This window comes from Arachis ipaensis, chromosome B6, assembly GCF_059453495.1.
Source record: "Arachis ipaensis isolate K30076 ecotype BB chromosome B6, ASM5945349v1, whole genome shotgun sequence".
Lineage (NCBI taxonomy): Eukaryota > Viridiplantae > Streptophyta > Magnoliopsida > Fabales > Fabaceae > Arachis > Arachis ipaensis.
In genome coordinates, this window is record NC_142441.1 from 138,456,354 (window position 1) to 138,528,442 (window position 72,089).

At 33.6% G+C, this 72,089-nt stretch overlaps 4 protein-coding genes and 1 pseudogene across 5 annotated transcripts; 2 read left to right on the forward strand and 3 right to left on the reverse strand.

The window, feature by feature from the left end:
- Positions 1 to 9,162: 9,162 nt before the first annotated feature.
- LOC107605100 (oleosin Ara h 10.0101) lies at positions 9,163 to 10,151 on the forward strand. Its single transcript, XM_016306851.3, has one exon. The coding sequence runs from the start codon at positions 9,286 to 9,288 to the stop codon at positions 9,793 to 9,795; it is 510 nt and encodes a 169-aa protein (XP_016162337.1). The 5' UTR covers positions 9,163 to 9,285; the 3' UTR covers positions 9,796 to 10,151.
- Positions 10,152 to 11,688: 1,537 nt separating this feature from the next.
- Positions 11,689 to 18,772, reverse strand: LOC107605101 (Transducin/WD40 repeat-like superfamily protein). Its single transcript, XM_016306852.3, has 10 exons — positions 18,479 to 18,772; positions 17,753 to 17,853; positions 17,340 to 17,449; positions 17,166 to 17,232; positions 16,404 to 16,503; positions 14,949 to 15,065; positions 14,735 to 14,872; positions 14,561 to 14,642; positions 12,284 to 12,333; positions 11,689 to 12,123 (listed from the first exon to the last, which is right to left on the reverse strand). The coding sequence occupies exons 1-10, from the start codon at positions 18,551 to 18,553 to the stop codon at positions 11,929 to 11,931; spliced, it is 1,035 nt and encodes a 344-aa protein (XP_016162338.1). The 5' UTR covers positions 18,554 to 18,772; the 3' UTR covers positions 11,689 to 11,928.
- A 16,035-nt stretch (positions 18,773 to 34,807) lies between these two features.
- Positions 34,808 to 40,636, forward strand: NRT2.7 (high affinity nitrate transporter 2.7). The gene is made up of 3 exons (XM_088489885.1): positions 34,808 to 35,631; positions 35,975 to 36,410; positions 40,236 to 40,636. Exons 1-3 carry the CDS (start codon positions 34,932 to 34,934, stop codon positions 40,477 to 40,479), a joined length of 1,380 nt encoding a protein of 459 aa, XP_088346011.1. The 5' UTR covers positions 34,808 to 34,931; the 3' UTR covers positions 40,480 to 40,636.
- Positions 40,637 to 41,513: 877 nt separating this feature from the next.
- LOC107605102 (chaperone protein dnaJ C76, chloroplastic-like) lies at positions 41,514 to 45,299 on the reverse strand (annotated as a pseudogene). Its single transcript, XR_015885727.1, has 5 exons — positions 45,060 to 45,299; positions 44,570 to 44,741; positions 43,749 to 43,926; positions 43,542 to 43,648; positions 41,514 to 41,902 (listed from the first exon to the last, which is right to left on the reverse strand). The product of XR_015885727.1 is annotated as a chaperone protein dnaJ C76, chloroplastic-like (transcript).
- Positions 45,300 to 48,064: 2,765 nt separating this feature from the next.
- Positions 48,065 to 51,101, reverse strand: LOC107605103 (Calcineurin-like metallo-phosphoesterase superfamily protein). The gene is made up of 2 exons (XM_016306853.3): positions 49,558 to 51,101; positions 48,065 to 48,555 (listed from the first exon to the last, which is right to left on the reverse strand). Exon 1 carries the CDS (start codon positions 50,964 to 50,966, stop codon positions 49,758 to 49,760), a length of 1,209 nt encoding a protein of 402 aa, XP_016162339.2. The 5' UTR covers positions 50,967 to 51,101; the 3' UTR covers positions 48,065 to 48,555; positions 49,558 to 49,757.
- Between the last annotated feature and the right edge of the window lie 20,988 nt (positions 51,102 to 72,089).

Here is a 72,089-nt window from a genome sequence, read left to right on the forward strand (position 1 = left end):
ACTCCACGCGTTTTCCCCCCACCCACACACTCGTTTGTTTTACACGCGCCTCATATAACGTATAAACGTAGTTCTTATTTTCCGTGATCAACCTTTCTCAACGTAAACCTTTCCATATAATGTAAACCTTTTTCGCGTTCTTCTTCTTCTTCTTCAACCTAATTAAATTTGTTTTTCTCCTCTATTCCCGTTTTTCTTCTCAGCATTATGGATCTGGATCGACTTCAACATAATTAGCTTCGTCGTTCATATTCTTCTCCGTTTTTTTCTTCGATCTGCACTTCTGAATTGAAACAATGAATGAATCAACTTCAAATCAGTTGAATGAGTGCGATTTGGATAATTCTTCCGAAACGCATCAATTTGATGAGGTTTGGATTATTGAATTTTGAATCGAATTCAATGGAATGAAATTGCTAATTTTATTTGAAGTCAATTGAATGGACTGAGGTGATCTATATCTGAATTTAATTGAATTGAATTGATAATATGTAACTGTGAGTAACTATGAGTAAATGTGAGTAACTTTTCGGTTTGATAATTATGAAAGAGTTGATTCACCATGTGCATGTGTTCGGTTCGATATGCAGAAAGGAGTCTAAAAATAATTAGACGAATATAGTGTTTAGAGTTTAGGGTTCAGGGTTTAGGGTTCAGGGTGTAGGGTTTAAGGGTTCAGGATTTAGGGTTTAGGATTTTAGGATTTTAGAGGTTTAGGGTTTATGATTTCAGGGTTCAGTGTTCATGTTTCTGGGTTTAGTGTTTAGGGTTCTGGGTTTAGTAGTTCAGAGTTCAGGGTTTAAAGTTTAGGGTTTAGGGTTTAGGGTTCAGGGTTTAGGGATTCAGTATGTTTCAAACTTTCGGTTCGCCAAGTGTATCAATTTTGGTTCACCGTATTCAGGGTTGAGGGTTTAGGGTTAGGGGTTTAAGGTTTAAGGGGTTTAGGGTTCGGGGTTTAGGGTTTTAGGGGTTCAGGGTTCAAGGTTTAGGGTTTAAGGTTCATGGTTTAGGGTTTTAGGGATTTAGGGTTTAGGGTTTTAAGGTTTATGGTTTTAGGGTTTTAGGAGTTTAGGATTTATTGGTTCAGGGTTCAGTGTTCAAGGTTCTGGTTTTAGTATTTAGGGTTTAGGGGTTCAGTGTGTTTTCATATTTTGGTTCGCCCAGTGTATTAATTTCGGTTCACTGTGTTCTTTTGGAGTTCGTAATATATTGGTAAATACAATTATTGCAATCACTGAGAACCTGGAATAAAACAGCAGCCAGACAGTTCTAACAGATATATAAATTAACATCTCAGATGAGTAATTCATGTTGAATCAAATATAAATATTAACATTAACATTTAGACTAATATTCACATATATACATTTGAAGGTAAGCATTTTTTGCTTTTTAAACAAGTTAAACAAAATATTGTTAATTACAAACAGGCAATCCTAGTATATGTTATTTACTATCTAAATCCCCAGATGTGAATTTACAATAAGGGCTGGAGATGGCAGCAGATGGCTTTGGGAGTCTTATTGCTTCAGATTCCCAAATCATTTGGTCTCTAATTTATTCATTTCATGCAACAGAATGTGCGGACCATATTGGTACCTGAAGCTATCAATCTCTCCGTACATTTCAATTGAAAGGAATTAGTTACATAAGAAATGAACCCAACTGAAATCAGAAAAGAAAGAAGTTTATAAATTTAGAAAGTACTAACTTGTGTCCAAACTCTATATTTATATCTCTTTCTGCTTCTGATCTTTTGTGGATTAATTTTTTCAAGCCATTTCATGACGTATATCCCACAATCATAGCTAAGCAAGAATTGAGTATAATACAATTAATAGTGTACAAAATAAAATATATTAAAAATAGCACTATAGAAGAGAATGATTCTTACTCTGTACGTTGACCATTTAGTAGGATATACTCTACTTCTACTCCTAGTCCATCCTCCATTAATGGTTTCCTCCCAGCATAAACCCTCATCTGAGAAATTATTAATCCCTGAAAGTCATGTAAAAATTAAAAAAAAAAAATCAACAACACTCAACCGAACTCATTTCATTTACTGAATAATTTGAATAATTTACAAGAAAATAACTTACAACAAATTTGTTCAGTTTCTTCCTCGAATCAGGTATATTTTCTGGCAGCTTATTGATAGGGTCAAGCACATAGAATTTCTTTTTGTTCACATCGACAATCCACAACCACCAATGCGCTCCATTGCAAATTGGCACAAATAGCTGACGTTTGGAAAAATAATAAAATATTTCAGTCAAAACAATGGCAAACAAGAGAATTATCAAAGAATTTTTAGAAATTACAACTTACAAATGGATGTAATGCAAGTTTTCTTTTGTCAAGAAACTGTCGGTGGTGGGCATACTGTTCAATATCTAACTGGTAGGCCTTGTTTGTACTTTTATCAACGTAGGACTCGCTATGTGTTCCCAACATAAAATTCTGCAAAAAGAATATCAGTTAAATCACATTTGCACTGAACCCAACACAATTCATGCACCGAACCGAAAACAATTCATGTGCTGAATAATACTTGAAAAATATTCAATTATCATGAGAAAAGTTTTCTTTATGCAAAAGAACTCAACAAAACACATAACAATCAGGTGAATCAATATTAACATTCCCACTCTACCGAACAGCAATCAGCAGTGAATAAGAAATTTAGCTTACCACAATATCCAGCGGCACAATGTATTTTAGTTCTTGATACCACCAAACTTTTATTTCATTGAGAATCATGTTGTATGTACAAACCACCTACAGGATAAAAATTTATAAAATATACTATATAAGATTGTTTAGAAAAATCATTAACGTTAACGCAATTGGCAAAGAATTTACCGTGGCATGCACTTGTTCTTTGGGCATTAGAGACATGAAATATTCTCTTAATCCCTCGTAAAGTGCCTCATGTTTCAAGACAAATATTGTATCATATTCATTGCTACCATCTTTTGTATGTTTCACATGTGTCATCCAATGATAACACTTTTCAATAAACTCATTTGTGGTTTTTTTTTTCTTTTTCCCCGGGGTTTTGTAAACTTCAGAAGCTGGTAAGGTTGGTTCTAAAGTTGTTGCTTCAGCAAAGTTTAATACTGCTGTCACTCCAGCATCTACCACCACCTCTTCCAGGATTTCAAGTTGTAAAACACTCAGTTGAGAGGGCTGACTTGGTTGAGATGCTGGTGGACTTATCCCAAAGTTAAAAGAAGGCCTTTCATCTTCCCGTTTCCTAGGTTGAGCAGCACTGCAAGATGATAGATATTTAACAAAGATATTAAACAAAAATGATATTTAATCATTGTAGTGAACCGAAATTTAAACAAATAGTGAATCTAAATAAAAACTTATAGTGAACTGAAATGATATTAAAGAAAAATGATATTAAAGAAAAGAAAGTAACATACCTATCAAATGATGACAAGATTAGAGTTTCTTGTTCTGATTTCCATGCCATCGGAGGTTCTTGGGATTGTTGTTGTTCTTCTTCATCAGAAATTTCATACACATCGTCATCTTTGAAGAACTCTTCAATAATAGAACTCGTAAGTAACACCGTAACATCCTGCTTTTCGAGTTCTGGAGGGCAGCTATAAGAAACAGAAGAGAGTCCAACAATAACAACACATTGAATTAATTTCTGGTTTCAACTGAACCATAAATAAACCATGTATAAGCAGTAAACATTATCAGGATTTATATAAGCAGTAAAACTTACACATTAACAGGTGCTTCTTGTTCGGATTGCTGTGCTGTTGGTTCTTCGCAGGGCTGTTCTTGCTGTTCCAGAGGTCTGCTGCATTAAACAGTAAACATTTCTATAATTATCGCAAAATGTTATCATTTTTAACAATGATATTTAAGAGAAATGACATTAATCATTATAGAGAACCTAAATCCAAACTTATAGTGAACCTGAATTATATTAAACAAAAGTGATATTAAAGAATTTTAAGCTTACACATTAATAGATGCTTCTTGTTCTGATTGGTGTGCCACCGGAGGTTCTTTGGATTGTTGCTGTTGTTCTTTGGTAGGGCTGTTGCATTAAATAGAAAACAGTTCAATAACAACCCAGAATTATTATCCTATATCATTAAAATTAATAAAAAGAATTTTTATGTGAAACTCTTCATTAGAAACTTCATACACATAGTCATCTTTGAATAAGTCTTCAATTACAGAACTCGTAAGAGACACTGTAACACCCTGCTTTTCGGGTTCTTGAGGGCAGCTGTAATAAATAGAAGAGAGTCCAAAGACAAGAATACATTGAATTCATTTCTGGTTTCAACTGAATCATAATTAAACCATGTATAAGCAGTAAACTTTGAACAAGATTCATGTGGTGAATAAATATTTATTAACTTACTTACTATTAGATGTTTATTGTATTTCTTTTTGTGGAGGGACATAAATGAAGTCATCCTTGATCAACTCTTCCTGAACTGAACTTGGAAGCGACAATGCAAGAGGAGGTCTAAGAAATGTAAACAAGGATAAAGTCAATGTTGAATAATTAGAATTTGTTTTGAAAAATAGAAATTTGCACATTGAAAAACTCACACTTCCAAAGGTTGAGAAGGAGTTTCTTGTCAAAACTCAACAATTTGTAGCTCAGAATCAGGTGTAGCTCTAGTGACATTTAAACACATTTTTCTTGTGATTAATTAAACAAAAATTATTACTTAAATTTATAAGAGTAACATACATATTTTTAACTTACACTGATGGAGTTTTAAAAGTCTTTTTTGGGAAGATTTTTTTTTTTAAATATTTTACCATGCTTTCCAGGGTTGTTTTCCTAAAAAAAAGATAACAAATTAAAATTAGAAACCAAGATTAAAAGCAGAGGTCTAGAAACGCATTAAATTCATTTTTGACAACCACTGAATCGAAAGTTCAATATGCAGTGAACCAAGTTACTTGGTATTGCTCGCGGGCATTTACAGAAGGTGTAGAGCTTCCTTGAGTCTGTAATATTTGCTCGCTATCCAGATTTACAGTTGGCACTCTAAGAAAGATAAATAAATATTAGTAATTGAATCTAAAGGAATTAAAAAAGGTTGTAGTAAAAGTAAGCAAAGAAAGAAAAAGAATTCGGGAATAATAAACTAAATCTTACGTCTGAGAGAATTCATTTTGTGCCTTTGGAGAGTCAAACTGATCTGGAGCAATGTTTGCTGACTGAGCTCCATCATTTGTTTTCTTTGATCTTTTTTCTCTTATCATTTCCAATGCTCGTTTTCTTCTTTCCGCAGCATTGTCTTTTGCTTGTTCAGTTCTAAAAGTTCACAAAATAAGTATCAAGGAATCTAGAACGTAAGTATCAATAAGATAATTTATGATTCGAGAAACTTACTCCTTGTCAGGTTGGGCTGGTGTTTTTGCCACCCTTTCCGATTATTTTCTTTTTATTATCGGTGTTTTTTCGATTTCATTTTCTCTGGAAAACAGATAAACACATCGAATTTATACTGGATACAAGACACTAACAATGAAGTCAACCAAACTGACAGACACCACCGAACCGAACTAAATTAAAGGGCTAACACAAAAATTAGAAGCCCGCCGAACCGAAAATAAATCATTTGCTAAACAAAACTTGATATATATGCAATCAACAAAACGTCTCACAGAAATTATGCAATACTTATTCTCTTTCAGATTCGCTTGTGCTCTCTGAATCTATCGGCACAGGCTTTGTTTATTTGATTTGTTTTTTAACCACCTTCAGTGGTTGTTTTCTTTTTTTTTGTTCCGGTTTTTTTTTATTTCTTCTTCTCTGCAATACATAAGAACATATTTAAGCAAATACAAGTTAAATGAAATCAATATGAAAATTAAACTTACTGGCTTTCGGATTTAGATTCGGATAGTCTTTCCTCTTCCAAAGAAGAATCCGTCCCGACAATTTTCTTTTTTATTTTCTTTCCTTTTTCTTTCTTGTCCAAGTTACTTGTTTTTGTTTTTTCTTTCTTTTTTTCCTTTCTATACAGAAGTTCCTAAAAGAGAAACAAGGACTCAATTATTTAATCACCAAGAAAACACATTAACAATCCGGTGAACCAAATGAAACAATCCCACCAAACCGAAAAATGTTCATATGGTGAATAGTACATGACAACTATTTAATTATCAATAAAAATATTTCTTAATGCAGAAACATTCAAATGAACAAACTAACAATTGCAAGTAGGACAAATAAATTATTATAACCTAAAACAGAAGTTTATTTAGTTAGTAGAGTATTTTAAAAGCATTTGAAAGTAAATTTTTGGGAAAATTTTAGTAGAGTATTTATCAATGGTTTTGTTGCTTCAGATGAAATCCGTTCAAGCATCATTTGCCTTGTCCAATGGGTCACCCACGGTGCAGGGGGAGCATCAGGTGAAAACGGGCAGGGGAACTTGATTTCGTGGAAATATATCAACATTAATACAAAAGCACAGCCATCAACAGGCTGTTTCTTCCCCCTTTCTTTTGTTTTCAACTCCTTTCATCAAGAAGTTGAGCACATGCTTTGCCCAATCCCATTCTCGAATGTTGTCCACATGAAAGATTGGTGGCTTATGGATTGGGGAGGCCACACTTACCGTTGTGGGGAGCAAGAAGCACTTTTGTATGAAGACAACAAAAGTTCTCTTGAAATTTTTCTGGTTCTCCTCCCCTTCTACACTCATATCAAGCACATTCCTTGTCTGCTGGATTTAGATTGTTGTAATCAACCTTTTCAGGAAAACGATTTTCTACAATATTTTAATAGTAAAAATCAGTAAAAAAATGGTCAGTTAATTTTCTGCACACTAATGAACTGAAAATAAGCAGTAAATAGAAAATGTATTACCTCCGTTGGTTATGCCGAGGGCAGCTGCTACTTTCCGAGGAGTTATGTATATTTTTCCCTGGAGAGTTTTCAGGCATCCTTTCTCTTTATCAAACCGATCAAGCAATTCTTTCAACAGTGTATTAGAGACATTCATTTTTGGAACATTTGCCAGAGCACCAAATCCTATTTCTTCCACAATATCTTTCTTTTCTTGACTCATTTGCCTGTACACTGTTGATATTGCCTTTGTTTGGCATCTGCAATAGTGTGTTTTCTGCACATTTTGAAATAGAATGTGAGGATATATTTATAATACAAAATAGATATTTTTCGAATGAAAGCGGATAAATATATTTAATCTCCTTACGTTATAATGTGCTTTCTTCTTCATTGTTGCCATTTTCTTGTTGTATTTTTTGCTGTAATGAAAAATTTTGGTCAATACTTCATTGAATACATCAACAAGCACAAGCATGTATATCTTAATCAAGTCAATTAAAATGCCACAACTCACCGAAGTGAAAATTGTTCATGCACAGAACCAAAATCACAAAGGGTACCGAACCGAAAAACGTTCATGTGGTTAATAAATGATTATCAACTTTCAATCAACAAGAATAGTATTCTTCCATGCAAAAGAAGTACTGAAGATAGTAACAATCATTTTCAAAGTTGTAGTTAAACTATCCACACAAATAAGAACAAGCACATATATCTTAATCAAATCAACATCTTCCAAAAGAAAAGTTTTTCAAATTTCATCAATTAGGTGTTCTTTGAAAATGACATTCGCAGATTGGATTCTTTAAAAACTCTTACTGAAACTTGATATCTTTCTTTAAGTATCAAGGTCAACTACCATTCGTCCTGAAATCTATCCAATATAATGAGACAATTTTACAGTAGTATGGCTTATCAAAGTGAAAGAGTTGTCTCTAATTTCAATTGTCCTAAACAAAACTTATTCAATTCATCAACAATCACAAGCATGCATATCTTAATCAAGTTAATTAAAATGCCACAACCTACCGAACCAAAACTCATTCATGCGTAGAACCAAAATCACAAAAGCCACCGAACTGAAAAACGTTCATGTGGTTAATAAATGATGATCAATTTTCAATCAACAAGAATAGTATTCTTGCATGCAAAAGAAGTACTGAAGATAGTAACAAAGCTCTAGTTAAATATCCACACCAATAAGAACAAGCACGTATATCTTAAAGCCCTAGTTACACTAAATTGAATGAAAATAACAACAAATTTCATTCCAAGGCCTAGTTATATTGTACAAATCATTCACAATAGTTCAATCTACTAAACGAACCAAAGCAAACCAGTAAAACTAAAATGCAACTAAGCGAAATGCTACATTGCAAGATTTCAGATGAATAGTAATTTTTTCATACCTTTGGTAGTCTTTGTTGCTGTTTTCGTTTGTTTCTGGTTGTTGCTTGCGAAATCTTCTTCTGATTCCTTTCTAGTAGTGGTTTCTGCAGAGAATGTGATTGAAGTTTGAGTGATTTTGAGAGAGATTCGAAAAGACGGAACGTTTTCGTGTGTATTGAAGAAGAAAGAACGTTTTTTCATAATGAAGCGCGAATGAAGTAGTCATTTCATTTGTATGGGGCGCATGAAAGTCACGTTTATTTATTGAGATTGGGAAGCGCATTAGTTGTTTTGGGTTTGGACCAACTTGATTACATAGATGTATAGCAAGCCCGTTTTTATTATTATTATAGACTAAAATGAAATAGTTTAATATATTAAATGAGTAGAATTTGAGTTTCAGTAAGTTGAACTTATAGATTCCTAATTAATCTCTCTCAATTATGATTATTTATATTAATACATAAATTGTATATTTTATACTTTTAATTGATAATAATAACATATAACCTTACATACACAGATAATTATAACATTTAAGTTTGATAAATATACAAAGTATATTATTTTTTATTGTATATTTATAAATAATAAATTAAAATGTGATAAGTTTGAATTAATTAAATTATTTACAAAAGAAGAGAACAACTATACTTATATTAGTTGTATTGGCGTAAACCTCGAGAAAATGGCACACCAAAGCGAAGCCTGATCTCAAGTATGTAGCCATGCACTCATGTGAATGAATCACTACTTTGTAAGTTTGTAGTTTTGTACTCTTTTGCAATTGACTGAGGCCACTCACACTGAAACCTGTTAACCATGCAAAGCCCTTACTCAACAACTCGCACCTACGTGTCACCCACCTTGCAACCCAACTTTTCTATAAGAAACACATACTCTCACACACTCCACGTCACATGCATACACAAACCAAATTAAATATCATTCCTTCTCTTTACCTCTTCTCCCTGAAACCTGCTTCATTCAGAGTAAAAGAAACATAAGGAAGAAAAGGGAGCTTCCTGCAACCATCAGCCATGACTGACCGTACCCAACCACACACTGTCCAAGTCCACACCACAGCTGGCCGTTTCGGCGACACCGCTGCCGGAACTAACCGCTATGCCGACAGAGGCCCGTCAACATCTAAGGTTATCGCCGTCATCACTGGACTCCCTATCGGCGGCACGTTGCTATTGTTCGCGGGGCTTGCCCTTGCCGGAACCCTGCTTGGGCTGGCGGTGACCACCCCGCTTTTCATCCTCTTCAGCCCTGTCATAGTTCCAGCCACCATTGTCGTTGGGCTCTCGGTGGCGGGGTTCTTGACGTCAGGTGCATGTGGGCTGACGGGGCTGTCTTCGTTCTCGTGGGTCATGAATTACATCCGGCAGACCCACGGATCGGTGCCGGAGCAGCTGGAAATGGCAAAGCACCGCATGGCTGACGTGGCCGGTTACGTTGGACAGAAGACGAAGGATGTAGGACAGAAGACCAAGGAAGTTGGGCAAGAGATACAGACCAAGGCTCAGGATTCAAAGAGAACTTGATAGAATAGTGGTTTAAGCTTAAGGATGAAAGGGGTCTAATGGGTTTTGATGGTGACACGCAAATAAATGATGTACTCCTTGTAGTTGAAGTTGTGAGCATTTTGTGTCTTTCTATGATCTTGTAGGTAGCGGTTTGGTTTGTTTATGTTCTTGTTGATTTGCTTTTTTAATGAGAGAAGTGATTTTTCTTTTTTTGGTCAGAGAAGTGGTTTGTTCGTCATAAAGAGGTGCTGCTACCAGCTTTGTTTGTGTGTCAGTATGCATGTAGGTTTGGTTCACTTCAATTGTTTAATTTCAATGCGAGTGTTTTCTGTCAAGTGCAATAATGAAGAAGTGTTCATGTTTCATACTTTCAATACCGGAAAATCGTTATAAAATGGTAATTTAACACTGGTGCATTTTCCGTCTTCTTTATGATATTTGATAAGGATCATACAACACATACATAGCATACATAGGCACATAAATACATAATATAAACGAATAAATAAGAGGAACTCCAAAATTTCATTCATTCTTTCTTAAATTGGAGCGAGTATTATTTGATAATTCTATCATAATAGATTCTATCATAATAGATAAACAGTAGTCGATTTTATCAACAAAAATGCAACGTCCACTTAACATACGTGGTGGTGTTTAATTATTTTATTATATTTTTTATATACATCTAACATAATTTTATCAAAGCACATTTTTTCCATGATAGTTAAGATTTTATCATAGCACTTTTTACCTTCTCCGGACAGTTCAGATTTTATCAGAGCACTACTTGGTTAAATAAAAACGCCCAATGATCAATAAGTTCATGCTGCAAAACTAACTCCTCCCCTGAGGTGAGCAATGGGCTTTTTTTATTAAAATGACAAAACTAAATTTTAATTAAGATTTAGAATTTAAACTGACAAAAATAAATTTCAATATTAAATGTAATGTATTTGCACACCAAGCCTGGGTAAATGGGACAGAATGAAATTTTCCACCCAATACCTGCAAAAATAGTAGCAATAACGATAAAATTACCTATAAATACGAGAAATACCTATAAATACGAGAAATTACAAAAATGAAAATTCACGTGCAGTATGAAGTTGATGGCTATCAATTATTGATGTGAAGTTGATGGCTCTCATGAAATTAATAGCTGAGATCCATAAAATAATTTAAATAATTTGACTAAATTTACCTGAGTTTCCACCAATTACAAATGAGGTATGTAACAAAATTCTCACAACAAAATGACTACTGATGAACGTATAGTCGTTGTTTATTCAAATGCAGCAAAATTATCTTCTCTTCTCCATTATTCTTACTCATTATATTTCAAGAGTCAAATTATTTTCCTCTAAATTTGGCATTGTTGCGACATTCCCACCTCTTCATCATCCAATACATTTCTCTTCCCTTCCTTCAATCTCTCCTCCTCCACCACCAACACCACAAACAACCACCCCCATCACCACAAGCCTCCACCACCATCAAATTTACCAAAGCAAACTTTCCAAACAAAATCAACCCAAAATTCAAGAAACTCTTCAAAGAAAATCAAAGAAAGAACACTAACATCATCGTCTTTGCTAAAAATAGGGTTCAACCCGTAACGATGTTCCGACTTCACAAACCAATAGGGTTCTACTTATAGTTGCGTTGAAGGTAGTGGTGGTGCTACTGTGATAGTAGAGCCGTGGAGGTGCAAACAATGTTGGTGATTGAGGTTGAGCGGTGGTGTGGGTGGAGGTTGTGTCAGGTGGTTTATGATTGGTGGGAGATTGAAGGGTATAGTGTTGGCAGCAAGAGAGATGGTTGTGTAGAAGGAAGGTGGTGAAGGGATAGAGGTTGACATGGGGTAACAATGAAAATTTGTGGGAAAAAAAAGACAAACTAACCATCATCTGTCAATTTTTAACAGAATGATTAAGCTGAATTCATTTGAAAACATTTGGTTGGAGTGATAGTGAAACAAAATTACAAAATAACTTCAGGAGTATCAAGTGTGCTTTTTTCCTAAAAAGAACATTCTACTAAGGAATTTACAATTGAAAACATTCCCATAATCTGCGAAGTTGGCCAAGAAAATGCTTTGACTGATTTCTTCGTGCATCGAAACCGTAGGTTTTAGAGAAACCTCAGTTGTCAATGAACGAATGGTTGGGACTGAGGTCCAGGTTCAGCGTCAGTTCCACCATACTCAGCTCTCGGATTTGAACCATTACCATTATTATTAGGTATCCAAAAGGTAAGAACAGAAGAGGCTGCAGCAAACATAGCCCTGCGAGGGGCCCATTTCAAGCACGAAGGTACGCCAATGTGGCTGCTCCAACATGCAACCTGCATAGAGAACCACAGGCTAGTCTAGTCATATACCAGAACGAAAAATTGTTACTCCAACCAATCATGGATCTTATTATTTAGTTATGACCTATTCAACTATAGAATCACATTACTATTAAAAATTGAAGAGTAGTGCGAACCCAAAAGGGATGATTACCTCATTTCTGGTCTCAATATTCCAAGCATGCATGGTTCCACCTCCCGAACCTTAAGATTTGCAAAATTAAGCAGATTTTATATCCATCATTAGTGATTATATATTAATATGAACGAAGAAAACGATGAAAGATTCAAGCAGTCAAGCAGAAGAGTTAAAACACAAAAACACCACTACAAGAATGAATCATCAATGCCTACCTTCACAGGTGGTCTTATTAGATGTTGTAATTTAAAATAAAATGAAAAAAAAAAAAAAAGCAAAAAAAGGCCTAAAGAAAAACGAAATTTGATTACTGTTGCTGTATTGCATACAGGACACCCGAAATTTGAAAGAATAAAAGTTACCAACTGGTTACCTTACAGTAGATCGTGAAATTAAAATACAATCAAACTATCACATTAAATCCATGTCCACTTAGGATTAAACTCCAACTTATACAAATCATCAACTCCTATAATTTCATTCAAAGAACAATCAATACTCAATACTATACTACAGATTTGGTTTTACTATAAGCGTAACTTTTGAAACAGACAAGCATGATGGATAACAATAACATGACTTCATATAAAACACTTGCATATGGTTTTGGGATTGTTAATAAGTATAACGTAGGGACCCAAATAAGGATACTGTGGAAGGCTTTCAAGATTAAAGGAGTTCCTATTGCCTATATTCTGGCAATCCAAGATATGTCTTTTACGGAGTTATAACAATTGTTAGAACAAAACATGAGGCTATTGAAGCCTTCCCTATATCAAGGATCCACTTAAGCCTCTATCTTTTGAACATGATCTAGAATGGTTACTGAATATATTCATGAACTAATGCAATAATGCAAGTCTTCTCTACTTTTTTCCAAATGACATTAATCCTAGTTGGGGACTCAACAAAGAAAATACATCAGAAGTTTAAAGACAAGTTTTACAAGCATGCAATGTAAATTTAGCAAATGACATCCAAATTCTTACTTATACAGGTGAGAGTAGGATATTATACCATCCCATTAGTTACACAAAGAAATACCTTATGTCCATCATCAAAATCAATGCAGAAATAGGCAGAGAAGTAAATCGAATGGTGGAAAGCCCAATAGGTAGAGCCAAAGAAGGGGAAGGAGATCAAGAAAGACTATTGATGAAACCATCAAGAAGGCTTATAATTTCAATGGAATGCATGTAAAGTTGTAAACATTATTTGTGATAGGACGCAAAGGCATCACTTAATGCCATAGACTAAGGTTCTAGAGGAAAATGCCATAGCCATTCAGATACTGATTACGTATTTACGTAGTTAATCCCGACCATTCCTTTACTTCTTAGTTATATGTTCTACCATTTCACTAGACCATACAGTATTTTTAAAAAATTAAATTAAATTAAATTAAATTAAATTAAAAAGACAGATACTTTTATCCTTCCTTTGGCACTTTGGTTGAACAAATAACCAGAATTGCATGAAATGTTCCTCATCTCTAATTCAATGACTAATGTGCTTACCAACATTCAATATTACTGCTAAAACTGGGACTGTCGAAATAAAATCAGTATGGGACTTGGTAAAAGACGGTGGGTATGACCCAGTACTCTAACTGGAACTTGTAACTGTTGAGACCAAACCGAGAAGGGCCACGCACTAAAGCATGAGTGAGGTTCCATATGATGACCCTATTGGCAGATAGCTGGTCAACAATGATGGTTAATTTAGTGAAAATTATTATAACAAAATATCACTGACCAGCAACAAAAAGATACATTAGAGGGAAAGTGCCGCGGCTGGTTGAAGAAGATAGGTTTCAATATCTTGAATTGAGTATATTGAACAATACAGTTTGAAAATTTGGGAACTTGCAGCAGGATTAGTCATGGTACAAGTCATAGATGATGGTTTATTCCAATACCAGGTCAAGATGATGGAAAGAAATTGTGAAATGGAATAAAGAACCAACACCAAGAGATCATGTGGGATATTTGTTAATATTCTATGTTACTATGTGAGAGATGATATCGTATTTTAAGATGTAAAAGGGATGAAAGGAGATATTTTCTTTATTTCTAACAAAGAAGACAATTACTCAGCACTAATACTTCATTAATATCTATAATTGAGTTGAATTCTGGTACTACTAGTAAAAGCCCAAAGCATATCAGTAGTTCACCACAATAATAAGGTTCCAATGGGTTTTGTGCATATCAAAAGCTAAAAATAAAAGCTAGGAAGTGATATACGGCAAGAATAAAAGGTAAAAGGCAAAATTTTATGCAAATGGTGTACCTGCCACAGCATACTTCCCATCTGGGGTAAATGTAGCCTCTATTGTGGTACCAGGAGATGGTTCCAAACTAAACCCACAGCGCTGTACAAGTTAAAAAGCAATCAGCTTCGGCATATTTCGAACAAAGGCATTGAATAAATAATTCAGAAGACTTCATTATCAGAGAAAGAAACCTTTTCTCCTCCATATGCATCAAGAACGTAGATATTATTATTAGTGGTAGTCAGAAGCATTGATTTGCCATCATTGCTGAATTTGATATCACAAACCTCAGCTGTATCACCGCCAACCAAAAAGGTGTCGAAGGGACCCTACAATACCAATGGAAATGTCAAACTTGTGAAATTAATTCACGGAAAGCAAATCTAAGTCTAGAGAAAGATTCACCTTATCATATGAACGTGAATCAAACAATTTGATAGCTCCCCCTTCCATTGCTACAGAAAAGACCAGGCCCTGTTGGTCATAGGCAACAGCAGGCCTACCGCGTAGACGTAAGATTCCCTGAGAACTATAACAGTGAGAATAAATCATTTTGTCACTCTTTCCATTGTTTTTCATTTTTTTATTAACCCTTGATGAAATGTGTAAACTCAAAGAACTCAAAGCTAATCTGTTACTAATTGATATATTATTAAGTATATTCTGAAAGGATAAAATACTGTTTTAGTCTTTGGGTTAAAAATCAAATAGTCTCCAACCTATTTTCATCGTCAAAAATGTCTCTGACAATACATGAAATTTTCTAAATTGGTCCTACCATTAAGTGACATTAATTTTAGGATGGATTTGTCCTTTGGCAGTTAACTGTGGGAAAAAATAAATAAACAAAAGAAAGAAGAGGGAAAGAGAGAGAACAGCGGCTTGACAGCACAGCCAATCAGTAGCAGCCACAACTCAGCAGAACAGTGGGAGCAACAGAGGCCGGAGCAAGGTAAGTCCACGTCAACAGTAGCAACAACAAAATCAACAGCAACCACCATCGTCAACGGCGCCAGACACGGGCAAAAGACAATGTCGATATGGAGCAGCAGAAAGTCAAGGCAGCCGTGGCAGCACAAGGGATGAGCAGAGCCAGCAAAATAGAGCATGGAGGAACAGAACATGACGACAACAGCAACACAGCGGAGGCGAGGCAATAATGGGGGTGTGGTGGAGGTGGCTAGCCAAACAAAAGCAGGACAAAAAGCCAAGCAGCAGCAGTGTGGAGGTGGAGAACAGGAGACAAGGTGGTTCCTCTCTCCACTGTCGCCTTCTTCCTCTTCCTCTCACGAGTTACAGCAATCTCTATCTCTCTTCCCATGTTACCTCTCCTCTCTCACTGTTGCCCTCTGTCTTTCTTCTCTGTGATCCCCTCTCTTCCTCTTCCCTTCTCCTCCAGGCGGTCCTCTATCTCTCTTCGTTCTCTGTCTCTCGTTATCTCTTCCCCTCTTTGTTTACTTCCCCCCCCCCCCTTCCTCTTTTTCTCTTTCTCTCACAGCTAACTACAACTAAGGATATATCCATCCAAAAATTAACTACGCTTAACAGAAGGACCACTTTTTAAAAATTTCTGTGTAACATTAGGGATGCTTTTGACAATATAAAAGGTTGGGGACCATTTTGATTTTCAGTCTAAACCTTAGGACCAAAACACTATTTACCCACTCTGAAAAGAAGAATATGTACAAAAATAAACTTAATTTGTGAAGAGTAATTAGTATTCTCATACTAGAACACACTGTATACCCTCTGCACCAATATAACTAGGAATTGAGCAATTGCTTCAATAGAACTTTGAAAGACAATTATGTTATATCACAGTCATCCCTGATCCCCAACAACAAAATAAACACTACCAACCTGGCAGGCATTTACACGAAGATCCCATATTCTAACACTGTGGTCCAGAGAACCAGACATGAAGCTATCATTGATTGGAGACATGCAGAGAGAAACAACTCTATAAAACAAGTCATAGAAGAAAAGGATCAGCAAACACTCATGTACAACAAAGAAACTAGTATTAAAAAGAGAAAAGAAAAAGATAGGAAGAGACAGAGAGCACACATAACATTACTATTTTAAGGGGGGAAAGTTATTAATACTAAAATGTAGAATTTACAGAAAATGGGGAGGAAGTCCTACTAATACAGAAACAGACAGAATAAACAAAACAGAAAAACTCAATATTCCAATCCCTCAACAAATCATTTACATACACCCCAAGAAACACTGTGAGCTTGATGCAAGTGTGCTAGTCTTATACCAAATCAAATGATTTCTCACAAAGTTCCCCTTTAACGATATTAGAGATTTGCCCAGCCAAATATATCACATTGCAGCATGGATTGCAATAATTGCTATAGAAGTTTAGCCTCTTTATTACTCCCAAAATGAAGGAAGTGAATGCTAAAGAAACTCTCCAAGAGATAGAACACATCCAACATTCATCAAAAATACCAAACCAAGCGTACCACACATCAAAAGCAAAAGAAGTATTATAGAACAAATGTGATGCAAATTTTGGGATTGCCTTGTTTGACCTATGGACAGGTAACCCATCAATAGTTTTAATTTTAGCCTTGTTCTAATTTTAATTCAGAAGATAAAAAAGCTTCACACCTCTGTTTATGTCCTTTGAAGTAGCGTAAGCATCGGTTGTCATACATTGATAAATACCGCAATGATTCTGGACAAGGAAGGGTGGGTGTCATTACTCATTAGTTGTAGTCATTTTCATAATTCATTTTCATTATAAATAGCAAAAAATCAATATCATTGTATGGAGAAGCTCACCTCCAGTACTCTCCAAATTGTACTTAGAAGAACATATAACAGAGTTTGGATGATGAGTAAAACAAATGCGATCAGCACCATGTTTCTTATGATAAGTGGTCTTCAACAACCTGTAATTCATAGCAAATGTTTTATACATGCCTAAATGCGAAGAACAATTATCCATTAATGAAGCAGCAAATGATACAAAATTAAAGACAATAATTGAGAAATTATTTAAGTAAAATAGAAGAAAAAGAACCCTTCATTAACAAGAGTCTTGCTAACAAATGCCCTGAGGACACTAGTTAAGGATACTACAAATAGTATGTTTTAATAGAAAACATAAGTTTTTATACATTGATAGTGTATTGGAAAAGCTATTCAATTCTATCCTACTGAGATTAACTTCCATGTTGTAGCAGTAGACTCACTTAGCATTGGCAATGTCATATAGTCGCACTGAGTCATCCTCACTTGCTGTGACAAGTAAATCATCTTTGCGATGGAAATCAAGAGAATTTATTTTCCCACCCTGAAAATTTCATGGCAATTACACTAAACATAAACACAGCTTAAGAATGAGGCCTTTAACCCCATACCAAGAACCAAAGATATCATCAGAAACTGATAACTTCTTCCACGGCTCTAGAAGAAATTGTGATTAAAAAGAAAATTGTGAGCGTGTAAACAACAAAAGATTCCATTTCACAAACTTCCAGAGTTTTCATACTTATAAAGGAAGAAAGCAAGGTAATGTATGTTTAAAAGGGAAAGAAGGCTTACGGTGCATTTGTTTCTAATTATTTAAAAAGCGCTTTTACAATTTGATTTTTTATTTAGTTGTAAAAAGCTAAACTGATTTTAATCAAGCTACTCAACGGATTTTTTCTGTTAAAAAAAGAAAAGCTGATTTTTTGTTTAAAACAAAAAAGAACAAAAGAGACCCTAAGATCAAAACGTTCATGGCACTCAGGTCAAGAACCAATTTATTTGAAGAAATCGTTAAATTGGCCCTAAAAACTTTTTTTACGGCAAGAACAAGAAGAACACTGCTATGCATCGCTGAGAGAACAATCCTAAGTTTCTAACAATCCTAGGGTAATGTTTTAAAAGCTAAATTTGAAGGGAAGGAACGAACTGGGAGAGTAAATGCTTACGAAGTCGGAGAAAACCGCCGCTATGGACATGCTGCGCACCGTATCGTCATCTAGCTCTGTCAGCGGCGCCGTCATCCTCGCCGACCGGTGACAGTATAGCGAATTAAACCTTTTTCAGGATGGCCGGAAATTTTTTCTGTGTAGAAACGGCAGTTACTAGTAGTGTAAAGACTGAAGAACCCAGCTCCAGCCAGATTCTCACTGCAATCCCTTTCGTTATTGGTCAATAAATTATTATATGCATAAATTAAGGATGCAAATATAAATACGAGTTAGTTTTTTTTATGAGCAAAGAGGTCTAAAGCCCAAAAATAGGACAAAAACTAAACAGAGCCAGTCCTAGGGAGCTTGGCTCCAATCAAATCTCCTGAAATACCAAAAAGTTCAAACCTCCTGAAAGCTATGACCAAAAAGTTAACCACAACTAAAGATAAGATAAAGAAAAGATAAGATAAGATAATAAAGACTAAAATTATAATTGAATTTATATATTTTGTTAGATTAAATTTGTGGGTCACGAGACTTTTTTATTGTTGTCATGGGTTAAGGTGAAAGAGTAATTTAATAAAAAATAAGACTTTGTTTAGACTTTAGATACAGAAAAGAAAATTAAAAAAAATGAAAAAAAATAATAAAAAATACAATTATTTGTATATTATTTAGCTGAATAGAAAAAATAAAATAAAAAATTTTTTGTTTGGATAATAGAAAATAATAAAAAAATCATAAAATTACATTAATATTTTTATAATAAAATAAAGTATAAATATTTTTATTTATTTATTTATATTTTATTGCATTTTATAAATATTACAAAATATTATAATTTTATATATTTAATTTAAATTATTTATCTAATACATATATAATGTTTAAAGGATAAAAAACAAAAATAAGTCAAAGGAAAAAATAATTTACGTAAATAAGCCAAAACGAAAATTGCTTCATGAATCCACTAATGCACGTTTATATGTAGTTCGAACCAGCTTGGTTCGAACTCCATTTCTACATAATTCGAACCAGCTTGGTTCGAATTATACACAAATACAGGCACACACATAATTCGAACCAGCTTGGTTCGAATTACACACAAACACACGCACACACTAATTCGAACCAGCTTGGTTCGAATTACACACACAATAATTCATGGTATAATTCGAATTATGCTATTAAAAAATTAATAATTTATTAAAAAAATTTATTAAAAAAATTAATAATTTAAAAATAAAAAATATATATATTTTATTTCATACGTTAAAAAAAGCTAACAAAATATTTAATTACGAGACTTCTTTAAAATATTAATGAGCTATCAATTTGAATTTCATACAATACTTTTCTGTCCATTTTTAATAGTTCATGAATATTTTTTAATAAATTTTTTTAAATTATACTACAAAAAATATTTTATCCTATGCAAAACAATTTAAAAAAAATGGTTTAAAAAATGTTAGGAGTACTATAAAAATTTGTAATGTTATAATAACTTAGGTAAATACATGCATGTACTTAAATTTTAAATAAAATACTCTACATAGTCAATAATAATTTAGAAATGAAAGAAAATATTTTATTCCATACAAAATAATTAAAAAATATATTTTATTCTATACAAAATAATTTTAAAAATGGCTTAAAAGATGTTATGAGTACTATAAAAGTTTGTAATATTCTAATGATTTAGATAAATACATGATAAAAATATTTTTTTCTTTAATTTCTAAATTATTAGTGACTATGTGGAGTATTTCTTTAATGTCCTAAGTCATTAGGACATTACAAATTTTTATAGTACTTCTAACATCTTTTAAGCCATTTTTTAAATTATTTTGCATAAAATAAAATATTTTTTTGTGGTATAATTTAAATAAATTTATTAAAAAATATTCATGATAATTTTTTAATAAAATTATTTAAATTATATGGTGAGATATTACATGATTCGAATTACGCATAGGGAAGTTCGAATTACTCTGATTCAAATTATATGGTGAGCAATTCGAATTCTATACAATACTCTTCTGCCCATTCTTGATAGCTCATGAATATTTTTTAATAAATTTATTTAAATTATACCACAAAAAAATATTTTATTCTATGCAAAATAATTTAAAAAATGGCTTAAAAGATGTTAGAAGTACTATAAAAATTTGTAATGTCCTAATGACTTAGGACATTAAAGAAATACTCCACATAGTCACTAATAATTTAGAAATTAAAGAAAAAATATTCTTATCATGTATTTACCTAAATCACTAGAATATTACAAACTTTTATAGTACTCATAACATCTTTTAAGCCATTTTTTAAAATTATTTTGTATAGAATAAAATATATTTTTTAATTATTTTGTATGGAATAAAATATTTTCTTTCATTTCTAAATTATTATTGACTATGTAGAGTATTTTATTTAAAATTTAAGTACATGCATATATTTACCTAAGTTATTATAACATTACAAATTTTTATAGTACTCCTAACATTTTTTAAGCTATTTTTTTTAAATTGTTTTGCATAGGATAAAATATTTTTTTGTAGTATAATTTAAAAAAAATTATTAAAAAATATTCATGAACTATTAAAAATGGACAGAAAAGTATTGTATGGAATTCGAATTGATAGCTCATTAATATTTTAAAGAAGTCTCGTAATTAAATATTTTGTTAGCTTTTTTTTAACGTATGAAATAAAATATATATTTTTTAATTTTTAAATTATTAATTTTTTTAATAAATTTTTTTAATAAATTATTAATTTTTTAACAGCATAATTCGAATTATACCATGAATTATTGTGTGTGTAATTCGAACCAAGCTGGTTCGAATTAGTGTGTGCGTGTGTTTCTGTGTAATTCGAACTAAGCTGGTTCGAATTATGTGTGTGCCTGTATTTGTGTATAATTCGAACCAAGCTGGTTCGAATTATGTAGAAATGGAGTTCGAACCAAGTTGGTTCGAACTACATATAAACGTGCATTGGTGGATTCATGAAGCAATTTTTGTTTTGGCTTATTCACGTAAATTATTTTCTTCCTTGGCTTATTTTTGTTTTTTACCCATATTTAAATGTGAATCTCTATTATAATAACATATTAAAACTAAATTTAGATTGATAATTATTAATAATAATATAACTATGAGTAACATTGTAAATACACAAAAGATAACACTTTTTAGTCATAAAAAAAATAACACTTTTTTCTTTGTTTTTTTGTTTATAATGGATAGAAAATAATTTTTATGGGATCCACATAAAATTTTTTTGATTTTTTATTTTTTCATTCATTCTTTTTCCATTTTTTTTCTCTTCTCTTATTTTTTTTCTTAAAGCAAACATAGTGTAAAGGCTCGAGGCAGCTGAAACCTTAACTGAAGTGGCAAATCATAATATTTTTTAATATAGGTGTACTTGGGTTTAAAATTTGGCAAGGTAAAATAATGGATGAAAACTTTTAAATATTGTAATGAGTGTATTTTAAGTAAATGTGTGATATTGTAATGTCTAAAATTAAATGATGTCAAATTCAATATCAATTAATATTTTTATTTTAAAATTTAGATGCTAAATTATAAATTTTTTATTTTATACCTTAAATATTAAATGTAAATCCTAGATTTTCTAAAAATGAAGTTTAAATAAAATAATTTTATAATTAAAAAATTAATTAATATTAACTACTTAAAAATTATTTTTCTATAACTTTTTGTTTTAATGTATCAAATTTTATTGCTCCTCATTGTTATTAATTATTATTGGCCTAACCAATACACTTTTTTAAATAAAAAAATACCTTAATTTCTAATTTACGTAAAGATGAAAAAATTTATCGATATTTTCTATATTCTATATTTCATATATATATGAAAATGTATAATCATTGAATCCAAGAAAATTTATTAATTTTTCGTTATGAGTATTTTTTTAGATAGAAATTCATGCAATGGTTTCATATGAAGTTGATATTTAAAAGTTGTCAATTAATTTGATAAATTTGACTAAATTATCATTTAACAATTTTTAATTATTGACTTTACATGAATACAACAGCATATAAATGTTCGCCATTTTTGTTAAGGTATTAATCCACTGAGCAGTAATCTTATAATCACTTTCTCTTTTCACATTATTTTTCCTTTTTTAAAAATCCCATACCATAAAAAAAGTGACTTGAGATTTTTACTTTGTACTACTTAAGACCGATGGCTTGGTGGGTTAATACTTAATAGATATTCGATAACCTTTTTGTTCCTGCATAGTAAGTCTTGGGAGAAGTATAGCTTGTACGATCCAAAGTTAAATTCATTTCTGTTTGGGCTAAATGAGGTATACATCGGCTTTCTAAGAACGGCAGCGGTGAGTGCCTATAAAAGCACTCTAATGCTCAAGTCAGAAAGAGAGTGAGATGAGTATATTACAATTCAGAATAAATAGCGTATCTTCTTTAGTTTAGGGATTTTTTTCTTTATAGACTTTTTGAGTTCGAACGTGCTATCGTACGGGTACTTGGTTGACCTATTTTCTAGGTGATTCTATGGAGATTTCTTCTGAAGACGCATTATCTTCAGTAACAGAATTATGCACTTGATTTTGGATTTCTCCTTTGTTTTCTGTTATCATGCTGATATATAGGTTTTGCGGGCGAGTTATATAGAATGGATCACAACCCCCAAACTTGACCTGTGGACTGCTTTATAGAAACAGGTTGAGCTTTTTTCGCAAGGCTCGAGCTTTAAATCGACATATTTATAATATAAAGTATAATCCCCCAAGCTCAATCTGTTTTAATTGGAATAAGGGTGAGAAGATATTACAGAAGATTTGTAATAAATTTAGATTTTTAATTTTTTTTATTAGATATTTTGTAATAAAATGCTTATTATGGCACCTTTTACAATTACCAAGGATACGGCGATCGGTTACTTTTTGTTATAAGAGTAGAATTACTATTTTATTTTTATTTTGTTTTGAACAGTTTAGATTATTTTGCAACTAAAGGGTCTGGGATCCTGATCGTGTATTTACGCACGTATGTTAAGGGTTGATGAAGACGTTGTTTAGTGGTAAAGGTTTGGGTTAAAAATAAGTGTTTCATTTTTTGGAACTAAATTCGAAGATGAGTAAGAAAGGTTAGTTGTTTTCTTTTATTACTGTAAAGATTTTGTGTGTGAGTTTAGGTTTGGTATAGTTTGAAAAAATGGTGAAGGCAAAAGGAAAAGTAAAAAAGAAGAGAAACACGAAAAAGGGAAAGGACAAAATTATCGTTTAAGAGGAGTTCATTTAGGACTCAAAAGATTCATTTTCATAGGTTGCTGAATTGGTGAAAGAGTAGGTCTCTGTTTTTTATTATGAAACTAGTGTGGCTCAGTTAGGCTATTCTTGTTGGGTTAGGGAGGGTGAGGTTGTAAAACTTGAGTTTTTGCCTTGTTCTGTGTCTGATCGTGTGTTCCACAGGGATGATGGGTGTGAGTTTTTCTTTATATATAGTTGTGTATTGGTTGAGTTAGGTGTTAGATTTTCGTTTACGCAGTGTGAACATGCTGTGTTGACACAAATGATGTATGCAACATCTCAATTGCATCCTAACTCTTGCACATTTGTGAGGAGTTTTGAGATTTTGATGGAGTATCTGGACATTGAGGCTTTGTTAGAGGTATTTTTCGTGTTGTTCTAGACCAAAGGTGTGAAAAAGGGGCTTTGGTTAAACTTAGCCAGGGTCCCTAACCGAACTATATTCAGTTTGTATAGGTCATCTTTTAAGAATTTTAAGGTGATGTACATTAAAGTAAGGTCATGTGAGGATGAGTTTCCCTTTTTTGTGGATGAAAATTTGGTTGAGAAATTTTCCTTGTATTGGCACCCTTCCCCTAAGCAGATTCTTGGTATGGAGATGATGCAGTATAGGAACAAAATAGTTGTGAAATTCTTGGTAAATAATATCATGACCACTAGGTTATTAATTACTTGAGTGAAAAATTGATAGAGATTCGATTACTAAGTATTTAGGAATTTGTGTAATGTAGATCATTGTTCGAAGATGTTGGTTTTGGCTGTTTGTATATACTTATGTTATTTGTGTTTATGTGTAGGTGAGAAAGCCCCCAAGGTACTATTAATAGCCTTCGTGCCTTTTTCAAGGCCAAAAATGTGAAAAAGGAAGGGTCTGCAAATAATGTTAAGCTGGAAGGAGGTGTTGAGGTCGACAAACCTACACCTTGAAAGAAGGTGAACTATAAGAAGAGGAAAATTGAGGTTACTGCTAATAAGGAGTTGAGGAGGTGATCAACTTAACGAAAACCAAGTTTGATAATAAAGATTTGGATTTGGATGAGGTTAAAAATTTTACAAAGAACTAGGTGAAACTTCATGGCTATAGAGAGAATGAGGATATCACTTCCGTGTGGAGTGGGCATTTTTCATTTCTGCTTATGGACGATGAATATGGTCAGAATCCTTCTAATGTGGAACTGGTTCACAATGTTGGTGATGTTAAGGTGGCGCAATATTTGTAGGTAACTAGGAGTATTGAATTAATTGGTCATTGTCGTTTTGTGCTATTTTTAATAAATTGTTATGGTAATTGTGTAGGTGATGGGATCTCGGTTAATGTCTATTAGTCAAACTCATGAGATGAAGCATCCAAGGGATTTTTTTGACAAGGCAAGTACAGAACAAGTAATGCAAGAAAATGTAGAGAAGGGTAATAAGCTTCGGGATACATTAGAGCAAGTTAGCTTGAAAGAAAATGAGGTGAAATCGTTGGAGGAGAAGTGAAAACTGGCTGAGGATAAAGAGAAGAAGCTTGATAAAAAGAGGACGAGTTTAGCAGCTAGAATGATGGTGTTAAACCTTGAAAAAAAGATCCTGAAATATAGCAAAGATAGCGATGGCTTGGAGATGTTTGCTAGCGAGTTTGAGAAAGCTATGGAGTAGGTTAAGTTCCTTGCTCCTGACATGGATGTGGTTGCTATGGACTCGTGTAAGATTGTTGTGAATGGAGAGCTGATGGTGATGGATGATGATGATCAGGAATAGGAGGGCGAGGATGAGAATATTAGTCCTCCATGATAGTTGTTTTATGTAACGAATTTTGCTTTTTGTTTTTTGGAAAAGTTTGTTTGATATTGTTTGCTTATAGTTTGGTAGGTTGATGTCCTAGGTATAGCTCGGTTAATTATAATATGGTTGCTATGTTCGCAAGACAATGTTAGTATATGAAATATTTGAATGTGCATGTTTTTAGTATGATTCGTACTTTTGTTTTTGGTAAGTTGTTTCCCTTAGTCTGTATGATTGCTTTTTGGAATGTATTGCCAAAAAAGGAACCGGCTGGATTAATATTACTGTGGACTGATTTAACGGAGATAGTAGTGAATGTTTTGAGAAATGTAAAAGAATAGGAAGTGATTTGTTAGTTGCCATTATATTCGGCGTGCTTTGCATTGGTCGACTTATAAGTCGGTTAAAAAGTAATGGAAAATAGTAGTGAGAATTGAAGAATTAAGAATTATTATATTGATGAGGATCCTTCAATGTTGAAGGGCAGAGGTGTGCCTCGTTAAAACCTCTCCTGGCAAAACCCGACTTAAAGATAAAATTCAGACAGTATAAAAAAGAGTACAGTACCTTGTTCTGACTTAGCTATAATACATTTTTAAAGAAGAAATGTTCCATGTACTTGGTAGATTATTGCCTTGCAATGTTTGTAATTTGTATGTTCCTCATCTGATAACTTTTGATATTCAGAATGGGTCTTCTCAATTGGCACTGAGCTTTCTGTGACCATGTGGTTTTCGTGCTTCCTCTGTTTTTCTGAGGACGAGGTCTCCTTCATGGAATGACCTCGACTTGATCTTTTTATTGTATTTCTGAGCTATAGCTAGTTGCGTTATGCGTTGTTGAATCAGCGCCTGGTCTTGGATTTCTTCTATTGAGTCCAACTCGGTGGCTCTTAGCTCGTAATTCGCTTCGCCATTGAGGATGTTTATTCAGCCAGACTGATGTGAGACGTCAACCGGTATCATGGCATCACAATCATATGCTAGTCTAAAAGGAATCTTTTTTGTTGATGAATGTTCTGTTGTGTTATATATCCATAAAATTTTAGGAATGAGCTCGGCCCATTGTCCCTTGGAATCATCTATTTTTTTTTTGTAATGCCTGCAATATAACCTTATTGGTAGCCTCATCTAGTCCATTAGTCTGAGGGTGCTCTATAGATAAAAATTGATGTGTGATTTTAAAATTTTGTAAAAAACTTGTGAAATTCTTATCAATGAATTGTCGACCATTATCAGTGATAATGGAGTGAGGTATACTGAATCTACATATTATGTTTTTCCAAACAAAAGAGATCATCTTTTTAGAATTGATTTTTGCTAAAGATATAGTCTCTATCCATTTTGTAAAGTAATCTATAACAACAATTAAGAATTTAACCTGACTTGGTGCTAGTGGAAAAGGATCGAGGCTATCCAGCCCCCACTTACTAAAGGGTCAGCTTACCTCCAATGTGTGTAACTGCTCGGCCAGATTGTGAATGATGGGGGTGTGACGTTAGCAATGATCACAATATCTGACCTTGTTCATGCAATCCCTTTGTATTGTAGGCCAGTAATATCCTGCTCTAAGTATTTCTTATGCTAGGCTTCTACCCTTATGTGACCATATACCCTTTCATTGACTTCATCAATGGCGAGTTTAGCGTCGGCCTTGCTTAAGCATTTTAATAAGGGTCTTGTAAAACCTCATTTGTATACTCGTCTCCAATCAAGGTGAAGAAGTTGGACTGTCTCTTGAATTTACGTTTGTTCTTGATATCCTCTAATATTTTTTCAACTTGCAGATATGTGATGAATGGGTTTCGTGAATCTATCTCCTGTGTAATACTCAAAAGAGCTATTAATGTAACACTGGGTTCATCCAGTGCTAGTTGTGATAAGCTCGGTAAATGAGTTTGACTTCTAATAGTTGCTAGTTTGGATAAAATGTTAACTCAGCAGTTTTGCTCCTGAGGCATGTGGGAGATTTCAAATTTCAAAAAGCAAGAGCTAAGGTTATTAATAATAGATAAATAGTTTTCTAATAGTGTATATCTTACTTGAAAATTATCTGTTACCTGTTGTACCACCAATAGTAAATCACATTTGACATTTAGGTGTGTTATCATGAGGGTTTGAGCTAACTTGAGACCAGCTATAAGTGCTTCATATTCTGTCTGGTTATTGCTGGCATAGAAAATAAATTACAAAAATTATTCTATAACTATTCCTTGGCTATCTTTGAGCAATATACTGGCTCTAGAACCTTGCATGTTCGAAGCGCCATCAACATATACTGTCCATGTCCTGGTACTAAGTGTTGAGTTGTTGAGAGTAAGTTATGCGATAAAGTTAGCCAAAGCTTGGGACTTGATGGCTCCCCGCGCTTGATATTGATGTCATATTTTGAGAGCTCGATAGACCATTTGATTAATGTTCCAACTAGTTTAGGTTTTGTGAAGATTTGCCTTAAGAGATGTTTTGTCCATACTAGTATAGTGCGACTTTGGAAATAGTGTCTTAGTCGCCTTGCTGTTGTTACAAGAGCTAAAGCTAGCTTCTCTAATTTTGGGTATCTGAGTTCGGCATTCTGGAGAGATTTTCTAACGAAATATATTGGATGTTGTTGTTTACCTATTTATGTTACCAAAACAGAGTTAATAGCATAATCAGTAACAGACAAATATAAATATAAAGGTTTACCATGCTCGGGTTTTTGGAGTATTAGAGGTGAGGATAGTATATCTTTTAACTCGGTGAATGTCTGTTCGCATGCTTTTGACCATGTGAACTTCTTCTGTTTTTTTAGTGTTTTGAAGAAATAATGTGATCAGTGAGCAATCAAAGATAAGAAATGGGACAATGCTGCCAGCCGACTAGTGAGTTATTAGACTTCTTTGATTGATTGAGGACTTCTCATCTCTAGTATTGCTTGACACTTTTTTGGGTTGGCCTCCGTACCTCAGCATGTTAATATGAATTCGAGAAATTTTTTCCCATGCCAAAGGCACATTTCTCCAAGTTTAGCTTTATATTGTATAGCCGGCATTGTTGTCAAACTCTCGAGTTAACTCGTAAACTCGTACGAGTTTACGAGTTTAGATATGGAATCGAGTTGACTCGGACATAGACTCTATCCTGAGTAGACTCGGCTAGACTCGATCAAACTCGGACAAACTCGTGAGTTTAGGACCAAGTTAGCGAGTTTGTGTTTTTCTTCATTTTTGCTCAAAAAAACGTTATTTTGAATAAAAAAAATACTTTTTTTATTAGGGTTACGATAACACTCCCAAAGAATGAAAGAAAACTCACTCACAACTCACTCATCTGCGTTGTTTCTCTCAAGTCTCACTTTCTCCATGTTCTGCCGCAGTCATTGTTCCCTGTCATGCTGCCGCTGTTTGCCTGCGTCTGCTACCTCTGCATTGATTTGCGCCATTGTCTTTGTGAATTTTACCTATGATTCCCTCTGCTTTGTATTTCTTCACATATCCACTATCCGCAACTCCATCGTGCTATCACCGTTCACGAGTTCGACTACTTCTCCTACAGTCATATCTCTGCTCTGGTTTGCACCGTCGTGAAATCCATGACTTTTTATTGCCATCGTTTCGTGTTGCTGCTGCACCCTCACCACCGCTGCCTGCTGCACCCTTGCCTTCGATCTGCTATTGCTGGGACTTTGCCCCTTCTTTTCTTCTGTATCCTCTATTTTTTGTATATCTTTTGCCCTTTTTTTGAGCTTTTATTTCTTGATTTAGTTTTTTTTTTTTAATTTTATTGCTTCTAATTTTAGCCTATTATTTATCGTTTATGTTAGATGGCCAGATGGTTCATCCATTCATGGATGATTAGTAATTAATTATTTTGATTAAAGTTAATTTGATTATTTGATATTGTTCAATGTTCAATTAAAGATTTAGTATTACAGATTTAGAATTTTTAATTTTGTGTGTTCTATGTTGTATTTGTATAAGAATAATTATAGATGATTTGAATGTGTATTTTAAAATATTTGTTATAATGTATGCTACTATTTTAATTTATTATGTGCTTTAAGATTGATATTATTAATTTTGAATGGTTAGAATTGAGTAAATATACATTATATATATATATATATATATATATATATATATATATATATATATATATATATATATAAACTTCATAACAGGTGAACTCGTACGAGTCTACGAGTTAACTCACGAGTCGAGTCTAGGTCAGCTCCACGAGTTTACTTAGACTCGCGAGTTTGACAACATTTAGCCGGAGCTGTTGAAAAATCTCCTTTAGGTCATTGGTATGACTGCTGTCGGACTTGGTCTTTGCCACCATATCATCTACATATACCTCTATATTTTATTTGATTTGGTTGGAAAATATTTTATCCATTAGCCTTTGATAAGTATCATCTACATTTTTTAACCCAAAGGACATACCTTGTAATAAAAATTGTCATAGTCAGTAATAAATGCAGTCTTATCCTGGTCTGCCGAATACATAAGTATTTGGTTATAGTCAGAATAAGCATCTATAAAATTTAAACATTAAAACTAGATGAGCTATCAACTAATTTATCAATACAGGGAAAAGATGTGTTTTTTGGACAGGCCATGTTGAGGTCAATGAAGTCTACACACATCATCCACCGTTGTGTTTTTTAACCATGACTATATTTGCTAACCAACTTGTGAACCTAATTTCTTTTATAAATCCAGCATCCAATAGTTTTTGAGTTTCCTCTATGGATGCCTTCTTTTTGTCTGTGTCGAGGTGTCATTTCTTCTGAGCTATAGGTCAACTTGAGGGTTTAAGTGCTAGTTTGTGATAAATGATGTTTGGATGAATCTCCGACATGTCTACTAGGGTCCAGGCAAATAGGTCGATATTTTCTTATAGTAGTGTGACGAGTTGTTCTTCTCTGGTCTTTGTAATGCATCCCCTATGCAAGTGTACTTGCTTTCTTTTTCTTTTAGCATCACTTTGGTTAAAGTATCTATAGGCATAGGTCAGTTTTACAAGTCTTCCCAAGGATCTAGGTCTGCTAAAGCAGGTAAATATTCCTAGTTATAGACCGCATGGACGTAGTGCTGATAAGTTTGTTTTAAAGGATTTGTTTTGAGGCTCCCATTATAGCATTGTCTGGCTTTCTTCTAGTCAGCGTGGATGGTGACAACTTTTTTATCCTACATACAAAACTTAACACACAGGTGTACAGTGAAAATAATAGCACCAAATGTATTCAAAAAAGGTCTTCCTAAGATGATATTGTATGGGCTTTGACAGTCCACAACTAAGTATTGGATGTCTAGTGTTTTACAGTTAGGGTATTCACCTAGGGTTGTTGTAGCCATATATAACCACGTATTGGAACACGCTCACCTGAGAAACCTACCAATTCCCTAGTTGATGGTTGTAGAGCGTTGTCACTTAGTTTCAATTTTTGATATGTAGAATAAAACAATACGTCTGTGCTACTGCTTATGTCCAAAAGGATTTTCTTCACCAATAGTTCACCGACCTGAAGTGATATGACTACAGGGTCGTCTAGGTTTTTATCTACCGCTTTAAAGTCTGAAGATTTGAATGTAATCTCTAGAATATCCACGTTGGTGGTTAAGGTCAGTTTGGACTTAGTCACTGACATCATGGTCCTATACCACCACTTTCTAGCACAATTACTGCATCTTCCCCCCAGCGAAACCACCAAAGATATAGTTAATAATGCCACGAGGTTGATTAGGGATTTCGTTTACCTTTTTTCCTTTGTCTCTATAATTGTCATTCAACTTCGGACATTGGTCGAGATCCATTGCGTTTCGTCTCTGTCCCTGACTATCAATGTACTTATCTAACATGCCCTGGCGGGCTAGTTTCTCGAGGAGGTCCTTTGCTATAACACAATCATCTATAGTATGACTGTACTTCTGGTGAAATGTATAGTACTTGGATTTGACCATGTATCATTGGTCTTGATAAGTTTCCGCTTTGTTTGGTGGTTTGATTAATTTGGAGTGCAACATATCTTTAATAATGTCTTCCTTTTGGTGTTGAATGGAGTTATGCGTCAAACTTTGGTGTTAATTTGAATGGCTTTTGGTCCGTCTTATTGTTTGTATGTTTGTTCCGTTTATCCTCCTCTTTGCTAGGGTTAGGTCTTTCTACTCTCTGGATTTGTCGGAGTTTTTCCATTTCAATTTGGCTTGTTGCCCTTTCTTTGAACTCGGTTAACGTCTTTGGCTTCGTCACTGCTATAATCTCTTGAAATTTTTCAGGTTGAAGCCCACTCTTTAGTGTATGTACGTGGACTTCTAGATTCAGGTTAGGTATCTCCATGGCTGCTTTTGTGAACCATGTCATGTAATCTTTAAGGCTTTCATGTTATCCTTGCTTTATAATGCTGAGATAGTATTGACATGCGGATAAATATCGGTCAAGATTACCAAAAATATTTTTTCAAATCAAAGTCACAAGTATAGTCTTAATCGACGAGATTTCCGCAAATCATAGTTAAAAAATGTGTCACAATTTAAATTCAATAACCGGGAGTAGAATCCTGAGTCATTCCCTAGGAATTGACACAAGATGCAAATTATTGGTTGTGATTTTTCTGAAGATTTTTGAAGTTGAAAACAAGAAAAATAAATAACTAGAAAATTAGAGCGATATTTAACTAGTAAGAGTTAGTAATTAATCAATATAAAAAGGCCTTGGTTCGGGGTGAGAACCGGAATTTCTATCCTTATTGTCTTGCCCAATGTGAGGGTAAAAGCTCATTGTTCTCACTTAGTTATCCTCTAAATATTGAAGAAAAGTCAAATGAAACGATTAACTTTAGCTCACAAGTCCTAGTCACTTCATAAAGAAGAACTAGAGTTGATGAGTTTCAAGCTAATAAACAATATTCAATTACCAATCAACACTTGAATATAACAATTCAAGTGGCTCCAATTACTCAACCCCAAACTAAGCAAGGAAATCTACTCCATGATATTGGATGACATTTCCTCAAACACTTGGTGAGCAAAATTAAAAGATATGATAAAAACTAGAAAATAATCCAATTCAAATTACCACTAAGAATAATCAACAAGAACAAAACAAGCAATAACAGTAAATATGGAAATAACTCAATGCCTTAACAAAATTCAATCATAACAAGATCCAAACATGAATTCAAGTAATGAAATGGAAAAGAGTAATAGAAAAATTAGAGAAGAAAACTATAAGGAGAATGACTCCAAATGAAGGTAACCACAACTTCTCTCAGGATCCAAGTGAAAGTAAAACTAAGAGTACCAAGAACCCTAGAGAGAAGTAGGAGTTTCTCTCACTAGAATTCAAAACTCAAAAACCAAGCTAAAGTGAAAGTGTGTTCAGTCTCAGCTCCATCCCAGCCTCTAGTCTGCATTTTCGGGCTTGAAACTGGGCCAAAATCAGCCTAGAAAACGCCCCATCGTATTCCTTTAATTGTAGCACGTGACGCTCGTCATGCGTATGCGTCAGCCACGCGTACGCATCGGTGGGCCCTGCACAAGGTCACGCGTACGCATCAGTCATGTGTACGCGTCGCTTGGAACTGGCTTGATCACGCGTGCGCTTCAGCCATGCACGCGCATCGCTTTCAGCTTCTCAAATCTTCAAATTCTTGTGTTCCTTCCACTTTAGCATGCTTCCTCTTCATCCTCTATGCCATTCCTGCTCTATAAATCCTGTAATCACTTAACGCACATATCACGGCATTGAATGATAATAACAGAGGATTAAAAATTAGTGATTTAAAGGCCTAGGAAGCATGTTTTCAATCATAGCACAACATTAGGAAGGAAACTTAAAAACATGCAATTTACATGAATAAGTGTGAGAATAGTTGACAAAACCCACTCAATTCAATCCAAAATATACCATAAAATAGTGGTTTATCAAGTATGAGTCATGCACATAGATTTTGGAAGCTACGAAGTTGTTAACGAAAAGGTCGGCCAGCTCATCGAAGCTTGATATAGAACTTGCAGGTAAATCAGAAAACCAGATCAAGGCAGCACCGTCTAAGAAAGTTGAAAATATACAACAAAGTATTGGGTCAGATGCACCGTTCATGAACATCATTAAGTAAAATTTAGTGACGTAAATGTTGGGATCACCGGTTCCCTCATAGGGTTTCAGTGTCATCGGCAGAGTGAAGTTCTTCGGCATCTGAAAGCTCATAACTTCCTTTGAAAAGGGATTGGTTCTCTTTATTAATGGCTTTAGGGTGACTATCATCGCGGCTTTAGTTTCTGCAGTATAGTCGTCATCGTCATCGTCAACGTCATTGGCAGGGATTTTCTGTTTCTCCCCGTCATGCCAACTATTTTGTTTCTGGTTCATTAGCTCGACCATGCGTTGGACTTCTGCTCGCAAGGACTCACTGATAGCTAGAAGCTCGGCTTGAGTGGGAGGAGGAGGAGGGTTGCTTTGCTCTTCTGCCATAGGTCGTGACCTGCAAAAAAAAAAAGCTAAAATAGGGCAGAAAAGATGATGGTGGGGTTAATTTAAAACTTCAGCCCCACGATGGGCGCTAAATGTTCCTGCGTAGTAAGCCTCGGGAAAGGTATAGCTCGTTCGATCCAAGGTTGAATTTACTTCCGCCTGAGTTGGATGAGATATACATTGGCTTCTCAAGAACGGAGGCGGTGGACACCTGCAAAAGCACTCCAACGCTCAAATTAAAAAGAAAATGAGATGAATATATTGCTATTCAAAATAAATAGTACCTTCTTTTGCTTAGGGTTTTTTCTTTTATAGACTTTTGAGTTCGAACGTGCTATCGTATCATTACTTAGTTGACCTATTTTTTAAGTGATTCACTTGGAGATTTCTTCTGAAGACGCGTTATCTTTAGTAACTAAATTATACACGTAATTTTGGATTTTTCTTCTGTTTTTTGTTATCATGCCGATTTATAGATTTTGCGGGCGAGTTATATAGAATGGATCACTTCTTATATACCAAATTTCTTTATATCATTATAAAATATGATTATTATTAATTAATTATGTATTTAAATTATTTTACTTAATAAAAAAAGAAACAAACGTATTAGTTACTTAATTATTAAGAAAATATTAACATGAAAATAGTATGGAAAGTGGGCAATGCATCGCATAGCAGAGTTATTACTTATTTAGTATTTACCTAGATTTTGTACGATAAAAGTATACATGTTTTGGTTAAAAAAAGTGTATTGTACATGTATAACGGAGTGATCCATATATACACCTCATTAAGTCATGTTTTTGCCGTTTAGTGCCTTGCTGCTTCAATCTACATACATATTTTGCCTCCCCAGAATTTAGTTCCAAGTTTCCATTAAAAAAAAGAAGAAAAAAAAAAAAAAGAAAACTAAATAACTAAAAAGGTCCCAACATGCAACCTGAGCATTACTTCTCGGAGAAGTCCTCGTTCCCCGTTGCCGTCGATGAGGACGACAAAGCCACCGAGTTCCGTCCGCTCTCGGCAGCGCGGCCACACATGCTTACCTTCCACCTGGCATGGCTGAACCTCTTCTCCTGCTTCTTCTCCACCTTTTCCATTCCCCCACTCCTTCCGATCATCCGTGAAGACCTCAAACTCACCGCCGCGGAAATAGGCGCCGCTGGCACCGCCTCCTTTGCGGGCTCCATCTTCTCCCGCCTCCTCATGGGACCCACCTGTGACCTCGTCGGCCCCCGCATAGCCTCTGGCACGCTCTCCCTCCTCACCGCCCCAATCATCCTCGCTACCTCCCTGGCCTCCACACCCACCTCCTTCATCGCCGTCCGCTTCCTCGTCGGTTTCTGCCTCGCTAATTTTGTCTCCAGCCAGTTCTGGATGAGCTCCATGTTCTCCGGCAACGTCGTCGGCCTCGCCAACGGCGTTGTCGCAGGCTGGGCCAACGTCGGCTCTGGCGTGACCCAACTCGTCATGCCCGTCGTCTACTCCCTCTTCATCTCACTATTCAACCTCCCTTCCTCCACCGCATGGCGCTTATCATTCATAATCCCGGCAATTTTCCAAGCCACCACCGGAACCTTGGTTTTGTTATACGGTCAAGATCTCCCTTCTAGTAACCACAACACCAAGAGAGGTAGTTAAGATTTAAGATTATATATTGATCAAGGCCAAAAACAAAAACAGAGTAAACTCTCAACTGAGGGGTCAAAATGTTATGTGTCAGCAAAGAATTAATCACCAAATCAGTCGTATCTGTATATAACGGCTCATTTTTTGTAAACACTTAATATAATCAAGAAAATGTATTAGATAAAAGTAGAATTAGAAGTATATATTCATGGTTTAAAGATACAATAGTAATGACACAATTAAAGAAACATCAAATTGAATGAAAATAAAATGAGTACTGAGATATAATTAAATATTATATTATTGTATATAAATGTAATAGAATCCTAATATATATATTGTAACAGGTACTAATCGAAAGGAGAGTGTATTTGTTGTTGTGGTGCGTGGGTTGTCGAATTACAGAGGATGGGTTCTGGGACTGCTGTATGCGTCGTCGTTTGGGATGGAGCTTACAATGGACAACATAATAGCGGAGTATTTCTATGACAGGTTCGGGGTGAATGTTCAGACGGCGGGGACCATAGCGGCGTGTTTTGGGATGGCGAATGTGTTTTCGAGGCCAATGGGTGGAGTGATGTCTGACAGGATGGGAAAGAGGTTCGGGATGAGAGGGAGGCTTTGGGGGGTGTGGGCGGTTCAGACGGTGGCCGGTTTGCTGTGTGTGTTGCTAGGCCGAGTTGACTCGCTTTGGAGCTCGGTGCTTGTTATGTGCTGCTTTTCAGTGTTTGTTCAAGCCGCTTCTGGCCTCATCTTTGGCGTGGTTCCTTTCGTTTCCAAGAGGTTAGCTGCTATATTCTCGCTTCATCAAATTTATTTTTTTGTTTTTCAATTGAATCTTTAAGTTGTTTTTTATTTTATAATTAGATTATTTTTATATTAAAAATATTAAAATTAATAGAATATTTTTTTAAAAAATATTTAATAAAAAATGTAATTAAATTTTTAATTATAGATATTTTATATTAAAAATTTTAATTATAAAATTAAAAATAATATAAAAATATAATTAAAAAAAATATAAAAATTAAGAATTTAATAAAATTATAAAAAATAATAAAATAATTAAATTAAAAAAAACAGTACTCTTTATACAAAATTAATAGTTATTAATAATTATTAGATGGTAATTTAACCAATTCTATCAAATTATTTAATAATTATTAACTTCACATAAAAACAATTATACGTAAATTTTTATCATTAAAAACTAAATAGTAAGTACACACAAAAATAATTTTAGAATCATTCCTACATTTTATTCTTCAATTAATTAATTGGTGTAGTAAGTAGACACAAAAATAATTTTAGAATCATTCCTACATTTTATTAATTGTTATGTGAGTATTGTCCAGTAAATATAAACAATACAATCAAAGTAATTAATTACCAAAACAATCAAAGTAAAACTACTATTATATTTTTGTATTTTTATTTGTATTTTGATCAATTGCATTAGTGATAGTTTTTAAATTTAAATTTCAATCTAACTTAATTATATTATTTATTAAATTTGTTTGTAAGTAGTATAATGTCATTCCTGTATTTCTATATAGATGATTAATCTCTAATATTTACGATTCCTATACCGGCATCCTTACAAAATTAAGCACATAGTTACTAGCTATTTGTAGCTCAAAATCTATACTTTTAAACTTTCAAAACAATTTCTCGTTACATTTAAAAGTTATGATTAAATCACCACTGTTAGTGGATATATATAACACAAACATATAAAAATAAGAGTACGACCTTAAGGATGACTTAGGCTGTCCCTGATGATTTCAAATTTTTAATTTATAAAGATGATTGATTTATTAAGGATGTAATCTGAAAATTTTAATTACTATATGAATTTTATTAGTCTTAAAAAATTATTTTCTAAAAATATATTTTTATTTAATTATTAGTTGAGCCATCCCTATTAATACCTACCTAGCACTATAATATTTTGGGTATATGATCATGGTTTTTTTTGTCACGGTAAAAAATTATAATTATAGATCTTCTATGATCACGATTTTTTATCGTGGCTAAAGAAACAAAAGCTATGGTCACGATTTTTAAAAATAGGGTGATTATAAAATATCTATAATCACAGTTTTTTAAAAAGAGTGGCCTAAAAGAATCTACGATCACGGTTTTAGAAGGTGATCTAAAAGAGTTTATGGTCACGATTTTTTTACAATAACAAAAAAGAGTCTATGGTCATAGTTTTTTAAAAAAATGATGACCTAAAAGGGCTTATGATCACGATTTTAAAGAGGGGTGACCATAAATAAAGCTATGATCACGGTTTTAAGGTGAGGTGACTATAGATAAGACTATGATCACGATTTTAAAGTGGAATGACCATAAAAATTATGGTCATATTTCTAAGGAGGGATCACCCTTTTTATTAGTTATAATCAAAATTTTTTACTGCAACCATAGACATTTTTTTAGTATAGAGCATGAAAAGAAATAATATTTAAATATCTAAATTTTTATCAATTAATATTTAAAATAATATTTAAACTTTAATTATAACTTAATTTAACTTTTTTATTTTTAATTGAGTCAATTTATACCTGAAATTTTAAAGTTTGACTCAGTTGGCCCTTCCATTCACAAAAAAAGAAGAATGCTATACCCTTCTTGTGTTAATGTGAAGTATAGTGACTACAAACGCCCCGGTCCGTAAATAGTCATGCATATGCTCATGCTTTGGTCATGTTGTTTGTATATATCGTGTGCGTTCACTCTCAATAAAATTGCTTTTTTCCAACTTAATTACTCCAGAGTTTCTATTTGCTATTTTTATATATAAATATTAATTAAAATTTTAATTATAACTAATGATATATGTACCTAAAAAATTATTCACCAATTAATTACCGTATTAATTATGAAAAAATTTAATTATATTATTACAAATAAATTTGATTATTCTAATATGATAAATATAATTATTTTAATAATTGATTATAATATTAAGAGAAAATTTTATTTTTTTAAAGAGATATTAAAATAACATTTTACTCTCTTACTCCCTTTTATTTATAAAATATACACTCTCATCTCTTATAACTTTTAAAAAATTTTATTTTTAATTTATTTTAACTTTTTTGTATTAAGTAACATTAACTTTATCTATTTTTTAAGAAAAAATAAATTATTTTTTATAAAAATATCTTTTAGTAAAATTTTTTTATTAAATTTTATTTACCAAACTACCCTCTAATAAATTATTTTTTTATTAATTAAATTGTATTTTTTTCAAAATATTTTTTTAAAAATTTTTTTACCGATTAAATTATTTTTTTCTAAGATACTCTTCAATAATTTTGTAATTATTAAAGAACTTGTTTTATAAAAATGTGAAGGAATGAGATGTTAATTTTTTAAATTTGGGATTTATCCATCTCAACTTGTTTTTAAGTTTTGATAAATTTGTTAATAATTTTTAATAGTTCTATGAAATAAATTATTTATTAATATTAATTATTATACATATGAACAGTGGTAAGATTTTTTTATTTAATATTAAAATAATATGTATTGATATCGAAAAATTAATACTAAAATAAAAATAATTGTTAACAAAAATTTTGGTAAAATCACAATTTAATAATTAAAAAAATTATTGAAGGATATCTTAGAAAAAAATAATTTAATCATTAAAATTTTTTTAAAAAAATATTTTGATAAAAAATACAATTTAATTAGTAAAAAAATAATTTGTTAAAGGCTATTTTGTTAAATAAAATTTAATCACAAAAAAATAAAATTTTTATTAAAGGGTATTTTTGTAAAAAATATTTTATTTTTTCTTAAAAAATAGATAAAGTTAACCTTAATTAACACACAAAATTTAAAATAGATTTAATTTTTTTTTAAGTTATAAGGGAGAGAAGTGTGCATTTTACAAATAAAAGGGAGGAAAGTGTTATTTTAGCACCAAAAAATTTAAATTTTCTTATAATATTAAAAATTATAAAAAAATATATAAAATTGATTTGGAAATTAATTTTTTATATTAACAAAATCATTATTGCAAAGTTATTTGTCAATTCAGATAATAAACAATTATTTTAGATATACACAAAAAATCTGATATCAAATCAACTATTTATATAAAATATATATTAAGAATAATTTAAAACAATAATATATTTATACAAAAATACATTATAATTGATCTAAAGACTAATTTTTAATATTTAAAACAATAATTTTTGCCTTTGAAGTTTTAAATTTGTCAAAATTTTTGAAAGTACTCATAAATTTTATTTTATTTTAATTTAATTTTAGAAATATTTAATTTGCATCAATTGTACTCCGCCAGCTAAACTTTTATGAAATTGAGAATCAATCAAATAATCATGTTTGACTACTCAGAACATGTCTAATTTACCTGTATTAAAGTTCTTCTTACAAAATTGTCTTTAAATTGATCCTATTAGCTTATATGGATATATTTAATGGAAATAAAAATTTTATTAATAAAATTAAAATAAAATAAAATTTAAAAATATTTTTAAAATTTTAAAAACAAAAAATATACTTTGTTTTATTTTTTATAACAAAAATATAAAAATAAATAAACTTGCGTTTATTTATAAACAGATCACTGGGAGTAATAGCAGGAATGACCGGAAGCGGTGGAACTATAGGAGCAGTTGTGACGCAAATGTTGCTGTTTTCAAGCGGCAACTTATCTAAACAGACAAGTATATCCGTGATGGGTCTATTTATCATATTTTGTACTCTTCCTGTAACTTTGATTTACTTCTCTCATTCGGGAGGAATGTTTTGTGGTCCTATCTCATGCGAGGATTCGATCCAAGAAAATTACAGTCTTTTGGAATAATATCCAACACTTTCATTTATATTCGAAGAAGAGCCAAATACGCGTATTAGGTCATGTATAACTAAATTGGTCAATGTAATCTATGACATATACTGATATACTATAATCCGCTGAATTAATTTATATTATAATTAATTTTCTATACTTTTTCTTGTAATTAAGTTTATTTTATTTGAAGAGCGAGAACTTTATCCAGCTAATAAAATAAAGTGAATTATCTCTCATTATAAAAAAAAATCAAGTATAATTATTTTTATATAAAATTAATAATTAAAAATTATTATAATAATTTAATCAAACATATTAAATTATCTAATAATTCTTAATTAATAAATTTACACGTAAAAAAAATTGCATATAAATTTTTATCATCTCTAATTCTCTATCTTTTCAATCCCGTTATATAATGGCAACAATAATTAATTAACATGATCACTATATTGATAATGGATGAGGTATAAATAACAAATTTTTTGTACTGAGTAATTGTTTTATAATTTATTTTATTATAACAAATATAACAAGCTTAAAAAAGAATTTTATTAGTTATTTATTAATAAAAAATAAAATTTACTATTTATAAACGTTTCAACCATCAATAAAAGATTAAATCATTAGATATATTAAATAGAATTTTATTAACTCGTGTTTCAAGAATATAAACTAAGAATATTATAAAAAATATTTTATTAAAATTATTAAAAAATAAATATTTTTATATTTTAATACATTAAATATATAAAATTAAAAATTTTTTATTATTATATTTTTAAAAAGTTAGTTAAATTCTATTAATTGTTATTGCTGTTTTTATATATAAAAAAATTACTTTTTCATTTTAGATTTTAGTGACAATTTTAACAGATAGGTAACATGTAAAATTGATTACTTATGTGGGAAAATGTTTCATCCGTGGTGGGATTATTAGTTACAAGAAAAAAAATAGACAAAACGTCGTATTATCAGTAAAATGTTTTTTGGTGAATATTCACGTTTTTATATGAAATTGATAATTAAAAAATATTAAATAATAATTTAGTTAAATATATTAAATTATTTAATAATTATCAACTATGAATGTCGCTTAATTTACAAAACATCACATGTATAATCTATTGATAATTTACAAAACTTTAGATAATAACTTCGTTTGTATGGATTTTATATAATGTTTTAGTTTTTAGAATTTAGTCTCATTTTTTAACCAGTGTTTTGATTTTTTCTGGTTGTTGTTACGTTGCTTGTCGCTTGAGCTGTTTTTTGAAAGACTAGCGGCATTAAAGATATTTGCAGGTCTCTCCCACCCACCTCCATATACTCCATACCCTGCCTTTGGCTGTGGCTGGATCAGAAACTCAAGCACCGCCAATTCCTCTGTCTTCACCCGATATATGCAGTTCACTGGGCATGACTCAATAGACACCTAAGATTTTCATGTATTATTTAGAAGCATATATAATTCATCAAGAGGGAGCTGGACTAAATTTTAGAGAAAAACAAAAGTTAATTTTGTATTTTTATAACACAGAAGAGATTAAACTAAATATTTTAATAAGACTAAATTAAAATTTCTATATAATTTATGAAGAAAAACTAAAATTTAGAAGGATCATGATTATTACTCTCTTTTCTTTACAATAGACTCTACCTACGTAACTTGTATATATATTATATATGACCCAAATGTAATATATAATAACAGTGATCTGTACTAAAAATTTTACAATAATCACAATATCGACAATTATCAACATTAATAATGAGAGGTGAGAGAGTATTAATAAACCATGAAAATAAAATATTAAAAAAATTATAAAATAGTACTCTATACTCCAAAAAGTATTGCATTAATAATTCTTAACCATCATCAAAATTAGTATTTCTTTACACTTCTATTCTCCCTTCAACCATGTATTTTTTATTCTGTTGTAACTAATTCATACGTCAGCAATAATAATAATAATAATAATAATAATAATAATAATAATAATAATAATAATAATAATAACGTGTGTTAGGGGTGTTCATGAATCAGATTCGATTTGTATATCCACGGTACTTATTCGAATACGATTCGAAAATTGCGAATATAGATTCGATCCGCACACTAGTAGGATTGGATGTCGGATTTTGGGTAGATATCCGCAAAAATAAAGAAATATATAAGTAAATATTCTTTTTATTTTTTATTCCAACCATAGTTATCAGAATCGAACTGGTGATCGAACCAGTCAGGTCACTGGATCACTGAGTCATTGGTTCAACCGGTAGATTACTGGTTGAACCGATTGACTCGGTCCTATGTAAATAAAAAACAAAATATAGTTAAAAATTTAGAATTAAAAATTTAAAATACATATTTTTACTAATATTTTAAAAATATCTAGCTATTCTAAACACTATGGAACAAAATCGATAAGTATTTTATTAATTTTACTCCATCATAAATATTTTTATTTTATTTTTATATTAAAATAACTATTATTTTCAAATTTTAATAATTTATTAATTAATTTATATCTATTATACTATTATATACTACAAGTATTTATTGAAAAATAATGTTAATAGATATTATATAATTATAAAAAGAAAATAATAAGTGAGTTTATAATTACTGTTAAATAAAAATATAATTAATTTAAAAATGAGTGAACTTATAATTAAAATTAAAATAAATTAAATAGAAATAAATTATTTGTCGAAAGATATCAATATGTATTTTAATTTGCATATATACTAGTAACAAACAAATTAGCTTGGTGGTTGAGGCCACCATTCATATCCTTGAGGGAGGGGGTTTGAATCCATCTGTCGGTTTTATACCTTGTGCAGTCCAATCATCGGATTGGTATAGGATCCAGTTTACTAGTTTTTCGGTCGAACTGGTCTGATTCCATTTTCACACCTCATAATTTTTTTTCACATTTTCTCTAATTGGATTACTCTTCTTAATGGGTTTATTCGACCCATCGTTTTTATCTTCTTGGGCTTTCATATTGGCATTGTTATTATTGTTTGTATCATATAGAATATAAACTTTTAAATATTTTTTAGTGTACCTCAATATTTTGGTCCGTGTCTCCATATTGAACTTTGACTCGTGCACATCCATGAGCTTCATCCATGATAAATGTGTTGCTTGCATGATAGACACATTCCCTGCATCCTGATATGAATTGGATTAGTGTTCACTTCGGTTCTTATAGGCACACATATGAATCATATATCCTTTTGATTATATATTAATTAATTAATGAAGAGTATACCTATGCATGCATTTTCATCAACAAATAAAGCTTGTGGTCGTAAGGGTCCTTTCCACGTGCTGTTATTTTCCCCAAGTCTTATCCTCATTTGATTTATTGATTCGTCATATTTTCTCCTTAGATCATCTTTCATCAGCACCTCATAAGCCTCATTCAACAATAGAGTATACTTGTGACCCTAAAAATAACGGAATAAAAAGAAAAAGCATAATACCTAGTTATTCTTATTCAATCTCCACGTAATGAAAGTATAAAAGACTAAATATCCTATTTTCTACCAAAAAAGATTTATTTCCCAAAAAAATATAGATAAATATAGAGAATATAAAAAAAAAAAAACAAATACACAGACAACCAATATTAGAAATAACAGCACGACTCGAATTTATGGATATTTAATCCAGACAAAATGAGTTAACAACCTGATCTGCAGCAGACAGAGTTGAATTTGGGTACTGAATCAATCCTAATTACCCAACCCACATCCTTAGTATATAATGTGAATTTTTATAAAATATATACTTATGATGAGCCGGTACAAATTTTAATACAAATTTCTATCTTTTGCATAAATATTTAGTGTCACTAAATTAGTAATTTAATTTACTAGGCATACATAAATAATATAATATATAAAATCTGAAAGGACTTAATATTGTGATCGAGTGAAAAATAAATATATTTTTACGGGTCAAGTCGAGGTCCGGATGAGAGATTTGAGGTGAGAGTAGAATTCAAATTGAGAAGTTTAAATCTACAAGTGAAGTTAGAGTAAAATTTAAACCCTATCTTACCCTACTCATATCCATACATAGAGTTACCTTTTGGCCAACAATGTCTGGATGATGCTGCTTCTGCAGCTTTCGGTAAGCTTCTCTGATTTCTTGGGCATTTGAATCAGCAGAAACTCCAAGCAATTCGTAATAATTGTGTTGAGCTCTTGGTGTTTGCCATGATCTACTACTACAGCATCTCACTGTAGTGCATTCTTGCCTTCATTTTCAACAGGGTAAGGTATGTAAAACTACTATCAGAGCTAAGTTATATAAACAAGTGAGAGACTCACATGGAAACCAGTTTAAAAGAGGAGTGCTAGGGGGCAGCAACTTTTGTGTTTTGTAACCATCAATTGGCTATCAATAGTGCTTTTAATGGTGTGAGATTACATCCAATGGTGAGAGATCACTCACTCTTCTTTTGATGGTTAAGTGCTGGCCACAAAACACAAAAATTGCTAGTCCCCTAGACTTTTTCAGTTTAAAATTTAAGAAAAAATTTGACAATTTTATATATTCATTAATGAAACGATACCTTAACAATTTTGAATGTTTGCTGAAATTCAGATAACCATGAATTTGAGCAGGCTTTGACCATGATAACAAATAGCAGCTGGAGATTAGAAGTGACATATTCCTTGTGTTCTTCAATAGTCCTTGTACCGGTGACTTTGCTCACAACGGTTTTCAGAAGATATTTAGTTGAGACTTGAGAGTTGAGAGTAGATAAGCAAGACTAGATATTTTGTTCCAGGGATACATACAAAACCTATACACATTACTTGAAAGAATATGAATATATGATATAGACATCGCTTTCGTAAACAAAATATTGCAGATACTAATTAAAAAGAAACAAGAAAAATCAATTAATCAATATTTAGTCCATTCTTTTTTGAAGAAATAAGAGTAAAAATAGACTCCTTAACTAAAAGTTGGTTAAAAAATTAATATCGAGTTTGATTTTATTTAAAAAAGGACAGGTTAAAAATAAAAAGTGTGTTTAATTTGCTATAAAAGTGTATTAGTGCGGTATACTTTGGCTCCAACCACAGAGACATTACATTTACTACTTGACAAATCCACGTAAATACATATCTCAAACAAGTTAGCTATACATGGAGATATTACTATATAGTGGAAGTCTACAAAGTTGACTATGAGTCTATGACAACTAACTTCACAAAACAATTCATGGATAGTCCTATAAAAAAGGCAGTTAATCAACATGTTGAAGCATCCTATTGATTATCTTATATTGAAGAAACACACACAACTTTATATGATAACAATTACATTATGCACAGCTCCACCAGAGAGCAACTCTTTACTCTTTAGAAGCTATTAGGGGTGCACAGACCGGCCCGGCCCGAAGGCCCGGTCCGGTCCCGAACACTTTAGGGGCTAATTTGGTGTGATTTCATCGGGTTTAGGGCCGGGTAAGGGTCTCAAAAATAGACCCGGTCATTATTTCGGGTCGGGTCCGGGCCATAGCTCGGTCATCCAAAGTCGGCCCGGTGGCCCGGTCATCATACACAATTAATATTTTGTGTTATTAGTGATGGATCATGACTATTCTTATGTGAAATTTAAGTATTGTAAACCTTAATATTTTGTTTTATTAGTCATTATAAGACTATAAGTTAATGTTTTATGTTTAGAATGCATAAGAATTTAGACTAATGCATAATATTGTGTTATTTGTATTGATTTAAATATTTGGTATTATTAGACAATATTAGTATTGATTGTGGTTTTGCTTTAGTATTGATTGTGGTTATGCTTTAATTTTAAAGAAGGGTTGGTTTTTATTATGTTTTTCTAAGTGAATTTTACCATGTTAAATAATGGTTTGAGTCTTGGAAATTTGGATATTTTTACATGCTAGTTTACAAGAAGGTATCAACGTAATGTAATGTTAACGGCCCGGTTTTCACCCGGTATAATTGTGGCCCGAAAGTGTATTGGTTTCATCGGGTCTATGGTCGGGTTCGGGTCTAATAAATAGACCCGGTGTATATTTCGGGTCGGGTCTGGGTCACATCAAACCCGGCTTCACCCGACCCATGTGCACCCCTAGAAGCTATGATTGGCAACTAATATCCGAAACATGTCAAACAATAGTCTTGTAGACTCATCTCTTTTGAAAGGCTGCTGCACAAGATCGAAAATATATAGATTTCAGGAAAAACTACCAAAAGTATCCATGAAGTTTACGAATGCTGACAAAAGTATCCATAAACTAAGGAAATTAACGATGTACCCATGGAAGATGAGTTTTGTATGACAAAAGTATCAAAATTTTAATTTTTTATTGATTTTTTAATAAAATTACCAAACTATCCCCACCCTCAACTTCAATTCACTTTTTCAACTTTTCATAACTCAATATGCACCTTTAAAACCCTTGCCATGGAGTCCAAAACTACTCCTACAACAGACGAAATGAACCTTTTATGATGGACATTTTGGATAGTAACGCAACAGAGGATTGCAGCGCCGAGATTAACAAAAGAATCAATTAATACCGATGAAGAATCAGAGAAAGAATCATAAAGGAACAGTTTTTATCGTTTCAGTTGTTTTCTCCTTTTTTTCTTAATTTGAGGGCTTTCTTTGTGTGAAAGGATTGGCGAAAAAAATGGGAAAGAGCTCACCATACTAAATTTATTTGTCAGGAATCAGTCGAAGTCCTCTACCACCACCACTATCATTGATTTTGGCCTGGTCTATTATAGGAGTAGTTTTGGACTCCATTAGACCATAACAAAGGTTTTAAAGGTACAGGTTGGATTATGAAAGTTGAAAAAGTGAGTTGAGGTTGAGAGTGGAGATAGTTTGGAAATTTTATTAAAAAATCAACAAAAAAAAAAATTAGGGTTTGGATACTTTTGTCATACGAAATCCATCTTTCATGGGTACATCGTTAATTTTCTTAGTTTATGGATACTTTTGTCAGCGTTCGTAAACTTCATGGGTACTTTTGGTAGTTTTTTCTAGATTTCAAGACCTCGATGTTGATAAAAGAGAAAGAAATTGTACTCTTTTTCTTATTAAAGTTTTTGTCCACAGGATTTTTTTTACAAGAATTTTAACAAAATAGCCCTTGTCAAAAGAAATGTACTATTTTTTCTTCGTCACAGTTTTTTCCAGTCTTTTAGTAAGATTTTAATAAAATACCTTCTTGATGAATATCTAAGGAGAAGTGTTATGAAATATTTAAATGTTAAGAAAACTTTCAAGTATCTCGGTACACTAGTATTTCAGTGATTTTTAACCATTGATTCTAATTATAAAATATACACCGGTATACCAATATACTTGAAAACTTTCCAATTAGTTATAGATCTAATTTAGTTTAATTCATATCTGGCATCTTTTTATTATAGAAAGGTCTTTTAGATGTACATTCTGTTATTGTTAACTATTGTATTTCACTACAGTCTTGCAGTTATGCATATTTTAGCTTGCTTTGTTCTTCTGAATTGTGTTTGTTACCTAGATCATTTTTTTTTTTTCTAAGAACACGTATTCAGAGTATTAACTGAGAAAATTTTAATAGAAAATATATAAAATATAAAGCTTCCATTATTATGTGTTTATTAAAACTATATGTTAGCTAAACTCAAAAAAACAAATTCTTGTCAGTGTTGTTGCTAAGTAGCTGGGTGTTGCAACCATGATCGCCATGCAGAAGACAGCAAACTCAGCTGCCTTGTTCTAAGACACTCCCCAATATTACAATGCAAAGGACTTCAAACATTCTATTTTGCATTACTGTCACAAATTAGTGACAGGTATATTTTAAGATGTGAGGAAGAGGTTCAATCCCACCTTCTCATCATTTCCTCCCTCTTTCCAAACCGTTTTCCCACTCAAATAAATAAACAAATGAAAGAAAAAGAATAGCGAGAGGATATATATCTGGTATGTGGACCAGGCAGAACAAGTGTTAGTACAGTATGACTGATGCTCCTCTCGCTTTCCAACCATGCAAGGAACCCTAGATTTGTCCCCCACATCATATGTACCTGAAAGAACACAGCTCAGGCATGAACTAAACCTTTCAAAGGAACAAAGGGGGAAGGAGGAAGGATGTAAAGAGAATTATCAAGATATGCAAAAAGATGAACGAATGCTCAATGTGAACAATAAACAACAGAGAGCGATGCCAAATTCAGAATCAAATCAATGAACTGGTCCTAAGAGAAGAATAAGGGAACATACACTTCATCACCAATGGGACTTTTAACAACAAATGTACACTCCTTTTTTACCTAATTATGAATTGCAGCTAAAAGGAAATAGGCTTTTATTTTTGTTGCTTAATATAACTTAATGGAAGCATGACAATTCCCATATCCCAATGGAACTTGCTGAAAACTCCCCAAGTTCTCAATAAAATTCTCTGCACATGATAAACAATAAAGTTTCTCTTTATGAATTTGGCCTATTAGTGCCCTTAACTAGTTCGCTCATGTGCTTAATTATTTTAGAAAACATAAGAAGTTCACATTTTTCAATGCACCTATTGAGTTAAAAAACTTTTAAAATTTACCATCATTAGTAACCTTTAAAAGGCATTTGTTAGACAATCCCTTTATTTTGGGCACATCATGGGTTATAAAAAGCCATAAGTTAATGCAATCAACGATTACATTCAACCAAATGATTTAGCCTAAAAAAAGGTCATATAGCAGACTAAGCGTAGAATAATGGCCAAGATGTTTAACGCATATATCTTGTGTCCAAAGAAGTCATCCATTCATTTCAGAAAGAATAAGTTCATTGTGAAATAAATAGTGAGGAAACCTAAGCATCCACCAGATCAATGAGGATATCAACAATGAACCAAATATAATGGAAATAGCTCCAAGCCCTCTTCACCAAAATAAAAAGACACTGAAAGAGGTACCTTCCTAGCAATGGCTCTTGATAAATCAATGCATTATTCAATGTTTTTTCATACTTCACATACCAATGATAAACTTTACAAGCAACATTTATTTTAATACAAGAATGATTTTGTTTACCAGTCAAGGTAAAGGTCTTAAGACATTCAATGAATTCAGCATCCTCACAAAGTCTTCTTCATGGTGGACCAAAGAGAAAAATTGTGGATAACATCCTATACTGTACAATCCCCCAATTCATTCGTTGCCAATTGAAACAAAAACCAACAATAGCTCATGAAAGTTTAACCAATAACACTAAAAGCTAAACCTCCTTAACTTCAAGCTTTAACTTCTACCTCCCTAAGTCCACCATGTGCAGGAATCAACAATTCTTCCTTACCCACATTTAACCCAGCATTGCCCATATTCTGGTACAATGGATTCGAAGTCAATATCCGCAACCCAGAATTCTTACTTATCTCCAAAACCTCAGGCAAACCACCACCACACCCCCTCGACATGCCCACATCGATCCGAATAGCTCTGTTCTCGCAGGCACCATTAATACCAGCCGTCTGAATTGTGTGTCCCATGATCATCCTCTTCGCACCAGGGACCGTCTTCAGAACATGCTCAAGAGTCGCACAATCGCAATTCTGAGCAACCTCATTTGAGAATTTCCTCAACCAAACGACAGCATTCCTCCCCCTGCAATACTGCGGCGAAAACTTCCCCGAGGAGCCATTAATCCAATCCCTAACTTCCTCATTGATCCTCTCCAAACCGTAATCAACATGCTGCGGCAACAACCCTCCGTGAACAAAAACGGAATCCCCAACAACCAAGACAGTTACATTCTGCGACAGAAACCTACTCGAAATTGGGCCGTTAGGCCGCAGGGCCGCAGCCCGGGCTCGAAACCCGTCGAAGAACTCTCTTCTCACACCGTGAAATGACATAGGAACCCCTTTGAATGGGTCTGTGGGGGTTTCTAAACCTTGGCAGAGGCCCTTCATTTTGTTACCAACACTGAACCACTGCTCCCAAACCCTAAATTCATCTAGAGCTGTTTTCGTTACAAAGCGGAAATCACCCTCAACGTTCATGATCTCGTGGTTGCCGTTCATGGTGATGATCTTGCCGCCGCTGCGGGCCGCCTCGCGTTTCAGCTTCTCGAGGAAGTAGAGGATCTTGAGCTCGTCGCCGCCGCGGTCAAGGACATCGCCGACCTGGACGACGGTGGCGGAGCCCCCTACGTAGCGGTCAGAGGCGTCGATAAGGCCTGCCAGGCGTAGTGCCTGCTTCGTCTTGTCGAGGTCGCCATGGAGATCGCCGACGGCGATCAGGCGGCTCGGAGAGGGCAGCCGGGTGGGTAATGGCGGTAGGGAGCGGGAAATTGAAGGGTTAGGGTTTTGTAGCGGCGGCGTCGGGAGGAGGAAGAGGCCACTGACTGAGAAGTCGACGAAGGTGTCAACGAAGGATGAGAGGAGATTGGGAGCGTCTTTGCAGATGGAGGTTTGGGTCTCGGCCTCTTCTTCCCCTCCCATTTTGATTCAGTAATGAAAAACAGGATTTCCTTATGTGTTATAGTATTATTAATTTATTATATTTTGAATGTCAAAGGTTGGTATGAGTAGCCCATCACCAAACTATTAATTCAAATTCGATTCGACAACTATTGTTTCAATTCTAATGTGGCAACTATGTTAATGTTATAGGATGTCTATAAAATAGCATATACAAAGTTAAGAAAGAATATATATCTTTAAATAAATTATAATATATGTGTTATATTGAGTATATTATTATTGAAAGTATGTTATAAAATTTTAATTATAAAGAGATACATATCTCAGAGGATATTAATAATTTTTTATTTTTTATTTTATTTTAATATTACTTTTTTTATTATTTATTTATTTTACAATACGTTATCAGCACGAAATTCTAATAAAATTTAAGAAAAAAAGATGTCGATAATAAATTTATATTATGTCAAAAATTTTTTTATCCTGAATTAATGTTTTTAATATATCTAAAAATAACTATTTATTATGAATATTAGATGTCGGAATTCATCTTGATTTAATAGATTTTAGAAACATTATTAAAACTAATAATAAAATATCTCAAAACGATAAAGTTAAAGCTATGATCTTCATTGGTAGTCATCTTGACAAAACATTGAAGAATGAATACCTTACTTAAAAGATCCTACATATATGTGGAAGAACATAGAAAATGTATAATAATCAAAAAAATGATACTTCCTCAAATCTGTTATGAATGGATACATTTGTGCTTACAAAATTTTAAATTCATAAATGAGTATAATTCCACAATGTTTCGAATTATCTCACGAATAAAATAATGTGGAGAAAAGATAACTAATAACAATATGTTAGAAAAAAAACTTACTCGACCTTCCATGCTTCGAATGTGCTTCTATAACGGCAATATCGAAAAAATAATTTAAAAATATTCTAAACTAAATTTTTTGCCTCCTTATTACTAAACAAAATAATAAATTGCTCATGAAAAATTATGAAACGCGTCTAGCTGGTACTGTCCTATTTTCTGAAACAAATGTGACAAATTATAAGATTTTGGTAAAAAGAATAATTATGAAAGAAAAAAAATTTACAAGAAAAGATATCATCAGAAATGGGATAATCATAAAAGAAATAATAGGTAAAATAAAAAAATAGAAAATAAATACTTTTATTATGGTAATAAGAGTCATTTGTCACGTATCTGTCGTATCCTAAGACCACCTAGTTAATCTTTATCAAGTATCTTTAAAAAAATGATAAACAAATAGAAACAAATTTCGTTTCAAAAGATATTATTGAAAGTTATGTCACTCATTACAAAATATTTTATTTTTTTGAGAATTTTAAAAGAAATATTGATTATTTAATCAATAATAAAAAAATTTAATAGTTTGGTTCATCGTTTTCTATGTTTTTTATGTCATGAAACAATGTAAGAAATTTTTTTGTTGAATTTTGTTTTTTATATATTTGAATCTAAAGTTTAATGCATTTAAATATAATATTCATTAAAATATGAGTAATATCCAAATAGGTCCCCAAAAAATTTACCACCCGACAGTTTTGTCCCCCACAAAATTTAACTAAGATTTCGATCCTGAGGTTCTCAGATATTCTCCAGATACGTCCCCAAAACCGTTTGATCCGGTTAAAGTGGTGACGTGTCAGGTTAACTGTGACATGTCACCTTTAGGACATTTAGGTCCCCATCCACGCTGGACAAAACGACATCGTATTGAAACCAAGGGCAAAACGACGTCGTTTCGAAGAGGACAAATTCGCCCCCACTTAGACAGAGAATGCAAACGGCGCCGTTTTTATGTTGGGGTCCTATTTGCCTTATAATAGTATCTTAGGGGACCTATTTGACCTATAATTCGTGATGTTAAAAGAAGTTATATGTACTTCAACGCAAACCTTAAAAACACATTGACATTAGTCTATTCATTTATCAAAATGGTAACATAAACCTGAGAACCCAAACATGTTAACCACACAAATATTTGGCTTCAATAGCAACACAAACCAAATCAAGTCAAAAGAAGGTTTATTTTCTTCAACATAAACTAAACGAAACCATTCTAAACAACATAACGTCTTCTTCCTCCAACATAACAAAATGTGGTAACATAACTAAGACAACAACTTTGACACTAATTCTTAGAAGCATCATTTATTGAAAGACTGGTTCAACCCTCGTGTTGGAATGAATTTGAACAACTTAGATACTGTGCCACTGGTTGCAGCTGATATTGTCTCAACACTAACACTCTCCGAATTATTTACCCTAATTACTGTCTCCTTTGACGTCTAAAAGAAAGCTGAACTTGGAATAAACAGTATTGTTATCACCATGTTTCACACAAAATTTCAGTATTGCTGAAACATGGTGATAACAATACTGTTTATTCCAAACTCAGCTTTCTTTTAGACGTCCAAAGGAGACAGTAATTAGGGCCGAGAATTCGGGGAGTGTTAGTGTTGAGACAATATCAGCTGCAACTAGTGGCACAGTATCTAAGTTGTTCGAATTCATTCCAACACGAGGGTTGAACTAGTCTTTCAAAAAATGATGCTTCTAAGAATTAGTGTGAAAGTTGTTGTCTTAGTTATGTTACCACCTTTTGTTATGTTGGAGGAAGAAGACGTTATGTTATTTAGAATGGTTTCGTTTAGTTTGTGTTGAAGAAAATAAACCTTCTTTTGACTTGATTTGGTTTGTGTTGCTATTGAAGCCAAATATTTGTGTGGTTAACATGTTTGGGTTCTCAGGTTTATGTTACCATTTTGATAAATGAATAGACCAATGTCAATGTGTTTTTAAGGTTGCGTTGAAGTAAATATAGATTCTTTTAACATCACGAATTATAGGTCAAATAAGTCCCCTAAGATACTATTATAAGGCAAATAGGTCCCCCACATGAAAACGGCGCCGTTTGCATTCTCTGTCTAAGTGGGGACGAATTTGTCCTCCCCGAAACGACGTCGTTTTGCCTCTGGTTCCAATACGACGTCGTTTTGTCCAGCGTGGATGGGGACCAAAATGTCTTAAAGGTGACATGTCACAGTTAACCTGACACGTCACCACTCTAACCGGATCAAACTGTTTTGAGGATGTATTTGGGGGATATCTGAGAACCTCAGGGTCGAAATCTTAGTTAAATTTTGTGGGGGACAAAACTGTCGGTTGCTAAATTTCTTGGGGACCTATTTGGGGTATTACTCTTAAAATATTTATGTTTACGTTTTTATTAAGAATTCAAATCATCTCTCAAAATTTTTTTGGTATACCTACTGTTCAAAAATAGGATTTTATTGTTTATACACTTATTTATTTTATTTTATTTTTTTATCACATGTATAAAATATTTTAAAATTCTTCATATTATGATCTAATTATTATTATTTGTTTTTTAAAAAAATAATAAAAATATATAATAAAAATATTTATCTTACAGATAGTACAAGCATATCATTATTAAAAGTAATATTTAATTTTATTTATCTTACTTCTAAAAAAAAATTTGTTAATACTATTATTAGTTTAGGTAATGTGACTGAAGACTCTGAAAGAATTATTATTTTATTTTTTAGAGGAACAAAATTTATAATAAATAATGCACTATTGTTTGCTAAGTATTTAAGAAATTTGTTAAATTTTAAAGATATTCGCCAAAATGGATATCATATTGAGACTATGAATGAGACAAATGATATGTACCTATACATCACAATTAGTGATTCAAATACAAAAGTTATACTGGAAAAATACCTTCACTTTCATTTGGTTATATTATACTAAAATTAGTACTATTGAATTACATGCTATTTTTTTTTTGAAGGAAAATGAGCTCAACATATTTAGTGGAGCATACAAGAAAACATAATAAACAGTTTTGCAACTCCTATATTATCTTCGGTATAGCCATCAACAACATGAGTTACCTTTCGCACCACTCTGTAAAGTAACCAAACGTCTTAGCAACGCAATCTACCACTTCCGCTATCTTGTTCTGAAAAATGACTTCATTTCTACACGACCAGATGTTCCATATAACTGAGAAGAATCCCACTAACCATGTTTTTCACACATCTTTTCTCAAATTCATCGTCCTCCAGCTCTCAAAATGTTCTTTTATGGAACCTGGGAAGCTCCAAACAAGACCCACATGACTTATCCATGCGCAAACACCTGCCAAGCAAACTCACACGTAACAAACAAATGTTGTACAGTTTCAATTTCCTTACTACACATAACACAGATGTTATCACTTTGTTCAATGATGCCTAATCTGCTCAAGCGATCCTTTGTATTAACTCAGCCTACCAGCACGAACCAAGTAAACAACTCTACCCGCGGTGGAACAATTCCTTGCCATATTTCATTTGTAAACTTATAGCTGAGGATATCATCCGTCAATGTCTGTACCTGCAAAACCTGCACAAATGAGTTAGTGGTATAAACGCCTTCTTTATCAAATTTCCACACCACTCTATCTTGTGTGTCTGCTATCAGTCTCACAGCTTGCAAGATCTCAAGCATTTAGTTCAAACTGTCGGTCTCCCATTGACGGAGTTCCCTCCTCCAATGGAAGTTCCAAACCCACTCTATCCCATCCCAAAATTCACACTCCCCAATCACGGATCCCTTATTATCTGAAATTAAGTAGAGTCTTGAAAAGGAGTCTTTCAGCTTCCCCGACTGTAGCCATGTATCTTCCCAAAATCTGGTTAGTCTACCATCGCCTACTTCCATAGCCAGCCCGTCAATCATCTTCTATCTGACATGCTGCTCCTTGATTTGCAAGTGACAAATATCTCTCCACGGACCCCCTTTTGCTAGTATAGCTTGAGTAGACAATAGCTGCCCAAGGTTCAGATTATTGCATGAGCACACTACCTTCTTCCATAGAGGGCATTTTTCCTTAGAGAATCTCCACCACCATTTAAACAACAATGCGGTATTACGAATCATCGCATCTCCCACACCTAGTCCCCCTAGTTTCTTCGGTGCCTGTATCATCTCCCATTTTACAAGAGCCAGTCTAGGTCATCCGTCGTCCTTCCCCCAAAAGAATCTTCTTTGCAATGAGATTTTTTTTTTCCACCGTAAATGGCATTTTATACAAGCTCAAATAGTACGTAGGTAGACTATTAATCACAGATTTAATGAGAACCAACTTCTCCGGTTTACTGAGCACCTTTGCTTTCCACAAACTCAGATTCTCCTCCACCTTATCTATTACTGGCTTCCATGTTTTTACTAGCCTCGGGTTTGCACCTAAATTAATTCCTAAATACTTCACTGGTAGATTTGCCGCCTGACATCCTAATAATCTGCACATTTGACTCACCCACGCCTGACTGCAATTTACCGGTATCAAACTAGACTTGTCAAAGTTAATGCTCAATCCCAACGTGACCTCAAAACACTTCAGGAGCCTCTTGTAGTTTCTCACTGTCTCCTCCTCTGGTGGGCAGAACAATATAGTGTCATCAGCAAATTAAAGGTGAGATAGCTCTACATTGTCCCTGCCAACTAATAGAGGAGATATTCTCCTATTTCTTACCGCCTCCCCGATCATCCTGTTCAGCACATCTACAACGAGGACGAATAGAAAAGGTGATAACGGGTTGGCTTGTCGAAGCCCTCTTTCCATCTTGAACGGTTTGGATGGAGCCCCATTAATCATTATAGATATAGAAGTTGATCTAATGCACTCTGCAATCCATGCCCTCCATCTTCTACCGAACCCCATCTTTTCCAGCATAATATCAATAAAATTCCATTTGACTCTATCATAGGCTTTCTGGAAGTCCAATTTGATGATAGCTGATGCCTTCTTCTTCATTTTTAGCCACTATACAGTTTCACAGGCAATTAACGCTCCATCATGTATTCGCTTGCCTTGACAAATGCACTCTGTGATTCTCCAACCAATCCTGGCATTACGCTCCTCATTCTTCTTGTCAACACTTTTGATATGACCTTGTAGATGCAACCAACCATACTGATCGGTCTAAGGTCCTTTATCTCCTTCGCGCCCACAAACTTTGGAGCCAACGCTACCCAAGTAATATTGGAGTCTGCTGGTAGTCTCTCTGTCTCAAAGAAGCTTATCACAGCTTTAGTGAATTCCACCCCAATTTTCTCCCAACATCTTTTTATAAAATTCATGTTATATCCATCGCTACCTGGAGCCTTAGATGATTCACAGTCCCATATTGCCACCTTTACTTCCTCCACTGTCGATAACACCTCTAGTGCTTGGGCTTCCTCCATCTCCAAGCGATTGACTAACCCATCTCGAAAACTGATATTTGGCGACTCGTCCTAGTGGTATAGGTTCCTGTAGAAATCTCTAATTGCCACCTTAATCCGCGCATAATTCCTTACCAACCTTCCATTAATCACTAGAGACTAAATCCGGTTATTCATTCTCTTTGCTGATGCAATATTGTGAAAGTACCTGGTATTCCTATCCATCTCCTTGGCATGATGAGACCTAGACATTTGCTTCCAGTGTATATCTTGCCTCTCATACTATACCTCATAACATCTTACCAGTGCCTTTCTTCTTACTTCCACTGTACCATCGTATACACCGTTGCTAACCATGTCATCCACTTTCTTAATCTCGTCCTCAAACCTTTGGATCTTCTCACGTATATTCCCAAAGTGCTGCTTGTGCCATCTACACAGTGGTTTTGCCAGTGCCTTCAGTTTGTCCAGGAACTGCACATTGCCCAATCCCTCCATTATTCCTTTATCATCTTTAGAAATCCTTCATGCGTGAACCATGCGTCTAAACTGCGGAATGGTCTTGGTCCCTGAGCTATTCTTCTATCTTCCACTATCAGAGGACAATGATCTGAAAGGCCCCTCGGGCCTCCTCTTAGGTGAGTATCTGGGTATGCATCTAGCCATTCCAAGCTAACCAGGCTTCTATCAATACGGCTGCAGGACTGGCCTCTAAACCATGTATACTTGCGATCATTGATTGCCAAATCCACCAACTCCATATCATTGAGCCATGCTTTGAAGTCTTCAGCAGAAGCTGACAAGTTGGTCGCCCCTTTTCTTTCCTCTATATGCACAATCTCATTAAAATATCCTATGTAGAAAAATTGGGTTTGACACAATCCTGTAATATAACTTAATTCCTCCCACATTAAGAGTTTTTCGTCTCTCACATGCGGGCCATACACCAGACAAATTGCACAGTAAAAATTATCTTTGGCCATCACTCCTTCTACACAAAACCACCTATCTCCTTTATAGCAATTCATCAATTTAAATACTGATTCATCCCAAATTAATAGTAAACCTCCGGACGCTCCAACAGAATTAACACACTCCCAATTAGCTCTATCATTACCCCAAATTCTAGCTGCATCATATTTATTCACCTCTTCTTTTTTTTATTTCTATCAACCTAAACATATCTAATCTAAACTTATTTTTGAAGTTTCTGATCATGTTTAGTTTTGCAACACCTCTCAACCCCCTAATATTCCAAGAGCTTAAAATCATTTATAAATTTTATTACACACCTGCTTACGACATTTTGGGCGACTTCTTTTGACTATCTTCGCTTCAGAGCTATGGCCTCACTTTGCTCCTGGAGGATTGCCATGATGTCTTCCTCATCACTGCATGGTATTGCTCCTAATTCGACTGCCAATTTCCAGGCCTCTTTATTCTCCGCCATTTCCTCTTCCCAGCTCCGAATTTGCATTCCTCTGCACATCGTTGAGTCTTCTTGCATATCCACGTCTGTGCCAAACTCTTCCACTACTTGGTCCTCAGGTTCTCCTGTTTTTCCAAGCCCAGAAGTTTCTCCCAGGCCCACGACTTCCCCCGCCATGAACTTCCTGCCTTCTGTATCACCGGTTACACGTTCCTCTTCTTGTGCATCCATTTTTGTCATTTCAATTGTACCCTCATATAGCTTCTGTACATCTCTAGCCTTTCCCCTTCCCTCCACCTCAACTTGCTCTGGATTACTAATCTTCCTGTTGGTACCTTCAAATTGGTGGTCAGTTGTAGCGGCTCCTGCCCCCTGTTCATGCTCGTCATGGCCGCACCTTGCTCCCTCCTCCGCATTTACACCAGCCTGCTGCCCATGGCTTCCTTCTTCTCCAGTAGCTCCTTGCACTCCGCCGCAGTCACGCTGTGCGATAGCAAGCCCGCCCCCAACCGCATCCTCTTCTCTTCGCTAGCATCCTGGTAACATTAAAGGAACCGGCTGATTCAGAGCGCAGACTTCCAACCGGGACATGCCTTCTCCAACTTGTTCGCACTTCTCATGGCTGCCCCTTGCTCCGTCCCCCGCATCCGCCACTGTAGGCTGTCCCTCTCTCGTTGCTTCCCCAGCAGTTTGTAGCGCTGCGCAGTAATCCCTTTGGTCGCTCGCACTCTCGCCTAGGCTTTCAGTATCGTATCTCCGCTGGCGTCGTGCAACTAGAAGAGGAGGCACTGGGTTTTTCGCTCCTTCATCAGACCGGGTCAACACATCTTCAACCGGGTCAGCCCTACCCGATCCTGATAGCACAAGGCCAGCCTCCTTCCTTTGGGCCTTGGTCTTCTTTTTTTTTTTACCACCATCCTGTTTCAATTTGTTGGGCCTTTTTGTCTTCAGCCCATTAATGAATCACCCCTTGATTTTTGAATGCCTTTTTTCCTGACCAAAAAAGGAATATTCCCTTCAAATCTCCTCATAATTATATGATAGAGTACAATCTGAGTCTTCATCTGTTTGATTTGCAACTGACGCCTTGAAATTTTCCTTCCCCTTGATTATTGCATCATTAGTACCCACATAATTGCAATTTGAATTTTGAACATTCTATTCATTTAATTCATACGGTAAAATCCCAATTTTTCCCTTGTGTTGTTCTTTGTTCCGTTGTTCCACCACCGTAAGTTCCGCTGCCGGATCCCTACTGACCGCCATTGGCTCTACTCTGCGACTGACTTCCTCCCTTCCTTTATCATTCTGCATATATTCCCTTACCACTACGCGACCAGCTTCTTGGTCTACCTTCATGTCCGAAAAGCATTCTTCTCTATACACCTCTCCACCCGCCTCTTTTACAAGGACGTCGAATTTGCTCGTCCCAATAGTGACATGAATCCACTCATTAATCATACCAAACATACATGTGTCAATCATAACTCGGCCAACACTAAACGAGTTACATGTTTTTGTTAAATCGTCACACCTTACCACCTCCCCCTATTGACCTCCCAATTTGGTAAAGGTCTCCGTTGACCAAGCACGCAACGGTACTCCATAGCACTCCAACCATACTCTTCTTGTCTCACTCCTCTCACTCTCATCCCATCTCCATACCATATGGAATAGTTTTAAAAGCTCGTTCATTCTGAATGTGTATGCTTCCTCCGCACTAGATACCGTGTCAAACGTTAGCATTGCTTTGTAAGCGCCCAATTCCTGTACATGCGTCACGCACGGCCATTCATTATGAATCTTTTGGAGGAGTGCCTGAAAGTTAATCATCGTCTTTGTTCCTCCCACAATACTCCTTTGTAACCATACCACATTATCTTTTGCCACTGATATTTCTATTTTCTTGGTCCACCCATTTTTATTCGAGTCCTTAACAACTGTCTCTCTCGGCATCTTTTCCACCTTCTCTTCTTCCTTCCTTGGCTCCCTATGTTTCTGCTGCATGCTGTATTCTTCCCCTTGTCTTGTGGCACTCTCTATTTCTTTTCCTTTGGTCTCTTCCACGTCGGATTTCCTTCTATACCTTGCTTCTGCTACAAACATTCTTTTCCCCCTCAACACCATATTATTCATTTCTGCAATCGCCTTCAATGCTCCTCCCTTTGTTGTGTACCGCACGAATGCAAAGAGATAAATCTGTTCGTTCTTGTTCTTTCTTGACAGGTAGATGACTATAATCCTGCCCGTCCAGTTGAACAGACTGAAAATTTCTCATTTTGATATATCCACCGGTAGATTGTCTACAAATACAGAGAAAGAGTCCAGCTCCAATCGATGATACTCTTCCTTGTTCCAGATTCTAGGATCTTTTCCGTGACTGGTCGTTGCCTATTGCTACCCCTCCCATTGTTCCCCCACCCCGTGTTTTCCCTCACTTGCGCTCGCTCTCTCATTCTCTCACTTCCTCAGCCCAATAACCTTGTCAGTGCACTTACTGTAACAATAATCACATGCTATTGTAAATCAGAAGTATACTAATCTAAATAATTTCATTATTTGGCATGACCGATTGGGTCATCCTGGAGTAACTATGATGCGAAAGATTATTGAAAACTCACATGGACATTCGCTAAAAAATTGGAAGATTATTAAATTTAGTGAATTTTATTTGTGCTATATGTTCTAAGAAAAAGGTAATTTTAAGACTATCATCAGTAAAGATTGGATTTGAATCTCCTAAATTTTCGGAAAGGATTAAAGGCGATATATGTGGACCAATTCATTCACTATGTGAATCTTTTAGATATTTTATGGTTCTAATAGATGCATCTTCGAAATAGTCACACATAGGGGCGAAGCTAGACAATATTTAGCAAGGGGCCAATATTTTTTTAGTTTTTTTATTTTAACAAAAAATAAAAAATAACTATATATATAATTTTAATTAAAAATAACAACTAAGACTTAGAATTTACTTTTTATAAGATAATTGAACATATCGTATATTAAAATAATTAGACACAAATATCTCAAAACTAATTTCAAATATTGTAATATATAGGTTGTTGCATACTTACTTTAGAATCTTCAAATACTATTCAATTTCTTTTTAAATATTTCCTGCAAAATTATTGAAAAATGTATTATGCTTCATGTAAATAATTTAAATCACAATCATAACTTATACAATGAAAAAATTAATAATAATATTACTAGAGCTGAAATGAATTAAAATTTGTAATTTACATAGACAATTGAGCTTGACGTTTTTTCTTGATTCAAAGTTATCTATTATTGAATCTGTACTGAAAGTAGCTGCAATTTCTTTCTCAATGTAAATAACTAAATTATCTGCACGAAATTCGTCTGCCATTTTATCCTGAAGCCTTATTTTAACAATTTTCATTACCGAGAAAGCTCTTTCTGTTGTTGCTGTAGATACTGGAAGAGTCAAGACATTGCGAATCAGTTTATTAACCAAATGATAAGTTCTTGATTTTCCCGTTTCTTTTAATTGTTGACATAACTCAGAAAGTGTCCCAACATCTTTTAGATGATTCGATATATCAAATGCATAATGTTGCAATTGAGCATTGAAAAGAATTCTTTCATGATTAGAAAAACCTGAAGGATAAAACTTTTCAACTAACTTGTATATATTTTGAATATTAAACAACTTAAAATTGTCTTTAGGGTCCAAAGCAGTACTTAAAGTCAAAAGCTCCATGGTTTCCTCATTGAATCTACTATTTAACTCTTGTATTTGAGAGTCAATTGTTGCCAAAAATACATCTACTCGATAATGATGCTCAATTGTTATCTTTAGTTTATGAGATTGACCTCTTCCAACCGTGTATTGCGTACTCATATCAGATATGTCAATTTCATGTTTCTCACAAAACTTCTTAACAATCTCAAGTAAATTACACCAATCATTATCCCTCAATTTTTGAAGAAGTAATTTTAATGTGAAAGCAACATACATTGCATTCAAAATATTTTGAGATTTTTGTTGTAATGCTTGGCATAAAATATTAATAATCCCCATAATTTCCTTCATCAATTCAAATGTAATGAAAAAACAAATTCAAATGAGGATAGTACTTTATTGACACCATAAGCCTTACCTCTTTGAGCAGAAATTGTACCATCATCAATAATGTTATTGAGAACGGTATGAGTAGTTGCAAACATTCTTATCAAGTTATAAATAGAATAAAAGTGAGAACTTCATCTTGTATCTCTAGTTTTTTGTAATGTGCCCACTTGATTTGCACCTTGACCTGTTTCTAGCTCATCATTGGCAATCAGTTTTGCATTTTCAATTTCTTGAGCTTCTTGTAGTTGATCATGTTGTCTGCAAGATGCACTAACAATATTTACAATAGCATTCAATTGTGTGAAAAACTCATGAATTTGAAGTACTTTCCTTGAAGCAGCCACTAGTGCTAACTGCAATCTATGAGCAAAATAATGGACATAATATGCTTGTCGGCAATCATTGAGAAATAAAGCTTGTAAACTACTCCATTCCCCTCTCATATTGCTAGCACCATCATACCCCTGACCTCGAATATTTTCAATTTGGAGATTATAAATAGAAAGCATATATACCAATTCTTTTTTCAAAGTCAAAGCACTAGTATCACTAATATGTACAAGATCAAAGAAGCGTTCACGAACAAAATCATCCACATCAACAAATTTCAAAATAATAGCCAGTTGCTCCTTTTTAGATTCATCACAGCTTCATCAATGATGATACAAAATTTGGCATCTCCAATATCTTTTCTAATTGAGTTTCTCACCATTATAGCAAGAACACATAGAATTTCTTTATGAACATCACTTGAAGTATATTTAACAAATCTAGGAACATTTTTTAAAACAAGCTTCTGGACACTACTATTGTAAGAACCCAAAAACTTTAACAATTCAATAAAGGTACCTCGATTATTTGAACTCGAGCTTTCATTATGGCCTATATAAGTGTAACCTTAAAAAGTCAACCGTCTAACACAATCCATAGATACTCTAAGTCTACGTCAATTATTCTCAATTTCCTCTGATGTTTATCATTTCATAAGTGTATCAACATGTTGTGAATGCTTCATCAAATCATCTTACCCTGTGATGGAACGAATTGGGACCTTTGCCAATGTGATTCAAACAAGGACAATCTTTTTCACTATTTATCTTCTTCTAATTCCTGAAGCTATTTTCAATGAAAGCATTTGAACTTATGTTGATTGAAGATTCCATAGTAAATAGGTAGCATGGTAAAAAATATATAGCGTCATCTTCAATAGAATACTCTAACATGAAGGGTATAATTCAAACCAAGAAGCTTGAAAATGACGACGATGACTTGTATCGCTCGAGAATGGATAATTATCAAGTATGGTTGATTTGGTCCAACTTTAAGATAAGCTTGACGAATTTCATCTCTTTTACTTGGATAAAACTTTCAAATCATTGGTCAAAATCCTGGATCTCTTACCAAATGACATACTTCTATTTGTTCAGGATTAAGTCGTTGTGGGCGCTTTGACCTTGAACTATCTTGTTGAGGAGTTCAAGTATTTATGTTTGATGCCTCAAGTATTGAAGAGGTTGGTGTTGATGTAACAATATTAGAAACATCTTCACTCTTCTGGCTAGTCCTTTTAAAAAAAGTGTTTATTATTTTCATCTTGCCCATGATTCAACTAAATTCTTACAATTGAGAATTTACATAGATAATAGATAATAAGATAAATATTATGCAACTTAATTAAACTCAATTAATTTTTTATAAATCAATAATATCAATATCATAAACAATTAATAATGGGAGAAAAAATTAAAAACAATACATGCTAGAATAGCATTATAATTACATGATTATCATCTTCAATTTCTTTCAAAAACCTAAATTATTATTATAAGATTATAAACTAGATAAATAAATAAATACATAAATTATTCAAAAACAAACAAATAAAAGAAATAACTTACAAAAGAAAGAAGAATGAGAAATAATAATGAAAGACGAAAGACTACTTGCTATCTTGTAAGTTGTAATGATAATGAAAATATGGAGTGATATTTTGTTTTCTGTTTGAAAAAAGAAAGAAGAATTGAAGAAGTGATTTGTTGGCCTGTTGTTGTTGTCGTTTCAGATTCTCTTCACTTTTAATATGGATTAGGACTTTTTTTTAACTAAGCATATGACCCATGGCCCAAATAACACACTAGTTTCAAATTATTCTTTGCTGCACCCACTTTTTGAATGAGAATTACGAAAAGTTATATAAGGTTTATCATCGGCTTAGAATTTCTTCTCGATAAGAGAAAATAACTTCGTTGCACGTATAGTTCCAAATCGACAAATAATACTCAATCAAAGTTTAATTTTAGTTGTCACAAGTCAAACCCAATAAAAATAACCGAGAGTATTAGTCCTGGGTCGTTCTCCTTAGGAATCACAATCGAGTGCTCAATTATTGGTTATGAGTTTCAAGGGGTTGGGTTGATAAAACAAGAAATTAAAAAGGACAAGGAATGTAAATCAAACAACTAAGGAAAATAATTACTAAAAAGGAGGCATTCATGGCAAGGATTGAGAATTAAGACTTTCTATCCTAGTCATTAATTATTATACAATAGTTAACAAGAGCTAATCATATTTCGTCATCTCCAACATCGGAAGAAGGTACAATGTTATCTTCACATTGAGAGAAAGTCAAATAAGACTAGTTAATCTCAATCCATAAGTCCTAATCAACTTACTAATTGAATTAGCAAGAGATTAGAGTCAATGAAAATAATATTAACTAACAACTCTTGATCACCAACATAAGTTGGGTATCAATGACTCAAGATTGCCTAATTTCTCTTTCCAAGCCAAGAATGCTCAAAAAGCTATAGCAACATCCAACCAAGCATTTTATCAAATACTTGGAAGGCATAAAATAAAAGCATGGTAAAATTACAAGAACTATAAAATCTAACAACTACCAATTGCAAGGAAACAATAATAACAACTCAATTAAACAACAATAAACAAAGAAACATCAAATTGTATTAAATGAAATTAAAATCAACAAAAGTGTTCATAAACTATAAAGAGGCATAAAAGAGAAATTAACAAGAAGAAATAGGAGAAGATTGAAGCAAATCAACAAGGAAAAATAAAGAAAACTAAATCAAAACAAGTAATTAAACCTAAATCTAAGAGAAGACTAAACTAAGAACCCTAATTTCTAGAGAGAAGAGTGAGCTTCTCTCTCTAGAAACTACATAAAGTATGGTCCTAATCTAATCTAATTGCTCCCCCTCTTGTCCAATCTTGAATTCTGCATCAAATAGCCTCAGAAAAGAGTTGGATTTGGGCCTGGAAAGATCAGAAATCGCCCCCAGCATCTTCACTTTAATGAGGTCACGTGATCAGCGTTACGCGTGCGCGTGGGTGACGCGTGCACGTCGCTGATAGATTTCCTTCTCATGCATACGCGTGGATGATGTGTGCGCGTGGCCTTAAGTCCTCCAAATGCTCATTTCTTCATGAATTCTCCACTTTGCATGCTTTTCTCTTCATCTCTTCCATCCAATCCTTGCCTTATAAGCCTGAAATCACTCAACAAACATATCAAGGCATCGAATAGGATTGAAGTGAATTAAATTTAGCTATTTTAAGGGCTAAAAAGCATATTTTCACTCTTAAGCACAAATTAGGGAGAATTACAAAAGCATGCTATTTCATTGAATAAATGTGAGATAAGTTGATAAAATCTCCTAAATTCAACGCAAAATTGGGGTTTATCAAACCTCCCCACACTTAAACTAAGCATGTCTTCATGCTAAACTCAAAAAAGATACAAGAAGTATCAACATTTATTCAATGCAAACTATCTAAATGCAATCTATCTACATGAATGCAACTACTTGATCAAAATAAATCAATCTCCAAGAAAGTATATATGAACATAAGGGCTAGAGGTATTAACAACCAAGTCAAATCCACAATTGAATTGAGTTATTGAAAAGAATTCACAAACTTGCAATAAAAGAGATGATAACCGGTGGAAACATGTGATTGAGCAATCGAACCCTCACCGGATGTGTGTCCGCTCTAGTCGCTCAAGTGTATAGGGTTGATTCACTCAATTCTCCTCTAATCATGCTTTCTAAGATTTGTTTTTCATCTAACAATCAACAATTATTCAATGCATGCATACAAATATCATGAGGACTTATCCATGGGTTGTAATGGGGCTAGGGTCAAGGTAAGAATTTATTTGGTTAGGTAGACTAGAATTTGAATCTTTGATTAACTTAAACTTTCTACCTAACCTATGACAACCTATACTATTTAGAGCAAACCTAACTACCCATTCTTCACTTTTTCACACACTCATGCATTCTCTTTTTTATCACAACCTATATGCATTGATTATTATTGCTTTACTTTGGGGCATTTTGTCCCCTTTTTATTGCTTCCTTTTTTTTCTTTTCTTTTTTTTCTCTTTCTACAATTTTTCTTTTATTTTTCTTTTGTTTTTCTCTTTTTCTTTTGATAAATTATATACAAAGGTACCAATGCATATGGTTTAAATATATAATGCATGAGTATGTACCCAATTTCTAAAATTTTTAACAAAAATACCAAAAATACACTTTTATCTCTACCCAGTGTTCCTAACTCTCCCACAATTAAATGATAAACACTCTCACTAGTCTAAGCTAATCAAAGATCCAAACAAGGGACATTTATTATTTTTCGCTTTACGGCTAGTAATGTGCTAAAATTAAGAACAAATGGGTTTAGCATAGGCTCAAAGTTGGCTAACAACGAAAGATAAAAGGGTAGACTATTTGGGTAAGTGAGCTATTTGAAACGATGGCCTCAATCATATGAATGCATTCATACACAAAATAATGGACATAAAGAATCAAACAAATCAAAGATTGCAATCATAGAAAGAGAATAATACACACAAGAATGAAAATCGTGATTATATGATGTAATCACACAATTAGGCTCAAAACTCACATGCTTATGTGTTCTTAGCTTAAAAACAAGTCCCACAATATATATAATTCAAGCAAGTTCAATGAATTTTTTTTTTTCAAATCAATTGGGGTGGCCTATAGATGAATTTCTTGGAAAATTTTATTATTTTGACTAAGCTTATTATATATATGCAAACTAAGGAAATGCAACTAAAAATTCTAAAAGACTTAAAAATGAAATGCGAAAGTGTTGGGATTAGAAATTTGTCACCCAAAAACACCGATTGGTCGGACGACCTTCCCACACTTAAAAGTTTGCACTGTCCTCGGTGCATTCAAAGATGAGCAAGGGGGTACGGCGACTATACGGATTGCCACCTTCAGCTGGTGGATCAATCGGTTGCTGTGGGTTCTTGCTCCCCATAGTTAGCAAAATCGGACCAGACTGGCCGGTTTGATAAAAAAATCGGTAAACCGGACCTAGTATCGGTCCAGTTTGACATTTGGACCGTGCAAGGTATGAAACCAGAACGAACCGGTCAAACTCAGAGTGAACCGGTCAAACCCGGTAAGACCGGTCTGACCGAACCGTTTGAAAGTCAAAATTATCCAAAACGTGTGATATAGGGTTCGAACCCCTATCTTCTGTAAGATCAAAACCTTTCCTTGCCGCTAAACTGTGTTGATTTTCAATAATATATATGCAAATTATAATATATATATATATATATATATATATATATATATATCTTTCATCAAATAGTTTATTTTTATTTAATTTATTTTAATTTTAGTTATAAACTCACTCATTCTTAAATTAATTATATTTTTATTTAACAATAATTATAAACTCACTTATTTTTTCTTTTCATAATTATATAATATATTAATATTATTTTTAATAAATACATATAGCAATTTTTTATTTTACTTATATTCAATTAATTTTAATTTTAAAGTCACTCATTTTTAAATCAATTATATTTTATTTAACTATAAATTTTATTTATATATATATATATTAAAAAGATAAAAAAAATATTAACCATAATTTATTTTTTCTTTTTATGATTATATGATATCTATTAATATTATTTTTTCAATAAATACTTGTAGTATATAATAATAGGTAAAGACTCACATGCAGTTATCTTCATATGAAGTTAATAATTGAAAATCGTTTGATGATATTTAGTTAAACTTGTCAAATCATCTAACTATTTTTGAATATCAAATTCACATGAAAATTAACTGTATGTAAGTTTTTACTTATAATAATATAATAATACAATAAATATAAATTAATTAATAAAGTATTAAAATTTGAAAATGATAATTATTTTTATAAAAACAAAATAAAAGTACTTATAATAAAGAAAAAATAATTAAATTTTACATAATTATTTAATTATACCGGGTTAACCGGTTCGACTAGTGACCTACCGGTTGAACCAATAACCCAGTGACCCAGTAACCTCACCGGTTCGATCACCAGTTCAGTTTTGACAACTATGTTGCTCCCGCTTTCGTTTTTGCTTATGATGAGTCACCCATGAAAAATAGCAAATAACACAGTAAGATGAGAAAATGCAAAAGCAAGGAAGCGTAGATTGTTGGAATGAGGTAAGAATCACTAGAATGAAGTGAGTGAATTAGTGTGACATCGATGAAAAATGGTGTGTGAGTTCTAAGTTGCATGCGGTTTAGAACACACATTAGCATAGAAGCTATGTCACAATTACAAAAGAGGTGTACCTTCACTCATTCTAGTGTGCTTGAGATACGCTAAAGAAAACTTGTAGGTCAAGACAACCAAACAAGTAGTGAAGAAGAATGAAAGCATTCAAGCAAGAATTAAGCGATTGTAAAATGGATGATGAATGGACATTGATTGATGTGCAAGGAAGCTTAATGAACAAAGGAATAATGAAAATCACACATCAATCAATGACACACTTTGTATTTTGGCTCACATCACCTACTGGACATAAAATGGGAAACATGGTTGCTATGCAATGTAGTAAAAGAGAACTAGAGGTGAGAATCAATCACATAGTAAGCATGGTCCATATAGCTTGAGAATTACAAAAGGATGTCCCTAGGTGATTTTACAATCTAATTCACAATTGAAGCATTATGCCAGAATGAACAGTTTCAAATATGTGTAGAGCACATAAGTAAACAGTTAATGGTCAACATGTCATTAAGGCATAAGCATAACATATGGATGCATATGATCAAGAAATTGCCTAGTCAAAGAAAAGAATTCAAATCACATGGTGGCCAAATCATGCAATTCAAAAGATTTAGAAAGTCTTGAAGGCAATGTCATAAATACTTGGTGTACGCAAATGTTCAACATGAAGAACTCAAAACCAAGTAACAAAGTAGCCTCAATAAAGAGATCCAACAATGAATATAAAAAACAGTTATGCTAAAATAGCATCAAGTTAATAATAAGCAGCAATAAACAACAAACAAAATTAATAATCCAACACTTATCATGAAAAACAGAAAATTAAGCAAAAATTAAACTAACTAAATAACTAACTAACTAAAGGAGTTGGTGATAGATGGTGATTGGTAGTGTTGGATGATGGTTGAAGGAAAGAAAGGAAAGAAGAGAAGAGAGAAGAAGGAAAGAAATGGAAAGAAGAGAAGAAAAGAAGTATGTAAAACAGGGCCGAGGGTCACGCATACGCATCAGGTCACGCGTATGCGTTCATGGCAGAAACAGGGTGCGACGTGTACGCCTCATCGACGCATACGTGTGATAAGAGAGAAAAGAAGATGACGCGTACGCGTGGAGCATGCGTATGCGTGGGTCAAAATTGTGCTAGACGCACAATTTCAGCACACTATGCACACAACTCTCTGGTTTTGGTACTGCACCTGGAAATTTTGGGTGTCACGCGTACGCGTGGGCGAGGCGTACGCGTGAGGGGTTGGAAACTTGGGGTTCATGCATATGCGTGGGTGATGCGTATGCGTGGCTGGGTGCTCTATTTTTCAAAATTTTCCAATTTCTTGCACCAAACCAAGCATTCCAAACATCCAAACAGCTACTAAAACACCATCAAACCTTATTTAACATACTAGACTCCCAAATAAACACAACAAACCAAACTAAACATGAAATTAAACTAATTTTACCAATATTTACAAAAGAGAAAAATGAAAAGAGTTTACCATGGTGGGGTGTCTCCCACCTAGCACTTTCATTTAAAGTCCTTAAGTTGGACAATTGATGGGGTCCTTGCTATGGTGGCTTATGCTTGAATTCTTCTTTGAATCCCCACTAATGTTTGCATATCCAATGTCCACCGGGATCCCAAATTAGGCGCATAAAGCCTTCAAGCGAATTGAAATGAGTGACAAGGCCCCAAAGTTGTTGATTGTCGAAGTGGATTCCGGGGTCCCAAACCTTGTTTTTGCACCCGTCTTCTTGTTGACAATCATAGTTCAATCTGGGTGACAAGGCTTGTGAATTCTCAATTGAGCATCCAAACACCTTCCTAGACCCATTCAATGTAGCATTACACCAACCATTGCACTTAAACTTAGATGAGGCAACCATAGTGAACCTTGAATTATGATGCCTGCCACTAACCAACTCTTTCTTGCTTTTCATTCCATAAATATTCCTAAGTTGACCATCCGTTTCAAGCAAACCATATTCAAGTGGAATAAGAAAGCTAAGGGATATGAATTTACCCACTTGAATGGTATAAAGGATGATGGTGACTTAGGAAGAGGGGCTTCCCCACACTTTGACAATATGAGGTCCACTCCTTTGTGCTCTTCTTTGGTTACCTCCACCTCTTGACAAGGTTCTTCACATTCAATCACTTCCTCACCAACCTCTTCTAGCTCTTCTCCATCCTTCATGTCATAACTTGGAGGTAATGTGAAACTTATCTCAACATCTACCTCAATTTTAATGGGAGAAGACTCCACAAATACAAAAGAATCATGTGTTGGTGTGGAATCATCATCAAGAGAAAGATTTGTTGCTTGCCTAACTTCTTCCAATTCTTCATCGTTCATCCTATGCTTTGGAGGTTGCGTACCCTCCTTAACATAGCTTTCAAGCTCAATGGAAGAAGGATCAATAGTATCATCGAGGTGATTTGTTAGTGTGGACAAGAACTCATCAATGATTGAGTCCAATTCTTGATCAACCTCTCCTAATTCTTCAACCACTCCTTCCGGCTCAATTATCTCAACTTCCTCCTCTTGTTGCAATTCTTCCTTCAACTCCTCTTCTTCACCTTGAAACTCCAAATTCACTCCCTCACTATGCTCCTTGGTCGATCCTCCACATTCGTCAATGGGAGTATCTTGAATGCATGAGCTTAGGTGGGGGGCCATGAGGTTAGCGGCTTCAGTCATGGTAGCCACCATGATTTCTATCTTCTTTAGCTCCTTT

Coding starts and splice junctions, on each gene's coding strand:
- LOC107605100 (XM_016306851.3), top strand. CDS start 9,286: ATGACTGACCGTACCCAACCACACACTGTCCAAGTCCACACCACAGCT.
- LOC107605101 (XM_016306852.3), bottom strand. CDS start 18,553: ATGACGGCGCCGCTGACAGAGCTAGATGACGATACGGTGCGCAGCATG. Junction 17,854..18,478: donor CGGCGGTTTTCTCCGACTTC/GTAAGCATTTAC, acceptor TGAAATTTTCAG/GGTGGGAAAATAAATTCTCT. Junction 16,504..17,165: donor TTCAAAGGACATAAACAGAG/GTGTGAAGCTTT, acceptor CTTGTTTTATAG/AGTTGTTTCTCTCTGCATGT.
- NRT2.7 (XM_088489885.1), top strand. CDS start 34,932: ATGCAACCTGAGCATTACTTCTCGGAGAAGTCCTCGTTCCCCGTTGCC. Junction 35,632..35,974: donor TAACCACAACACCAAGAGAG/GTAGTTAAGATT, acceptor ATATTGTAACAG/GTACTAATCGAAAGGAGAGT. Junction 36,411..40,235: donor GTTCCTTTCGTTTCCAAGAG/GTTAGCTGCTAT, acceptor ATTTATAAACAG/ATCACTGGGAGTAATAGCAG.
- LOC107605103 (XM_016306853.3), bottom strand. CDS start 50,966: ATGGGAGGGGAAGAAGAGGCCGAGACCCAAACCTCCATCTGCAAAGAC.